The 68,651-nt window shown below is 59.3% G+C and overlaps 2 protein-coding genes across 15 annotated transcripts in view; one reads left to right on the top strand and one right to left on the bottom strand.

The window, feature by feature from the left end:
• The window catches only part of LOC100452997 (PE-PGRS family protein PE_PGRS4), a 13,852-nt gene extending 9,803 nt beyond the window's left edge, over positions 1-4,049 (top strand). Inside the window, exons 2-6 of the mRNA XM_024255762.2 lie at positions 1,886-2,708; positions 2,805-2,939; positions 3,035-3,147; positions 3,228-3,350; positions 3,432-4,049. Of these exons, the coding sequence (XP_024111530.2) occupies positions 1,886-2,708; positions 2,805-2,939; positions 3,035-3,144 (1,068 nt within the window). The 3' untranslated portion in view covers positions 3,145-3,147; positions 3,228-3,350; positions 3,432-4,049. The remainder of the gene's footprint in view (positions 1-1,885; positions 2,709-2,804; positions 2,940-3,034; positions 3,148-3,227; positions 3,351-3,431) is intronic.
• An 8,785-nt stretch (positions 4,050-12,834) lies between these two features.
• Positions 12,835-49,612, bottom strand: MRPL23 (mitochondrial ribosomal protein L23). 14 transcript variants are annotated; one of them, XR_008510982.2, is made up of 7 exons: positions 49,486-49,612; positions 45,976-46,098; positions 44,784-44,866; positions 44,162-44,235; positions 26,335-26,534; positions 14,733-14,963; positions 13,005-13,307 (listed from the first exon to the last, which is right to left on the bottom strand). XR_008510982.2 is itself a non-coding variant. In XM_054524107.2 (6 exons), the coding sequence occupies exons 1-6, from the start codon at positions 49,500-49,502 to the stop codon at positions 14,885-14,887; spliced, it is 576 nt and encodes a 191-aa protein (XP_054380082.1). In that variant the 5' UTR covers positions 49,503-49,612; the 3' UTR covers positions 12,969-14,884. The 14 variants fall into 14 exon arrangements, 7 of the variants coding, with proteins under 7 accessions (XP_054380082.1, XP_054380084.1, XP_054380083.1 ...); XR_008510981.2 differs by lacking the exon at positions 13,005-13,307 and adding an exon at positions 13,320-13,900; XR_010141800.1 differs by lacking the exon at positions 13,005-13,307 and adding an exon at positions 13,329-13,936.
• Positions 49,613-68,651: the final 19,039 nt, after the last annotated feature.

The raw sequence follows: 68,651 nt of genomic DNA, 5'->3' as shown, positions 1-68,651 counted from the left end.
CCCTCCCACAACGCCTGGAGCAGGAGCGAGGGGCCTGGGGAGCTGCCTTGCCTGGTGCATTTGTATTTCCGGAGTATTTCCTGAGTCTCCCCTTGGGTCTTGGGTGCTGTCCCCAGTGAGCCCATCTCCCAGCAATGGCACAGAATCGGTTGTGGCTGTGGAGACGGAAATGGCCGAGAGGCGGCAGTGGTGACTCACATCACAGTCTGAAGGTGACCCAAGGCTGGACTCCACTTTTAGCAAAATGTGGGGGGTCTGCCTTGGTCTCCTAACTTGGGGATCCACTCACGGAAAAGCCTGAGAATTTTCATACCATGGAAATTCCCCCGTGTCGTGGGGTTCACCCACGACAAAGCCCGGCAGTCAGTGCTCAGCAGGCAAGCACTCAGCCCCTCCCGGTGGGTCCATCGGAACGGAGGGTTTGCCGAAGGCGCGGCCAGCCCTTCCACATCCCAGAGGGCCTGCTGGGTGATTGGACCCGTGAACTCTGGGTCCCTTGGCCTTGGTGCCCCCCTTCACGGCTTTGACACTAGAGACTTGAGGTGAACCCCGAGGACCGCAGGGCCCCAACAACCCTCCCCAGAGGCTAAGGTGGTGACCGGCGGACCCACAGCGGGCTGGCTAGGGGAGTCGAAACTCGCCAGTCTCCACTCCACTCCCAACTGTGGTGCCCCACGCGGGCCTGGGAGAGTCTGTGAGGCCGCTTGTCAGTAGAGTGCCCCCGCGAGCCGTGAGCACGCCCCGGCAACATGCCGTCTTCAGACAGGAAAGTGGCCGCGAAGGGGACCGGGGTGCCCAGCGGCTGTGGGGACTCTGTCCTGCAGAAACCGCGGTGACGAGCACAAGCTCGGTCAACTGGATGGGAATCGGCCTAGGGGGCTGGCACCGCGCCCACCAGGGGGTTTGTGGCATTTCCCTCTGCCCCTCAGCACCCCACCCCTGCTCTCCAGGAACGTGAGGTCTCAGCCGTGATGGTGGCAGGAAGGGGCTCTGTGTGCCATCCGAGTCCTCAGGGACCCGCAGCTGGCCCCCAGCCATGTGCAAAGTATGTGCGGGGCGCTGGCAGGCAGGGAGCAGCAGGCATGGTGTCCCCCGAGGGGAGAGAGCGGTCTGGGAGGGAGACGTCCTCGACCCTGAGGGAGGTGATGGGGCAATGCTCAGCCCTGTCTCCGGATGCCAAAGGAGGGGTGCGGGGAGGCCGTCTTTGGAGAATTCCAGGATGGGTGCTGGGTGAGAGAGACGTGTGCTGGAACTGTCCAGGGCGGAGGTGGGCCCTGCGGGGGCCCTCGGGAGGGCCCTGCTCTGATTGGCCAGCAGGGCAGGGGCGGGAATTCTGGGCGGGGCCACCCCAGTTAGAAAAAGCCCGGGCTAGGACCGAGGAGCAGGGTGAGGGAGGGGGTGGGATGGGTGGGGGGTAACGGGGGAAACTGGGGAAGCGGGGAACCGAGGGGCAACCAGGGGAAGATGGGGCGCTGGAGGAGAGCTTGTGGGAGCCAAGGAGCACCTTGGACATCTGGAGTCTGGCAGGAGTGATGACGGGTGGAGGGGCTAGCTCGGGGCAGGGCTGGTGGGGCCTGGGGCCAGTGAGGAGTGTGGAGTAGGCGCCCAGGCATCGTGCAGACAGGGCGACATCAGCTGGGGACGATGGGCCTGAGCTAGGGCTGGAGAGAAGGGGGAGCCAGACATTCATCCCGGTCACTTTTGGTTACAGGACGTGGCAGCTGGTTGGACGAGGGGAGCTGGTGGGCAGGGTTTGATCCCAGGGCCTGGGCAACGGAGGTGTAGCTGGCAGCAGCGGGCAGGTGAGGACCCCATCTGCCGGGCAGGTGAGTCCCTTCCCTCCCCAGGCCTTGCTTCCCCAGCCTTCTGAAAGAAGGAGGTTTAGGGGATCGAGGGCTGGCGGGGAGAAGCAGACACCCTCCCAGCAGAGGGGCAGGATGGGAGCAGGAGAGTTAGCAAAGGTGACATCTTCTCGGGGGGAGCCGAGACTGCGCAAGGCTGGGGGGCTGTGGGCCCATCCCAGGCAGAAAGAGCAAGAGGGCAGGGAGGGAGCACAGGGGTGGCCAGCGTAGGGTCCAGCACGTGGGGTGGTACCCCAGGCCTGGGTCAGACAGGGACAAGGCAGGGGACACAGGACAGAGGGGTCCCCAGCTGCCACCTCACCCACCGCAATTCATTTAGTAGCAGGCACAGGGGCAGCTCCGGCACGGCTTTCTCAGGCCTATGCCGGAGCCTCGAGGGCTGGAGAGCGGGAAGACAGGCAGTGCTCGGGGAGTCGCAGCGTGACGTCATCAGGAGGGTGAAGCGCCCACGGGAGGGGGGCCCCGGGACATTGCGCAGCAAGGAGGCTGCAGGGGCTCGGCCTGCGGGCGCCGGTCCCACGAGGCACTGCGGCCCAGGGTCTGGTGCGGAGAGGGCCCACAGTGGACTTGGTGACGCTGTATGCCCTCACCGCTCAGCCCCTGGGGCTGGCTTGGCAGACAGTACAGCATCCAGGGGAGTCAAGGGCATGGGGCGAGACCAGACTAGGCGAGGCGGGCGGGGCGGAGTGAATGAGCTTTCAGGAGGGAGGCTGGTGCAGGCAGGGGTGAGGAGCGCAGCGGGCGGCGAGCGGGAGGCACTGGCCTCCAGAGCCCGTGGCCAAGGTGGGCCTCGCGGGCGGCGACGGAGCCGGGATCGGTGCCTCAGCGTTCGGGCTGGAGACGAGGGTGAGTTTTTCCTCCTCTGCCACCCTCAGCCCCCACCCGCCCCTTCCCACACAACCAACACGTTCTCCCCACACAACTCTCTCGTTCTCCCCACAGCCAGGTCTCCAGCTGGGGTGGATGTGCCCACCAGCTGCCGAAGGCCAGGACGCCAGGTCCGGTGGACGTGCCAAGTGGGACATGACATGGTCCGGTGTGACGGCGAGGACAGAGGAGGCGCGTCTGGCCTTCCTGGTGAGCATGTCTGCCCTCCCTGCGTCAGGACACGGCCCTGCCCAGACCGCCCCGCCGGGCCACCATCTCACTGCCCCCACCTCTGTCTTCTACAGAACACCTTAGGCTGGTGGGGCTGCGGCGAGAAGCGGGTCTGTTTCTTTACTTCCTCCACGGAGTCGGCACACTACGGCTGCCCTCTGGGCTCCCAGAACCCACAACATGAAAGGTGCGGGGCTTCCTGCCACACCTGGGGTGGGGGGCACGCGAGAGGAGCTGAGTGGGACCTCACTCCTTCCCCATCCACAGAAATGGTGCTACCCAGCTCAAGCCTGGGCCTTTGAATCCGGACACAAAACCCTCTAGCTTGGAAAGGAATATGCTGCACTTTACAACCACTGCACTACCTGACTCAGGAATCGGCTCTGGAAGGTGAGCACCAGCGCTCGTTCCGGAAGCCTCCAGGCCCCCGAGCACCCTGCCCCCACCCCACCCACGTGTCTCTATCTGCAGGTGAAGCTAGAGGAACGAGACCTCATCAACCCAACACCAAAGACACCATCGGAACAGCAGCGCCCGCAGCACCCACCCCCCACCGGCAACTCCATCTTCATGGCCACCCCCTGCGGCGGACGGTTGACCACCAGCCACCACGTCATCCCAGAGCTGAGCTCCTCCAGCGGGATGACCCCGTCCCCACCACCTCCCTCTTCTTCTTTTTCATCCTTCTGTCTCTTTGTTTCTGAGCTTTCCTGTCTTTCCTTTTTCTGAGAGATTCAAAGCCTCCACGACTCTGTTTCCCCCGTCCCTTCTGAATTTAATTTGCACTAAGTCATTTGCACTGGTTGGAGTTGTGGAGACGGCCTTGAGTCTCGGTGTGAGCGTGCGTGAGTGTGAGCCACCTTGGCAAGTGCCCGCCCAGAGACCGGCCGCCCTCCATCTGGGCCGGGTGACTGGGCGCCGGCTGTGTGCCCGAGGCCTCACCCTGCCCTCGCCTAGTCTGGAAGCTCCGACCGACATCACGGAGCAGCCTTCAAGCATTCCATTACGCCCCATCTCGCTCTGTGCCCCTCCCCACCAGGGCTTCAGCAGGAGCCCTGGACTCATCATCAATAAACACTGTTACAGCAACTTGTCTCAAGGACTCTGGAATCTGGGCTATGGGCATGATGTGGGGGAGGCCAGCCTTGGGCAGAGGGGGGCTGGGGGGCAGGGGGAGGAGTACATGAAAAGGGGGTGGGGGTTCCAGGGTGGGGGATTCTGGGATGGGTGCGGCACAGCACACACCAGGGGTGGGGTGATCAGAGGATGTGTGGACATCAGGGGTGCAGGGCAGGCGGTCAGCAGGCAGTGATGGTAGTGGAGGGGCTGTGGGACCAGGGGCTCCACAGAGTGGGGGGCCTGGGCTGGCGGAGGGGCCCTGCATTCTGAGGCAGGGGTCTGGGACCACCAAAGCACCCCCAAGCGAGTGCCTCCTGTCGCCCCAAAGTCCCGTCAGAATGACACCTTGGTGCTGGCTCCAGACCCCTGAAGCCCGGGCTAGGTGACTGGGGTAGGGCTGGCCATGGCCGCTCTGGGAGGCCCACAAGGTGCTCTGGGCGACCCCACCCCGACAGGGGCACGAACCCCATGCCAGTCCCGTTCCTGCTCCCCTTTCGCTGTGGGTGGGAGCCGGGGCCACCCCGGAGGGACGGCCCCGCACAAGGAAGCAGGGAGCGGGAGTAGGAGCCGGTGGGCTTCTCAGTGGGCAGGCGGCCTTGGGGTGGAGGTCCTAAGGAGGCCGGGGGCTAGGAGGAAGGAAGAAGGAGTTGAGGGTGGCCACAGGGAGGAGGTGAGGGAGGAGCAGGAGGGCCCAGAGTGAGGGGCTCCCAGGCTCCCTCCCCGGGGTCTTGCTGCTGGAGCTCCAAGAACCCCGGCATGTGGGGGTTCGCTCCCCGGGTGCCAAGGCAGCCCACTCATGGGTTCGGGGTCAGCTTCCTCGCAGAGGCCAGTGGCCGGCAGCCCCCTCAGCCAGGCCTCCCAGCTCCCGGCCCCTCGCTGTGCAGGCGCTGGGAACACAAGGGGCAGCCCCTGGAAATAAGGGTGGGGTCCCGGCCTCCCCACTCCTTCCCCCTCCCCCCCTGCCTTCCACCCCCAGTCCCAGTGCACAGAGCTGTCAGGAAAATTCCTCCCCGACTGACAAAGAACAGACAGGAAGGCGGTTAGGGACGCCCCTCCCCTACCGGCTCAGCCGCCCTTGGGGTCTTGGTGTCCAGGGCGGAAGAGCAGGGTGGTTCCCCACGCCCCTTGGGTCTGGCCTCCCCTCTGCACCCTCTCTTGCCCCCTCCCCATCCAGCTGTGGGCCCTGGGGTCTGTCAGAGACCGAGGGGTTTCCAGGGACACACTTGTGTGCTAAAACCCCCCAGGATGCATGTAGACATCCGGTGAGGGAGTCTCTTGAAGCCTCTGGGATGGTGCCCCTGGGACTGGCTGCCATCTCATGGAGGAGGTCAGAGGTCGCTGGGGCCAGCCCAGGGTGAGGCCGCGTCCATCTTCCTGACCCTACAGGCCAGTTTGACTTACCCAAGTGGGTTTTGGCCGGCAGGATGAAGTAACCCATCCATTACATGTCAAGAGTTAGGTCTATAAACGGCCTTTATTATAAACATCCAACTCTGCAGGAGGTTTACAAAGCAGGGCTCAGGAGATAAAAGCCGGCTTCCCCAGGTGGCAGCTGCAGGGTGCGGCAGGCAGCCCCAGGGGTGCCCGGGGTGGCGGGGCAGGAACCGTAGGGAGGGGGAGAGGGGTGCCCAGAAAACCTCTCCTGGGGAACATGGAAGACTTTGCCCACTTCAAATCCCTGCCTGGGGAAGGACGCGTGGGAATGGGGCCGGGGGAAAGGCGGCCACCTCGGGCCTTCGTCACCTGCGTCAGCTCCTAGGGATTGTCTCCTCCTGGTCACCTGGAGATAACAGGTGTGCTGGACACATCCACATCTCTGGGCCCAGGGGTGTATGAATGACACGTTTGCTCTGGAGTTTCCACCTGGGAGCTGTATGGGGACAGGGCAGTTCCTTCTCACACCTGCTGGGGAAGGGACACAGGCCTCTTGGTGGCCCCCACCATCTCCCAGCACTGCCCACGGCTGTGCCCACGCTGGCTGCCCCCTGAGAGCAGGACATGTACGCAGGGGCAGCGCCTACTTCTGGGCAGCCCAGGTTTCTCTGCTCCCTGCAGCAGAACGGGCTTCCTAGGGCAGTTCCCGGGGTGGTGTCCCTAGGGCAGCCCCTGAGTGCCGGAGGGGGTCTGGGCCACAGGCCCTGAGACACGGAGGTGGTGGGGGCAGCGTTCTGGGGGCTGAACCTCAGGGTGAGGCGGGCAGGCGGGGAGCCACAGGCCTGGGGGCCCCGCAGCAGGTGCTCAGCCTCGGAGCCTCCTGCCGCGCCCCGGGGCGGGGGCTGGGAGCCTGCCCAAGCCCCTAGCTCTGAGCGACCTGCCAGGTTGGAATGTGTGTTTATCTTTGGCCCAACCCGATTTCCTGCTTTTTAGAAAAGGGGCTTAGAGAGGGTTGTTAGACAGGCTCCAGGCACCCCAACACCCAAAGGCACTTTGAAAACGCCCCTGCACTGACTTCAGTGCGGAGAAGCAAACGGGCTGGAATTTCACTCCCGAACCCCAACATGGGGGTGGTGGGGCCGGGGTGAGGGTTGTGGCTGCCTGCAAAGGTGCCAGGAAAATCTGGGGAGGGAGGAACTTCCACCGTTCAGGGAGACCCTGAGGGTGCCCAGGCTTCTGGCCACGTCCCGGACCCTGTTAGGCGCCGAGGTCTTCACACCCAGACCCTCTACCCACCCAAGTTTCTGTGACATGTTTAGGTTGAGTGAAGACCGAGTCATCCAGTTAGAGAAGAGGACTTGAGGCGTGTGCTGCTGCTGCGGCCACGCTGGACCCTCGGTGCACGCATCTCCTGGCGAGTCCCCTGTGGCCCTGCGGGCCGCCAGATGACCTGTGCAGCCATACACACCTGGGGCACGTGACCTCAGCTATCTTGTCACCAAGCACGTGCATCCACAGCTGTGCGTCTGTGCCTGGGAGCGGGGTCTCCACTTGGTGGGTCTCTGCGTGCTGACCAGTTAACCTGCCCTTCCGATCTGTGGAGGGCGTGGGTCCTGTCCGGCCCGGAGATGCTCCGTGGGGCGTGTGTGTGATCGTGGCCCTGTAGCGGGGTGATGTTTCCTGGAGGGTGGACCCCTGAGCCTGGCTGTGTGTGGTTCGTGTCTCAGCATGAATTCCGTGACCCAGGAGCAGGTTTTCAGGCAGGGATTAGGGGCAGCTGGGTGTGGGATGCAGGCAGGGCACTTGGTATACCACTGAATGAAGACAGAAAATCCCAACTCTACGAAGGAAGTGAAGTCCCTTCAACAGGGATAAAGCGATGTTTGGGGTCTGACTACGATGCACCCTGGGAAGTCTCAAACAAAACAGACGGGGCCCCAAGGAGGGTAGCCCCCTCTCCCCAACCTCGAGCTCCCAAGAAGATAAATGATTTCCTCCTCTCTAGAGATGGGGGTGGGATCTGAGCACTGAGCTAAGGGCGCAGTGGGCCCGGGCGGGGGCCCTCCTCGGCCCTCCCAACATGGGGGCCAGGAGGTCAGCCCCTCAACCTGGACTCTGGCTGGGTCTCGGGGAATGGCCTCCCCCAGTGGCCCAGCTTGCTCGTGTTTTCAGATGGGTGTGCATGGGGGTGTGTGTGTGTGTGTGTGATGCCTGACAAGCCCCAGAGAGCCAAAGACCTGAGTGGAGATCTTGTGACTTCCCAAAAGGGGGATTGGAAGGTTCGAGAAGGAGCTGTGGTCAGCCTTGCTCTCCCTTAAGGCTGTGGTAACCACACTAGGCATAGCACAGGCCTGAGCCCCGTCCCTCCTTCCCTCCTCCGCGCCTCTCCTTTCTCCTTCTCCCCCCTCTACCCCGCTCCCCAGCCTGCTCCTGGTGACACCATTGGCCCCTTTCCAGGGCTGAGGGAAGCCAGCGGGGGCCCCTTCCTGGAAGCCCACCTGCAGGCCGGCTTGCTGGGAAGGGGCTGCTCTCGCGGAGGCTCCCGCCCGCCCTGCAGCCGTTTCCTGGAAGCAGTCGCTGTGGGTATTCTGTTCCTTGTCAGCACTGTGCTTGCAAAGAAAGCAGACACTGTGCTCCTTGTCCTTAGGGAGCCCCGCTCCATCACCCAACACCTGGCTGGACACAGGCGGGAGGCCGGGTCCACGGGGAGCGGCGCGGGGCTGGGGCCGGACCAGTAAACACACACGGGCGCCAGGCACTGCAGGCTCCTCCTCCTCCTCCTGCCCAGTGCCTCTGCTAACAGGCACGTGCCAAGCCCCTAGGCCAGGAGGCCCAGCAGTGGGTGCAGAGCAAGCTCCTGGGAAGGGGGTGCAGGGCGGACCCCCAGGGAGAAGGGCTGGCAGGGCTGTGGGGGACGCTGACCGTGGGCCCCACATTGCAGAAACCCGGCTGCCTGGCTGGAAGTTGGGGGAGATGCCAAGGCTCTGAGGCCGCAGGAGTAGGGTGCATAGAGGCCGGGGCGCGGGGAGGCCGCACAGCAGCATGCACCCCAAAGCCCAGGGGGAGTAGAGACCAAGGCCCTGGAATCGAGAAGTAGAAAGGCGGCTTGGAGGCCTCGGAACCGGCTGACCTCCAACAGAGTGGGGCCGGCCCTGGGGGCAAAGAGGTGCCCGGGGTCTGGCCCTGCCTGGGGGAGCTACGTGTCATGGGCAGCCACAGGGTATGTAGCCAGCTCTGAGCACAGGGACCCAGGGCAGGGCAGACAGACAGGGGAGCAAGGAGCAGAGAGGGGGCCTCAGGCTCTCCCAGGAGGAACATTCTCCCAACAGGAGGAAGAGATGGCCCAGGGGTGACTGTGGGGAGCCACGGTGGCAGCCGGGGTCCTGGCAGATGGGAGAGAGGCTGGCGAGGTGAAGGTGCAGCGGTCAGGGCTCTGGGGCCCACGTGCCTGTGGGAGTGGGCAGGCCCAGGGCTCTCCGCCACTCCCCACTCCCATTTGGCTCACAGGCTGGGCCCAAAGGTGGGGTGGGATGAGCAGGAGATGGGGCCCAGGGGGCGAGCAGGGCCCCAAAGACATTTAGAAAAACCGGTTTATGCAGGCAGCATTCAGAGCAGGCGGCGTGCGTGGCGGGGGCCCTGGGAGCACAGAGAGGCACACTCAGGGCCCCCGAGGGGCTCCCCATTGGCCGGCAGTGACGTCACCCCTGTGTCAACAGTGATGTCTGCAGCTCCGGCCAGCCAGGGTTTATGGAGCGAGACCCAGCCCGGCCTGGGCCCTCACTCCCCAGGCCCACACACTAGCCCACTGTTCAGGGTCCGGGGTGGCGGCATGGCCTGGGGGTCCTGGCACCGCTGCTCCTCTGCCCACCCCAACTTCCCGGCATGGCGGCTGCCCTCTCTGAGCGTCCCCAACCAGAAAGTGTGGGGCCGGCAGGCCTGCTGTCCTCCTCCTCTTCCCTCTAGAGAGAAACTTGGAGGCCCTGGGGCCAGGGGCGCTCATAGCCCTGTGACACAAGTGCATGGGGTCGGGGGTCCCAGAATGGCCTCTGGGAAGGACCTCAGCTGGGCTGGCGGCTCTAGGCTTCAGGGGTCTGTCTGCACAGGGGCTAACCCCTCCCAGACCTCTGTGAAGCCAGTACGGGCCTCCCCTCCCTGCCCCGTGCTCCGTCCGGTGCTTCCTGGACTGCACTGCGGGCCACTGGTGAGCGGGTGGACAGGGAAGGGCCACCATGCTGCCTGTTCCTGCCCACCTGGCTGTGTGGTCCCCTCCGAGTAGGGACAACCTTTCTGAGGGCTTGGGGGCACCCTGGGGTTGCCACGGCCTCCCAGAGCCCTGCAAGCCCCTGGGGGCTCTGGCCTGATGCCCCCCTCCACGTCCAGGGCAGGCTGTGGCCCAGAACCCCAGCTTCCCAGCAGGCCGGTGTGCGGTGGTGACCCAGGAGGGGCCTCGCCTCCACTGAGGGGCCACCGACCTCTGCCAGGCCTCAGAGACCCCAAGGAGTCTGAAGGCTAGAGACCCGGGGCTGGGACCAGGTGGGACTTTCCCACGGAGCCGCCCCCAGGACCAGCTGGGGACACGTCCCCCTTCTCTCCAGACACACCCTGCCTGCCACCACGACACATCGGCCTGTTGGGGGTCTCTTTTAAGTGCTTGCCACTCTGAGGTGACTGTCCCTTTCCAAAGAGGTTTCTGGGGCCCAGGTGGGATGCGTTGTCCTGAGCAGGAGGATCTGGGCCGCCAGGGGCTGGGGACTGTCTCCTGGGGAAGGAAGCGCCTGGGAGCGTGTGTGCTGACCCAGGACCATCCAGGGAGGCCCGTCTGTGGGGCAAGCTGGAAGGGAGCGGCTGGAGAGGCTTGGCCGCCCCCGCCCTGCCTCCCATTCCTTAGCTCCTTGCCTGTCAACCTCTGTCACCCAGTGAGTGATGTCCAGGGGCCCTGGAAAGGTCACAGCATGTTTGAGCGGGGTGAGAGAGAGGGGAAAGGCGGGGGCGGGGAAAAGTACGTGGAGGAAGCTCTAGGCCCAAGGAGGGAGAAAGGGGTCTGGGAGGGAGGGAGCCACTGGGGCTGCCGGGAAGGTCCCTGCCTGCTGCTGCCACCCAGAACCCTCACCTCTTAGCTAGCCCCCACAGCCCCAGTCTTTCTGGCCTGTGCCCCTCTCCCCCATCCCCAGCTGTCCTGTGCAACCAGGCCTTGGACCCAAACCCTCCTGTCCCCTCCTCTCCCTCCTCACCCTCCTCATGCAGTGGTCTCCAGCCTGGCTCTGCCCTGCCGCGGGTCCCTTCCCTTCATTCTAGGCCTAGAGCCTCCAGCCCCGGTGGCCCCCCGCCCGAGGGTGAACGGCCTCACCCTGGGTCGTGGGACAGAGGGCATGTTCACCAAGAGTGGCTCCCAAGGGACACGTGGCTGTTTGCAGTTCACAGGAAGCATTCAAGATAAGGAGCTTGTTTTCCCAGTGGGCACGGAGCCAGCAGGGGGGCTGTGGGGCAGCCCAGGGTCAAGGCCAGGCTGTGGGGCTGCAGCTGCCTTGGGCCCCACTCCCAGGCCTTTGCGGGAGGCGGGAGGCGGGAGGCGGCAGCTGCACAGTGGCCCCAAGGTAAGGCTTTCAGCCCCAGTCGCTCTCCTGGTGGGCAGCCCAAGAGGGTCTGGCTGAGCCTCGCACATCTGGGACTCCATCACCCAACAACTTAATTTCATGTGTCCTGTGACTTGGGTAGACAAAGCCCCTGCCCAAAGGGGCTGCCAGCCTAAGGCAGTGGGGACAGCGTGGGTTGCGGGCAATGGGGGAGATGGACAACAGGACCGAGGGTGTGCGGGCGATGGGGGAGATGGACAACAGGACCGAGAGTGTGCGGGCGATGGGGGAGATGGACAACAGGACCGAGGGTGTGCGGGCGATGGGGGAGATGGACAACAGGACCGAGGGTGTGCAGGACACTCATGTCACTCATGCACGCCAATGGGGGGCGTGGGATGCTGGGGAGCAGACAGATCGGGCTGGGCCGAGCGGGAAGGACGGGCAGATGGGATCCCAAGGACATGGAATTTCAGACCTTCTGCCCCCGCCCTCTCTGCTGAGCCTAGGAACCTCTGAGCAGCAGGAAGGCCTTGGGTCTAGAGCCTAGAAATGGACCCCCACCTCCACCTGCCCAGCCTAGACCCCCAGCATTGAAGGGTGGTCAGAAAAAGCTACCCAGACTTCCTGTGGGAGGAAGCCACTAAGCGGGATGGACACCATCGCCCACTCCACCCAGCCCTGCCCAGCCCTGCCCAGTCCAGCCCAGTCCAGTCCAGCCCAGCCCTGCCCTTCCCAGCCCTTCCCAGCCCAGCTCATCCCTGCCCTACCCAACCCAGCCCTGCCCTGCCCTGCCCAGCCTCACCCAGCCCTGCCCTGCCCTGCCCAGCCTCGCCCAGCCCTGCCCAGCCCAGCCCTGCCCTGACCTGCCCTGCCCAGCCCAGCCCAGCCCTGCCCTGCCCTGCCCAGTCCAGCCCTGCCCAGCCCAGCCCAGCCCAGCCCAGCCCAGACCTGCCCAGCCCTGCCCTGCCCTGCCCTGCCCTGCCCAGGTCTGCCCAGCCCAGCCCAGCCCTGCCCTGCCCAGGTCTACCCAGCCCAGCCCTTCCCTGCCCTGCCCTGCCCAGGTCTGCCCAGCCCATCCCAGCCTTGTTCTGCCCAGCTCAGCCCTGCCCACCCCATCCCAGCCCAGCCCAGCCCAGCATGCCTTCTCTGGCTGGAGAGCACAGGCTTGACCTTAGAAAGAGGCTGGCAAGGAGGGCTGAGGCCACCAGGCCACTGCGTGCTCACGGGTCAGACAAGCCCAGAGCCTGCTCCCCTGCCACCCATCGGGGCTGTCACCACCAGCATGCTGTGGATGTGTGTGGCCTCAGGGCTGTTGGCTCCAGGCTGCCCCTGCCCCGGCTCCCGAGTCCACCCCTCTTATGCCATGAACCCTGTGCCACACCCACCTCTGAGCTGTCCCCGCTCCTGCCGCCTGCACCCCCTGAGCAGCCCCCTGTGTGTTTCATGGGAGTCTTAGCAAGGAAGGGGAGCTCTTCAATCTTGCCAGTCGGGGCGCTGTCTGCTGAGTAAGTGTCCCTGTGCTGTGCCCCAATGTCCCCATCCTTTGGCAAACAGCCGTCGGCCTGTGGATCCTGCACTCCCATGCAGTGGGAGAGGGAGACCTGGGCTCACCTCAGCCTCCCCACAAGCCAGGGAGAGGGGCTGCCCAATGGCGGGAGGCCCCCATGGGTCCCAAACGGCAGCTGCCCGCACTCCTACCCAGGAACTCTGTGATGAACACTAAGGAATAAGGAAGGGGGTGAGAAAGAAGGAAGGAAAGGCGGTGGGGGGCATTGTGGGGGGCGGGGAGGGTGTTTGGAAAGTTCCGGAAAAGAGTCACTTCACCAGAAAGGCCAGAAGCTCCCCGTGCCCCCAGCCCCTGCTCGGCTCCGAGGTGAAGGACTTGGAGCGTCGACGCTGGCGTGGGGACCAGCTGTTCTCCTTGAGTTTGTTTCCTTCAGTTCCTTCCGGGCCTCGCCCTCCTCTTCCTGCCACACACACACTTTTTTCCTTTTTAAATTGTTTTATTTGGGGCCAGGTGTGGTGGCTCACACCTGTAATCTCAGTATTGTAGAAGGCCAAGGTGGGCAGATTGCTTGAGTCCAGGAGTTGGAGACCAGCCTGGGCGACATAGTGAGACCCCATCTCTACTAAATATCAGCCAGGTGCGGCGGCACGCACCTGTATTCCCAGCTATGTGGGAGACTGAGGTGAGAGGATCGCGTGAGCCCAGGAGGATGAGGCTACAGCAAGCCATGATCACACCACTGCACTCCAGCCTGGGCCAGAGAGTGACACCCTGTCTCAAAAAAAAAAAAGTAGAAAAATTTATTTTAAAAAATTGTTTTAACATTTGAGTGCTCCAACTGTCCAAGGAGGAGCAGACGGCCCGTGTCAGACAGCCTGAAGCCTGACCATCTGCGATCAGTGAGTGGCCCTGCGGCCAGCTGTGTGCGGCAGTTTGGCCTGGCCTGATGCCTCTGTCCTTCTTGGCACCAGCTCACAGCCCGTGCCCATAACAGACCTGGGGCACCCAAGGAAGGGCAGATCCAGCCCCCACCTGCCCTGGGTCTGAAGATCTCCTGGGAGGCTCCATGGGGTGCCTTGGGTGGGAGGGGCTGGCCGATAGCCTTGAGGAAGTGGCAGGGACACGCAGAGAGGGGTGTGTCCCAAACTCGGGGCGCTGTGGCCTCCAGCTGCCAGGAGGTAGCTGTGCTCTGACTTCTGGGTTCCCACCACCAGAACTGCAGGGGATATGACAGCAAGCTGGACTTGGGGAGACATCTCTGCTCGAGTGCACGTTGGCCTGATGACGACTGCTCTTGGGTTCACGGGTTCCAGGCTCTGCCCGGGAGCCTCATGCAAACTGGTCCCATTCTACAGATGAGGAAACTGAGGCACAGGGTGAATACGGCTGTCCCTGAGCTCCTGCAGCCAGTAAGGTGACACACAAGGATGTGTTCCCAGGCCGCCCGCTGGGCTTGGTAACACAGTCTCAACTGCCCTGTGACACTGTGTGTGTCTGTGCTTGCAGGGAAGGTGACCAGAGGCCCCCTTTCCTCCATGTGGTGAGCCTACCAGCAGGGAGACAGTCCTCAGGTGTGAGGATGAGCCTCTTAGTAGGCACAGAGAAACAGGAGGAACCTTCTAGAAGGTGAAGCCTCCCACGGCTGGGACTCTTGGAGAAGGGCAGATCTCTGTCTGTCCACTCCTGCCCACTCCCCAGCACAGACAGAGCAAGCAGGACAGACGGCCCAAAGTCACAGGATACTGCAGAGCTCAAAGGAGGGCAGACAGCATCGCCCCACATAGGCGTCGGGGGAAAGGTGGGCGGGGTGCTCAGGGGCCCCTGGCCATCCTGAAGTTTGCCTCAGAGAGGTGTGGGCTTCTCCTCCCTCCCACACAGTGTCTCTGAGGATGAACTGCCATGTGCCTGGTGGGGATGCCGTCCCTGGCCCTTGCTGGGTGCCTCTGAGACAAGGTCAGCTGAGCCTGCCATCCTAACTCAGACACACCATCTAACTCTCCAAGTCCCTTCTCGGTGAGACGGGGGGAACTTGCACCCACCTCCCAGCCCCCACGCACCTGAGGGGGTCCCCGTTCCCCTACCCCGTGGCTCCACCACGCCCCACGCATCCTACCTGAGGGACAGAGGGGACTGTGAGATGCCCCCCCAAGGCTGGTTTTCCTCTTTCACCCATGAAGGGCCCCAGCAAATTCTCACCTCCAGAGGCCAGATCTGCCCCGCAGGTCTTAGGAAATACAGCCCTACTTCCATCCAGCACACCAACCCAAGGAAGTGCCTCGGAGTCCTGGGGCCCAAGGTGGGCCTGGCGTTGGTCTCACGGCGGCGGCTCCTCCTGGAGTGGAGTGAACTCAAGCCAGGATGCCCGGTCTCCACGGTGGAAACCGTGTTGCCGGCTGCTCCCTCCTGGGGACTCTGGGCCTGGGGTTCCTGTGGGAGTTGGGGGGATAGCTGAGTCCTATGGAGGTGCCCCTCTCCTCCCCACCCAGTGGAGCTTGGGGTGGGGGCCGGCGAAGACAGGGTGGGAAGCATGGGGCATTCCCCCTCCACACAGCGCTGAGAAACTAAGGGAGCATCCAGAAAACGGTGCCCACTCCTGCGTGGAGGCGGATATCACAGGCACCAGCTCCAGGCGACCCTAGCTCAGCCAAAGAACCAGGGCCAGTGTGTGCGGCAAAGCCCCTGTCTGCTCCCTCCCGCCTGGGACCACTGTGGCGAGGGGAAGGGAGTGTGGTGGCCCTCTCCTGACTCCTGAAGCCTGAAGTCCAAGCTCCTGGCCCTCAGGCAGGCCAGGATCTAGACACCACTGCCCCAAACACACCCCCCAGTCCCAGCCTGCAGGCTTCCTGCAGGATCCCCCGGTGCCTGGGGGCTGAGAAGAGTGAGCAGGGTGCAAAGAAGCTTCGTCAGGAGGGCGGTCTCCACCCGCCTTGGACCCCTGGGCATGGTGTCCTGGGGCCTGGGCTCAGATGGACCCTGGGAGGAACGGTGCGGGGGCTGTTTTTTGCTCCAAGAGAACAAAGTGCCACATTGCCTCAGCAGAGGGCTGCCGAGCTGGGAGGACCCACAGTGCAAGGCCGCACAACCCCCTAGGAAGCCTTAGAGTCTTCAGGTTCCAGGCCGAGGCTGTGGGCGTGGACCCTTGTGCAAACCCCACTGGAAGAAAAACCTTACAGCTCAGGAGAAGGAGGGGCCCCACCCACTCCCAGAGCTCATAACGGAGGGGTGGTGCCCACATGAGGCCTGGGGAAGGGTTGGGGCTGGGACACCCCCTCACCACCCCCAGATACCCCAGGCAGCCTCTCCCTCCACAGAGAGACCCACTAGGCCTGACCCTGCCCTGGGCACAGGGTCGAGACAGGGACGGCCCATGGGGGAAAGACGGTTTCAGGGGCCACTGGCCGGGCCAGGTGGGTCTTTCCCCAGTTCTAGGTGGCAAATGGGGTGGGGCCAGAGCCTTCTGGCTAGGGAAGACACTGGCCTGGCTGGTGTGGCAGGGGCAACGAAGGAGGGTCAAAGGCCACTTTGGCCTGGAAGAGTCCCCAGCCACCTGGACGGGGGTAGCCAGGCCTGGTCCCTGCCCCCACTCTCCAAGGGGTCGGGGCAGCCGGGCAGAGCCAGTAAGTGTTTGTTTTCAGATGACATTTGTAAAGAAAAACAGCCTCCCACACTGCTTGACCCTGTGTCTGGAATGTGGGGAGGCAAACAGCTGTGCCCTTCCCAGACCCTGCACAGCCCCTGGTGGGGGCAGGGCCCTGGTGGGAGCAGGGCCCAGAGGCACAGCCTGGGGAGGCACCGGCCATCGCGGTTGGAGCACAGCAGCCAGGCTCTGGGCTCTGTTCCGGGCCTCACTGTGTCCCCAGTGGGGTGCCGCCACCACCCCCCCAGCCTGGGCCCCGCCGGTCAGACACCCGCAGGGACAGCTTGTCTTGGCTAGCTGGCTACAGCACCTCGCTGGAGTCCAGCAGACACGCGCTCCCGTGCGCACGCTGCGCCCCAGGCCAGCCCTCACGCCGCTGCTCCTGTCAGGCCCCCTGCCTGCTGTGGGCTGCTGGCTGCCTTGGCCTGCTGGCTGCCTTGGCCTGCCCCAGCTCTCTCCGTGCCCCTGCCTCCAGGGAGCCCTCCTTGAGGACTCCAGCCACCCAAGCTCAGCAGGGCCAGCCCGAGCCCTTGACCCACCCGGCCTGTGTGGAGGGTCCTCAGCCCCCAGATCCCCCAGACCCTTCAGGCAGAAGGCAGAGATCCCTGGGGCTCGGGGGAAAGCCGGCTCCATGGCCACTGGCCTGGATGATTTCCCGGAGGCCCGTCCCCTGCCACGTGCCTGGTGACCCTTGTTCCTGCCTGGCTGCCCATGGTCCTTTGTGCGACCCCCGCCCACAGCCCAGGAGCTGGGCAGGAGACTCTGATTGGGCGGCAGCAGAGCCATCCTAGGGCTGCCCCTGACCCTGGCCCTGGCCCTGGCCCTGACCCTGCCCTGGAGCCTGGTTTCCAAATCTTGCCTCATGCTTTTGCCAGACCCCGGTGGCCCCTTCCCCTGACCCTGGAATGCCCTTGGGGCTTCCTGGAAAGGGCCTCTCCTTTGCTCACTGTTGGGTACCGGACTTCACAAGCACTGACCACCCAAAGGTGCAGGGACACCCCCCAGTCCCTCTCCTGGGGGTCCCATCACCAGCTCCCCATGGGCGGGATATCAGAAGAATTCTCTGTGCAGGTGCTCCGCCCCTTCAGGCACAGGGGAGGGCGGCTCAGGGGCCAGCAGCAGACGTTGGTGCCTACCCCTGCAGCGGGGTGCCCCATGCTGAGACAGCGCACACAGGGGACACTCCAGGCCTCAGTCCACCCTCCATGTGGCAAATGAGGTGCTCGGTGGGGCTTCTTAACTCTTCACCCTGGCCTCCCCACGGGTCCCTTCCCTTCCCCTCGGGGGCCCTGGCCCCAGGTCCCCAAGGCCTAGACCTGCCGCTGCCACCCTCAGAGCAAGGATGCGCTGCAGAGGGAGAGAGGCTGCAGCTCAGCCCCAGAGCTCCGGCTTCGTGTCTCCCAGCCCACAAAGCACTAAAGGCTGTGGGTCCTGGGACATCAAAGGCCCAGGAAGCTCCTTGTGTTGAGTTAAGCATAGTGGAGCAGAGGCATGTAGCTGGCATTTCCCACACTTACGACCACTCTGCTACGGGCTGGGGTGGGGCTGGGAATCAGCTTCTCCTGCGCCCCTGCCATCCCTTGTCCAGAGGGACCCGTGGGAGGCCAGGTTGAAGAGTTAAGAAGCCCTGCAGAGCACCTCATTTGCCACATGGAGGGTGGACCGAGGCCCGGCGTGTCCCCCGTGCGTGCTGTCTCAGCATGGGGCACCCCGCTGCAGGGGCAGGCACCAACATCTGCCACTGGCCCCTGAGCCGCCCTCCCCTGTGCCTGAAGGCCCAGCACTTCAAGGGCTGCCCGGGCTGAGGACCTGTGAGAGAACTCTTCTACACCCTACAGAGGAGGCTGAGGGGTGGAGGCAGCTGCGGGAGCCCCAAGCCCACCACAGGCATGCCTGCCCCTCTCCTCGGTGGGTGTAGAAAGCTCTTAAATGGTGGAAAAACAAGGGCATGGCCACATCTCACAGGCACAGAAGGTTCCAGAAGGAGTGAAACAATGGCATGGAGGGAGCGGGGCCCGGGCCAGTGGGAGCACAGGGATGAGGCCAGTGAAGGCCACGGGTGGGGGGGTGCCCTGAAGCCAACGACCCCATCCTTATCGCCTGTGTCTCTCTGCACACAGTGTCTCGTCTGCAAAGTTAGCTGAGCAAACGCCAGGAGCCAAGGGTCGAGGCAACGACATCCGTGGGGCCACTCCACACCCCCTCTGCCTGCCCCACCAGACCTGCTTTCCTAGTTGAAATCCAACTCACAATTTGCCCCCGGGGGCCCAGCAGCCCTACCCAGTGGAGCAGCTGCACCCACAGTGCCCAGCTTCCCAGGGGGACAGGGGCTTGGTGAGCCTTCCTGTCCCCACTGGAGCATGGCCGGAGTGATTTTCTGCTTCTGCTGCAGATCACCCTGGTGGGAGCAGCTGTAATCGCATTATCCCCAGTTACGCCTCCACTGGGCACTGGGGTAGGGACAGCACTGCCAGGACACGACTCCATTTACCTAACGCCAGTGGAGCCCTGGGGGCTCTCCTAGGTCCACGGGGAGGGGTGGCCATCTCTCTAGGCCCAGGGACCCCAGGACAGGGGTAGAAAAGCACGGGAGAGTTAAGGAGTTAAGGCCAGAAGGGGCCAGTCTGGCCAAGTGGGGCAAAGCTGCCCACCGTTGGGCAGGGCATGACTGAGGGGCTGTGTGGGGAACAGCTGCTCATCTCACCCAGGCCCATGCCCGTGATGAACTGTGTGACTACCCCCAGGATCAGTCGGGAGGCTTGGCCCAGGGGCCTGTGCAGACCTAACAGCCAGCTCCAGCCCCGAGGCAGGGCAGCTGTGCTCCAGAGGGCTCCCGGGGCCGCACTGTCCCTCTCAGGTGGACACCCTCGTGACACGTACGCCCCTGCTCTCAGCCCTTTTCTTCACTGGATGGAGAGACTTGGGACCCCAGAGGTGGGTGGCGGGCAGAGGAGGTGGAGCTGGTCTGAGATGCAAGAGGTGGCCCTTGGATTCCAGGAGCAACTGATGGCTTCCAAGGTCCCCCACCCACTCAACACATGTTCCCAAACCCCATTTTGCAGATGAGGATGATAGGCTCAGCACAGGGGCCCATGTCTCTGTCACCAGGCAAGGTGGGGGGCTCTAGGGCCAGAATCTGGCTCCCACCTCCAGCCGGGGGTCAGAGGTCTCTGGTTAGCAGAGGAGGCGAGCGGGACACAGGCTGAGGGATGGGGACAGCTGCTCACCCGGCACAGACAAGGCTCCCCTCCCCATGCTGGAGACCCCGGCTGCCTCATCAGTCACGGCCCACCCAGGACCATGCAATCATCCTCCACTTCTCCTAATCCTCCTGCCAGCTTCTTCCCAAGAGTCCAAGCAGTTGGATGCATTTTCTAAATTCTCAGGCCACTGCTGTTTCCTCCTCAAATTCCTTGTCCCCCACCCGTGGCCCCCTCCCAGCCATGGGAAAGGACTGCTGCGGCCTCCCCACAGGCCTCTGCACGGGTGGGGCTGAGTCCAGGCAGCTGTGAGGTACCGGGGACCCAGGGGTAAGAGCCCCGATTACAGGGATGTCATGGGAAAGCGGCGAGGGGAGGCCACCCAGGGCCCCCACCACAGCCCGGCTCCACATCCTCCCCGATCTCTGGCCCTGGAGAGAATCAGATGGGACCCCCAGCAGCAGTCATTTGAGTCCCACTGCCACCGGCTGTGCTGAGGATGCCCACTGGGCCATGCTGTGGCCACCTGGCTTGGAGTGTGGGCACCAAGGTATCGGCCCAGATTCCTACCCATCAGAGCACCAGCACAGGGCCGAGCCAGTGCCACAGAGCCCCTGGGCTGCAGCACGTCCTGCACGTCCCACAGACCAGCCTGCCGGGAGGGAGGGGTGCGGCCCAGGGCTCCGTGCCCTCCCGGAAGGGGCTACAGTGGGGCCGTTTGCCAGGTGGTGGCTCTGACGCAGGAGAGGACAGATGGGCAAAGCCCGAGGGCAGCCCTGGCCAGGTGCGCGCAGTGGTGGCTGTGACGCTCTCTCCCCCGCCTGTCTCTGGGTCCAGGAGGAGTGATGATCTCCAGGCTCCAGAGGACTAGGAACAGCAGGCAGGCTCGCTGCTGATAACGGGGCCTTCTCCACCTGGTGGGGAGTGATGAGGCAAGACCGGATGGCAGGCCCCAGGCCTCTCCTCTCCAGGGACGGCCATCATCTCCTCGCCTGTGCAGGTCTCAATCAGTCAGTGATTACGCAAGCAGCACTTTATCGCTGGTTGTGAAGATCTGGAGGACATGCGGGGCCCCAGGGCCACAGCCTTCCCGCATGGGTGAGCGGTAAGCTGTGCAATTAGCCCTCAGGCCGTCATCGCCAGGCCCTGCCTTTGTTCCTCCACCGGCCGCCTGCCCGCCCTCAGCCTCCCACAACCTGGCCAGCCTGCTCTTTCTCCCCCTCCACTTTGACCCCTTCCTCCTCAGGGCCCTGACATGCAGCTATCTGGCACCCAGTTTCAATACCCTTTTCTTTCTTTTTTTTTTTTTTTGAGACAGAGTTTCGCTCTGGTTGCCCAGGCTGGAGTGCAATGGCTCGATTTCAGCTCACCGCAACCTCCGCCTCCTGGGTTCAGGTGATTCTCCTGCCTCAGCCTCTGAGTAGCTGGGATTACAGACATGCGCCACCACGCCCAGCTAATTTTGTATTTTTAGTAGAGACGGGGTTTCACCATGTTGGTCAAGCTGGTCTTGAACTCCTGACCTCCGGTGATCCACCGACCTCAGCCTCCCAAAATGCTGAGATTACAGGCATGAGACACCGCGCCCGGACTTCTTTTCTTTTCTTTTTCTTTTTTCCCGCCCTCAACTATCCGTTTCATTAAAAAATTCAGAATTCTCTCCTCTGCCTGCCAGGATGGGACCCAAAACCAGGTAGCCAATGGGCCTGCCCGAGTTGTGGCCCTGGGCCTGTCCCCGACAAGTCACCCTACGTTTTCCATTCCACCATCCTCTCCCTGCACCTCAAGCACCGTGAACCCTCTCCCACCTGCCTGACCTCGCCGTCTCCAAAGGAGAACCTTTCTTGTGTCATCCCGCCCTCGCTAGGCCTGCCGTCTGCCTGGGGGCTGCCCTGGTGGCTGCGCTGTGTCTCCCACTGGTGTGCGCATGGTGCTGCCTGCTCTGTGCCTCAGAGGCTCTGGAGCCCATGTGCTCAGAGGGGTGTGACCTTTGAAAACTGTGAGTCCCCACATCTTGCCTCTGGAGGCCACAGCTGGCCTGGGCCAAGCCTGGGCCACTTCCTCTGCAGGGACCAAGGTCAGGGCTGCCTCGAGGGTTTCGGGGCAGGAGAGAGGGAACAAATCTCCTGGAGGCAGATGGGGGCCACAGGGAGGCTGGAGGCCTTGAACCCCTCCCAGAGAGCCAGTGGAGGGATGTTGCCTGGCGGATGGATGGGAGATGGCAGGCGGCTGCTCCAGGGGCTCCTCCCTCCTTGTAGCACCTTGGACATGTTTTGTTTTATTATGGTGAAAATACATAACAAAACTAGCCATTATAGCCATTGAGCCACTCACCCATTGAGCCACTGAGCCACTGAGCACACACATCAGTGGCACTCAGTGCATTCTCACTGCTGCATGGCCATTGCCACCACCCACCTCAGAACTCCTCCCTCTTCCCAAACTGAAGCTCCCTGAAGGTGCCCAGCCTCCTCGCCAGTAGATGAGATAAGGAGGCAGCCCTGCTCGACCAAGGAGGCAGAAGTCTTAACTGTTCTCCCAACAGTCCCACGGGAAGCACCTGCAGCAGGGCCCTGGCTGGACAGATGGCCACAAGGGGTGTGGTGCAGTGATCAGGTGCCCTGGCCTGGGCAGGAGAGTGGCGCCCTTGGCCTGCCCAGCCCCTGCCCTGTGGCCCGCCTGACAGCCGAGGGGAGCTTCACCTTCCAGCCTCTGGCTGTCATTAGCTGCTCCCGGTGGGAGGTGGGACCAGCAGGGGAAGCTCAGTCCCACTGCCAGTGAGGATCCAGGCTCACGTGGAACCACCTGGACCTCATTATTCTTAAGTGGTCCAGTCTGAAAGTTTGGGAAGAGGGGAGAAAAAACTGCCAATCCCCAGGCCTGGGGAGCCCCACCCCCTCTTCAAGCCAGCACTGAAGCCCCGGGGGCTTCATCCACAACGGAGAGCTGAACCGGGCCCACCCCAGGGCCCAGGAGGGGCATCTGTAGAGGGTTCAGCCCCAGGAGGACTTGGAGGTCAGGCAAGCCAACGGGAGTTCAGAGCTTAGGAGGGGTGAGAGGTCAGACTCTGGTCCTTTCTCATCACCTGGGGTCCGTCTGTCCTTCCAGAAGGTCACCTGGGGTGTCTACAGTCAAGGCCAGTCTGACAGGTGGGACGGTGCTTCCCAGCAACCCCACCCTGGGGAGAACCCTGCTGCCTCTCCCTGCTCTCCACCCCCAGCACAGGCCCCGGGAAGCCTGCAGCTGATGACGACGCCAGGACGGTGCTGAGTGGACTCTGGGGCCAGCATCACAAGGCACCCAGGACCCCAGACCATCCAGCCACACCCCAGGCTACGAGGAGGGGGAGCTCCGGCGAGGCTAGGGTGCCTTCAAGGTGCATCCTAGCAACATCCTCCACCTGCAGGAGGGACACTCGGTCACAGCTTGGGGAGGATGTGCTCAGATGGCATAGGAAGGATTTGCTCAGACCCCATGGGGAGGATTTGCTCAGACCCCGTGGGGAGGACTTGCTCAGACCCCGTGGGGAGGACATGCTCAGACCCCGTGGGGAGGACTTGCTCAGACCCCGTGGGGAGGACATGCTCAGACCCCGTGGGGAGGACTTGCTCAGACCCCGTGGGGAGGCCTTGCTCAGACCCCGTGGGGAGGACGTGCTCAGACCCCGTGGGGAGGACGTGCTCAGACCCCGTGGGGAGGACGTGCTCAGACCCCGTGGGGAGGATTTGCTCAGACCCCGTGGGGAGGACAAGCTCAGACCCCAGGCAGGCATCATGAGTGTGCCCAGCCTGGACCCCAGGCTGGTAGCTCCTACCACACGTGGAGCAGCAGAGGCTGGCAAGAGGGACTCAGGACTCGGGCTGGGGGCAGAGGGCCCTGCACGGCTCTGCGGTCCTGACCCAATCCTGCATTTCCATAGAGAGCTGCCTGGGCACCCGTGCTGAGGGTCCCTGCACCCCCTGGTGTATTGGGGACCCTTCCCCCACCCCCCATCCCCCGCTGCTGAGACACAGGAATGTGCAGGATGGCTGTGAGGGGAGAGGCAGGCCCAGGGCGCAGCAGGCAGGGCTGGGCGGGGCTGGGGATCTGCAGGAGGTTGGCCCTGGAGATGGGACATGTCTGGACCCTCGGTGTTATCACCTCTATGTTTTGACCACCGAGCAAATATATACTAAATGAAGCACAAATTAGCCAAGGGGACAGTCGACTCTGTCCTTTCTTCTTAATCCCTCTGGCTCAGGGTTTCCCAGCCTGGACAGCCTGTCCGAGGGGAAGGCTGCCCAAGGGCACACAGGCGTCCGTCCGGGGACATTCAGGCAGTGACCAATCCCTGGTCGCCCTGGTGTGTGCCCGGCAATGTGGGCCTTTTCCCAGCCAGCCAGTGGGGGAGCAGCCGCTGTGGGTCCCTGAGTCTTAGCGAGATGGTCAAGGATGGGACAATGATGGAGACCCGCGTGCGGCCGCATCCATGGGTAAAGGAGGCGGAACGGAGGACAGCTCTGCCATCCCCTCAGCCAGCCATGGAAAGCAACCCTTTCCCCTGAGGCCCCAGCACCAACCTGGAGGCCACCATGGGCTGGAGCCCAGCACAGCCACCATCGCGTCTTGGCTGTCCAGCTCAGGACAGGTCAGTTCCAAGGCGTCCGGGCTGGAGCTCTGGGGGCAGAAGAGCACAAGCTCCTGAAGAGCCTCTGCTCCAGCCCTGGCAGCGGAGGGCCAGGTGAGAGTCTGTGGAGGGCTCTGAGGACTCCAGGAGGGACCGGCTGAGGACACCGGTGGGGGTAATACCTCCCCCTCCAATGGTCGCTCGCAGGAGGCAATTCCCAGAGCTCCGCTCCATGGGCCACCAGGTACCCAGAGCCTCATTTAGAAATGGCTATCCCTCCCCACTGGCCCCCGCTGGGATCCTCATGCTTCAAACGTCCTGCTGTGGTCCCAGGGAGGAGCAAACCCCCTCCCAATCGAGAAGCATCCTCAACCGCACCTAATTCCAGATGCTACCTCCCACCTCGGCCTTCCAGGAGACGGAGAACAGAGCCGGCCCCTCCCCAAGGCCCCGAGGCCCAGCAGGGCACCCCTCCGAGCAGATAAGCTCACCCCTGCTCCCAGGACAAGCAAGCCCCTGCCGAGGCTCTGCTGCTGCTAATTGGCCCTTGGGATAAGCAGACCTGTCCAGGAAAGAGCCCTCTCCCTGATCTCCCAGCCCCAGCCCCATCAGGCTGGGAGTTCTGACTTAAGCAAATAATCAGTCCAGGGAATTGAAGGTTCAACAGAATCGCCCACCAGGAATCTGGTCTTTGTTCCTTCACCCTCCTCCTCCCACCTCCGCCTGGGGTCTTGAGATCAACAGCAAGGCTTTGCAGTCGTAGGGGCTTCCCCCAGACACCCTCCAGCCTCAACCCAGAGGAGATGGGTGCCTGGGCCGTGACCCCTCACACAAGAGGACCAAAAGCCCAGAGAGGTGACGGGGAGCCATGGGCCCGGCCAGCTGGGGTCTGCAATGGACTCAGTGGGGTCCGGCCCTCCTCACTCCAAGGGGAGCTGAGAGCCTACCCAGTGAGGAAGGGCGTCCTGGGAAAATGACAGGAATCAGGGAATGGCCCTGGGGCTCCGGACCTCTTCTGATGGAGTCATTCAAGGCCCCTTGGCAGAGCTGGGCATCCTCTGGGCCCCAGGGGATAAGGTCCCCTCACTCCACCATAGAACAGCATCTGGGCACCTACCTCTTGGCCATGGGCAGAGCAAAACTCTCCCCTGGACCCCAGTGCCCAGAGCCCTGACCTTGGGAGGGAGTCGTGCATCCTCAGGAGCCCCCCCGGGCTGCCCCCCATCACCCTGCAGGCAGCTCACCCTCCCACCCCACCAGCTGCAGGGTGCGGACACGTGTCTTCTCCTTCCCCAAATGCTCGTTCTGCGCCTGCTTCGGGAGGGCAGTCCTGCCTGCTCACAGCCCAGCCCTGCCCAAACTCCTGGCCATGCGTGGAGACACACGGGCGTTAGAACATGGCATCCCAGTTCCCTTCTATGTTCAGGAAGACGACACCCATCTGGCTGAGGGGATGGCAGAGCCCCTCTCCCCACAGCCCCCTCTGCAGTGCAGCTCTCCTTTTCTCTCCCTGCATCCTCTTCCCGAGGGCGGCCCCTTCTCTCCATCAGGATCGCCCTTCCTGGGCCCATGCCTCTTCCCGAGGGCGGCCCCTTCTCTCCATCAGGATCGCCCTTCCTGGGCCTCCGGGGTGCACCGGGCGGGCGCTGTTTCCCCCAAGCCCTCCCTTCCTCCCTCGGGGTGGGGCCCTTTCCTCCAGGCTCTTCTCTGTCTCCTGGTCTCTGCCATCTCCCAAAACCCATTCTATTTCTCCACATGTTTACCTCGTCCCCCACCCATCTCCATTCTCCTAGTCTCCTGCCTGCCAGGCCGGCCCTGGCACCAGCCACTTGGCAGCCTCCTCCTCCTCCCAGAACCTTCTCTTTCCTTCCTGGTCCCATCTCAAACTGCAGCAAGCTGGTCGGAAGGTGAGACCAGGCTGGGAGGAGCTCTGGGCCACGGAGATGATGGCCGGGGGAGGTGTGGGAGGTGGGAGGGCAGGCGGCCCAGGTGGGGAGCAGGGCATCTTGCCATGGGAAGGGCTGGAGGAAACACCGCATCCAGGGATGGCCAGAGCTCGCCTGGAGCCCCTGAAGGTCTTGCTTTTAGAGCTGGGGGGGCTGCTGTGTGGCCAAGCCGGGCGAGTGGCCCCATCCCGGGTCCTGGGCTCCTGGCGTCTGCCCTGGAGCCCACCATGTTGCAGTACTGCATGGCCGTCCATTGCTGCTCTCTTCACTGTATGACCGGGGGTTCCCTCTGTGCCCCTCAAAGCCCCAACTTGCCTGGACTTTGGGTCTGCAGCTGGCGCATGGGAATCTTCCCACATGGCAGCGTAGGTGGACTATGGAGCCGACACCAAGGCTGCCAAGGTCTTACTTGAGTAGAAGACTTCCATCCTGAGCGATCCTGTTGGCTGGTCCTCTGGATCCAGCCTTCCTGGGGCTGCGGCCACTCACAGGGCTCCAAGCGAGTCTGGGGTCCCTGGTCCCCCAGGTTGTCCACCCCTTGCTGCAGCTGCTCCGGAAACAGAGGGTGCTGCCCTGGCCATTTTGCTCCTTGCTGGGTGTCTGGGAGGGCTGCGAGGGGAGGAAGAAGGGCAGGGAGAGGTGAGAGACCTGAGAGAAGGGGGAAGGAGTCTCAAAGGAGGGGAGAAAGGGCGGGCCAGCAGTGTGGCGCAGTGTGCGGGAGGGGAACATGGCGGTGCCCGGCACGAGGTGGGGTGCGGGGCAGCCCTGGAGCCCTGGCTGCCTCTCCCGGCAGTGGGTCCGGCACTAGCTAGCCAGCTGAGCTTGCTGTGTTTGGAGTCTGCAGAAAGTGCTGCCCCGCCAAGCCCCACAGGCCAAGCCAGGCCCGAGGGACAGGAAGGAGCATGGGGCCTTCACTCACTGCCCAGCCCGGGGCACGGCCGGCCCATCTCCCGTTTCCAGGGCATCCGGGGACGGGCACGCCCCGGATACTTACTGCCCTGTCACTGGAGGTTAGCATCCTCCCTCGTCCGGTGCCCTGCCCAGGTGGCTGTTACCTCCCCTACCTCCTCCAAGACTCTGAGCAGGGGGAGAAAGAAAGTGGACGGAGGCACCCGACCTCCTGACCTGAGTGTGGTCGCCGCTTTGTTCCCCCTTCCTCTGCCCCCGGTTCTCACTGCAAAGGAGGAGAGGGCTCACCTGGGGGGCCCCACGTGCCTGCCAGCCTTGGTCCAAGACTGCAGAGAACGGGCCCTGAGGAGGTGGGGAGGAACCCAGAGGCAGACCCCGAGGGTCTTCCCTGAAAGAGGAGGGCTGGTGGGCAGCAGGAAGATCTGGGATTGCGCCTTCAGCGGCCCTCTCTGTCCTGACGTGTCACCCGCTAAGGGTCACGGGCCAAGGAGGGACCGGGCAATGTCCGGGAGCCGTAGAGTTGGGATGGCCTGGCCAGGCTGGGTGTGGGGTCTGTTGGGGATCCCAGGTGAGGGGAAGGAACTGGGAGTGGACCTGGGCCCAAGGCAGGTTGGGTGGCTGGTGCAAGGCAGAGGGCTGGCCCTGGGGGCATTCTGTCCTGAATCCTCTGTCCCTTTACCCAGTTCGTGAACATCCCTCGTGGAGCGGGCCCCAGCGAGATCACGGGGGGTGGGCAGGCAGATGGAGTGCAATATCCCCCAAGGAAAGTGTTGTGAGGCGGTGGAGGGCAGGGCCAGAGAGGCCCCAGCTGCAGAGCAGGACGCTGGAGGGCACAGGGCAGCCGAGCCAGGGCCTGGGGCAGCCAGAAAGTGGCACTGTGTTCTTCTGGGCCGGACCAGAGCCCAGGCAGTGTCAGGAGGTGGATGGTGTGGAAGAGAGAGGAGTTCCAGGGGCGCACTGGGGGGCCCTCTGTGCGGCTGGAAGGTGGAGGGGCGCTGGGTGGAAGGGCTGGCATCGGGCTGGCGGCTTGGGCTAAGGCAGCCTTGCAGGGGCTGGCTCCTGAACCCACGCATGGCGAGAAGTATGGGCTGGAGGCCACAGCGTTGGGGAAAGACAGATGGGAGGGCTGGACAGGAAGCAGGGCTGTGGCCAGGCCAGGGCCCCGGGAGGACAGGGACAAGTGGTGGACGTGAGGGTGCAGAGGAGCGAAGTCCAGGACTTGGCCCGGATGGGGATGCTCAGGAGGCTGGGGATGCTCGGAGGAAGGCAGTGGGGGAGCCTGGCTGGCTGCCCCACCCCTGCCACCCTCAGCTCCCTCTGCCCACCAGGACTCCCGAGCTCCATCAGGTGCCACAGCACCCTGGCTCAGGAAGGTGACTTCTCGTGCCCCAGTGTTTGCAAATCCCCAAAATGACCCAATTGACAAGCTCAAGGATGAATTTTCCAAGAGGGCCCCTTCAAGTACCAAAGGACACAAAGAGCAGGCCCTTCTGAGTCTGCGGCCCGCAGATGGCAACACGGGCCCCAGACCCCAGGACCACCTTGGGCACAGAGCGGCTGGACCCAGGAGACTGGCCTCTCCCGGGGATTCCACGGCTGGCCTGCAGGGCTCCAGCAAACACGTGCAGGGCTTTCCAGAGCCCCACACAGAACAAAGAACAAAATGCGGCGAGCAGGGCCTGGGCTGAGCGGACCACGGGCGGGTGGGTGGAGGGGTGCAGCGGCATGGCGCCCACTGCCAGGCCGAGGGCAGCTGCAGGGGGCTGGGCTGGAGCAGACCCGGGGTGGGGGTGGGAGCTGGAGGAGGCTCTCACGGCCGGAATCAATAACTCACACTGGGGGAGGGCGGGAGACGTTTGTGGCGGAGCAGGGAGGGGGTGCCGGACGGGGTGTCCCTCCACCCCCAAGTTCAAAGTTTTATGGCGAGCAGGCTTGACTTCCTCCCGCGTCCCTCCTCTCCAGGTGTTATTTGAAAAAAATACTTTTCAAACTACATGCTGAAAACTTCAGCATGAAAATTTAATGTCAGAAACTCTGTAATCTCTTTCCCAGAGATAAGACCCAGCCCCTCGAGGAGGGGCGAACTCGATCCCTCTAACACAGAAAGCAGACGCCAGGCTGGGAAGGCAGGGGCCTGGCGGCCTCGCTGGGGGAGGCTCAGGCTCGCGCTCCCTCCCTCCCACCCGGGGCTGGGAGGGGGTGACTGAGAGAGGCCCTGCAGGGATGGAGCTGCAGGGCTGGGGCGAGGGGTCCGGCAGGAGGGGCCGTCCTAGTGCAGCCTGCAGGCTTTGGGCCTTCGGGAAGCACATCCTGCCGCTCTCCCGCGTGCACCCCGCTCCCCAGAACTTGGAGTGGGTGCCGCTGCTGCCAAGGCTCAGGTTTCCATGACGCCTGAGGCCCCTGGCCCTCTCACTCAGACCCAAATTTAGGCCTCGCAGAGGGCTCAGGTTGTGTACAGCTAAGCTGGGGAAGGACAACGTGGCCACCACCGCCCATGGCCTTTCTGACCAGCAGCGCCGCCCTGGGTTGGGTGGTGGGGGCGTCCTGCACACACAGTTCCTGAGGTCAAGCCTGGGTGTGGGGGTCTTGGACTCTGAGCTGCCAGGCCCGCCAGGTCCTGGCCTCAGGGAGAGGGGAACAGCACTGCCACACACCCGCCTCTTGACTCGATTTCTCTGTGGGTGACAGACATAACTTCTCCAAGCTGTTTCCAACAGCCCCCACCCTGAAAACGGCCTCCACCTCAGACATCAGACAACGCCCGAGCCCCCCCTGCCCAGGGCCGGGAGGGCAGGCTGCCCGGAAGGAGGGTGGGGCTGCCCGGGGGCTGGGTGTGCGCTCCAGACCTGTGTTCTGGGACTGCATTCCGGGGGAGGGGGTGGTGGGAAGGCGCCATGTGGAGCAAACCGGCTGGGCTGGGGGCAGGAGGCCCCCCAAGCGGGGAGAGGGAGGCGTCCGACCGACCAACCGACCGCACTGCTCTGCTGCCCCCACCAGGCAGGCCAAGGCCGGCGTCCCTGGAGACCGGGACCTGGTGGCCCAGTCCAGCACTCCTGAATGAGCCTGAGACCCCCGTGTCCTGAGAGGCAGGGGGCTCCTCTGTAGCGGAAGGAGACAGAGGCCTCCTAAAGGGGCCGGACGCTTGCCTAAGGTGCTAATCGCCTGGAAGCTCCCAGAATGTGGGTGTGGGAGAGGCCAAACTGCTTTCTCCCCAAACCCCAAGATCCTGGGTGACCCTGAACCCAGGCCTGGGGACTTGGCCATGTCTGCCCAAGCCCCCTACCAGCCCCCACATGTGCTTTGCGTGGTCCGAGCCCAGCGGGCGGGGCAGGGCTGGCTTGAGGCTGCCGAGAGGGTTTCTCCCCAACCGTCCTGCCCCCTCCAGGGGACATGGGGAGCCAGACTGGTCTGTTGTCCTGTGTTTGCCTGCCTCTCCCGGTGTTGCCGTGGTGATGACACCAGGCATGGCTGGGAGGGGTCATACCTCAGGCGGACCAAGAGTCCTACGTGTCCACCACAGACGGCACCCCTCAGGATGCCCACGCCCTGGCCCCCGGCTCCCAGGCCTTGTCGAGAATGTTCCATGAGCTTGATGGACAGGCACGAGGTCCAGCGTGTGAGGCCCAGCCCGCTGCTCCGGCGCCTGCCCCTGCATCCCCACAGCACCCCGCCCGGCCACCCTGTCTGTCCTCGGGGGCCCCCCAGCCATCTCAGGTCCAGGCTGCTGGGTGGGAGAAGCGCCCTGGGTTTCTGCTGTGTCCCTGCACCCTGACGAGGAGCGCTTCTCTTCCCGCACCCGCAGCCCCACACAGCCCCTCCACGCCCCAGGGTCCCCCAGCCAACCCAGGGTCCTATCTGCTGCCTGCAGCTGAGCCTGCAGCGGGGGACCCCAGGCAAATATGAGGAAGCCTGCGGAGAAGGTGGCCCCTGCGGAAGCTGCTGCCCACGTGCCCCCCGCCCCATGCTGCCAGGAGAGGCTCGGACCTCAACAACTTGGAGGTGGCAGAAATGGTCTCTGCATGACCAGTGCGGCCCCTTCTTAGCCCCGTCCTGGGGGGTCCGGAGGGCCTAGCAGCTTCCCTGGCTGGGGGCTGAGGGGCCTCCAGGCGGCGACTCTTGGAAAAGCCTGAGGTCAGAAGAGTTCAGAAACGGCCGTGCTGGCTGGGTCCTCTTGACTGATGTGGACAACTGTGTCCCATCTCCCTGAGCTATTTCTGTTTTCGCAGGAGTCAGGGGAGGGCTGGAACTCCGGCTTCCCGGCATCCCGGCGGGCAACCAGATACCCTCAGATAAAGGGCATTCCTGGAGGCCTTCATCACGCTCCCCGGGCAGCTGCTGGCCCCTCACCCTGCACAAGTGGGCACGTCCTCTCTGAGCCCCGAGGGAGGCTCAGAACACATAGTTTCCCTGTTATGTACCAGCTGAGGGGCCCGGGTGGATTTAGCTGGGGTGAGGCCCAGGGGCCCAGGCGAGCAGGGGATGTTCTGGTAGGGAGGACATGGCTGAGATGGGAAGAGCAGCTGGTCCTAAGCCCCACAGGGCCCCCTCAGGGCCCCGAGCCTGGGTTTTATTTTGGGAGGCACCTTCTAGAGCGTAAGCTGCCTCATCCTGCGGGCACGCGTGGGGTCGCCCAGGACCTAGGGGATCCTTCAGCCGGCTGTCCAGCTCCGGGACTCTGGGTTCCCGGGAACGCTTGGGGGCTGATGTTCTGAGCATGTTTGCCCCGCAGTGTTCTCAGCCACACCTGCACCCTAGCAGGATGCCAGAGGGCTTTTCCCAGACTTCAGAGCTGAGGCCCGGGCCTGGCGGGCGCCCCCTCCTCCAGCAGGATGGGAACCAACCATTCACTCAAGCCACGAGCACCCCATGGGCTGCCCTGAAGAGCTGTTGGGAGGAGAGGGTCCATGATCCCAGGCTCTGAAGACCTCTGTGCCCAGCAGCGGGGCCTCTGGAGGGTGAGGAGGGATGCGTATTAGGAGCAGTCCATTGCCGGCCGGTGGGGTTTGTTTTGTTAAACCGAAAGAAAAACAGCAGCAGCAGCACAGAGCCCCGGGGCAGCTGACCTCCTGAAGACAGGCAGGGTGCCTGGGCAGGGCCCCAAAACCACAGAGGAGCCCCAGCCAGCCCTCTGGGGAGCAGGGTCAGGCATCCCGACAGAGTATGACCAGGACACACGACCCGGCGGCCCTGCAGCCCCCCAGCACCTCCTCACTGGGACCAGCCTGTCGGCAGGAGGCAGCCCTGGGGGTCGGGGACACAGTCCCGAGGAACGCTAGGACGTGGAACGCTCCTTAAGGGAGTGAGACACCCCTGGGGGGCAGAGCTAGGTCCTGACCAGGGTGGGGGCTGCGGAGGAGCTGAGCTGGCTCCTATCAGTGCATGGCTGGCTGTCTAGGGGCAGCACAGAGGGAGGTCCCATCCCAGGCCAACAGTGGCAATGCCATCTCTGAAAAATGGTCCGAGCCATGAGGCCTGAGCCTCCGGTGCCCTTGCCTGGCATGCTCTGCCACACCGTGGCCGCATGAGGGACAGACAGCGTGGGACAGAGTCCCACCTGGCAGGGAGGTGGCGGGCTTGCCACGTGCCAGAAGGCACCGGGGGAGGAGGGGCTGGGTATCGGGGGCAGGGACCCTCAGGGCGAAGCTTGATGTTAGGCAGGCTTCTTCTGGAGGCCTGTGTCTCCTGGGCGAGCATTATCATCTCCACATTTTATTTTATTATATTATTATTTATTTATTTATTGAGACAGAGTCTTGCTCTGTCACCCAGGGTGGAGTACAGTGGTGCAGTGGTGCAACCTCCACCTTCCAGGTTCAAGTGAATTCTCCTACCTCAGCCTCCCGAGTAGCTGGGATTACAGGCGCCCGCCACCACACCTGGCTACTTTTTGTATTTTTAGTAGAGATGGGGTTTCTCCATGTTGGCCAGGCTGGTCTCGAACTCTTGGACTCAAGTGATCCACCCACCTCAGCCTCCCAAAGTGCTGGGATTACAGGCATGAGCCACTGCGTCTGGCCTCGTCTCCACATTTTAGACAAATCAAGACAAGGTGGCAGCCAAGGGCCTCAGGGTTGCAAGGCAGCAGCTCAAAGTGGAAACCCAGACTCCTGGCCCCTCACCCAGGCCGCACACCCACAGCCAGGCCTCCCTCCCAGAAGCCGCCACCAGGCCTGCTCCTGGGCCCCAGCTTCCTGTGCTCCCGTCCAGGCGGTGGCCATTGTCTGCCAGCCATGAGGAACCAGCGGGGGGAAGTGCCATGCCCCAGCCCCTGGGCAGCCCATGTGTCCCTTCTACACCCGTGGGCAGGGCCCTGGAGTCCCAGTTCCCAGTGGCCAGCCATCGGTCCTCTCACTAACCGCAGGATGGCCACTGAAGGCCAGAAGAGTGGGGGCCTTGGGGGCTACCCAAAAAATCTCACCCACCACGGTCCAGGCCCATGGGCGTTCTGTGGCTCCAGCCTGTGGCTCGGGGTGGGGGGTTGGGGAGCTGGGTTTTCTGACCCCGGTGGTGGTGAATGAACAGCAGACCCCTGTCTACGCCCCTGGCCTGCCGGCTCGCTGGCCTTCCTAATGAGCGTGTGTTTCCAGAGCCCTTTGATCTGGGGCTTTAATGACCATCCCCTACCGAGGAGCCGCCGATCAATGGGCTCGCCCCCTCCCCAGTGTGCGCACAACCAAAGCCGGGCTTATCCAGGCCCCCTGACCGGCAGCCCTGAGGCTGAGGGCTCCCACTCCCGCCCGGGGTCACCAGGATGTTCTCGGTGGCATTCCAGGTGGGACGAGCCCAGCTCCTCCTCAATGCCTCGATGCCCACGGCCAGGCCCAGCTGCCCTGGGGTCATCTGGGCATCTCCTGGCCCATGATGGGGGAGGGAGTGGCCGAGCTGTGCTGGCTCCCACCTTCGGGAACCGGGGGGTCTGCTCAGAACACGGAAAGAAGACAAGACATGGCCTCAGCTCTGACTCAGGGCACGGGAGCAGCTTGTGCTTCACACGGTCGGTCCCCCACTCTGCTTGGGGGGGCCCTCCTCCCGAGCTCCATCCTGGGTGGGCCAGGGCCCTCTCCCCGCGGGGTCTCCAAGCCCCAACACTCGGCCCGCAGTGTCCGGCGGGTGTGCCGTCCATACTCTTCTGCTGGCAGGAGCCGTGCCCTCCGCTGGCCCTGAGGAGACCGCTGCTGCTGTTCCTGCCACTGGGGACACCCTGACTACCAAGGCCGGCTCTCCTCCCGTAGTTAACAAAGTGGGGGGCGCAACAGGCTGTGTCTCCAATGTGTCTACGGGGGGACCCACGCTCTCCCTGCTGACGGGGAGGCAAGGGCCGCAGGGCAAGGCGGGAGCCCCAGGGGGGACTGCACGGGTCCAGCTCTTTGGGGCCACCCTTCCCCCAGGGCACCCCTCACTCGCGCCCACGCACGCGCAGACGGGAAATGAGACCTGCGAGGCTGGGCTCGGCCCTCCCCCCTCTCTGGCAGCAGCATGGGGTTTTATGAGTGCTACAAATCAGATATCACGCAGTTTGGGGCTGACATGGTTTTTGTAAGAATTATTTAAGGCCCCGGCCGCCAGTAAAGTCCCAGGGAGAATGGGGCAGGGCGCACCCAGCTGCTGGGGCCGTCGGAATTCCAAACACTTCGTAAAGCTAAGGTATGAGCCGCGAGCACCTTGTTCTGTTTAACAGGCTGCTTCACCCCTGCCCTGGGCCCGCGAGGGCTGCCGGGAACACCTCCCCCAGGCCAGGAGGAGGGGGCCGCCTGCAGCTGTGAAAGCTGGGGCCTGCCTGGGCGGCCCTGGCTCCAGGCTGAGAAGCTGAGAGGGAGTGAGTTGAAGGGTTGGCCCCACTAGCATCTTCTCCCAACCCCGAAGCACTGCCCAGGGTCCTGCTGTCAACCCCAGACACAGGGCCCGAGCCGCTCCTGGTGGTCTCCTGTGCTCCATCCTGGGCCGGGCTCGCTCCTCTTGGGGTCTGCGGCAAACTCCCGTAGGCCGGGACCATGCTCAGTGCCTACACGCTGGGAGCACGGCGGTGTCCCGGCCTGGAATGGGCCTCACTCGGCATCTGTGACTGGTCAGTTCCGCCAGCCGAGCCTGCTGCTAACTGGGCCGGGTCACGGGCTCAGGCTGTCCTCTGGCTACTTCCCTGCTACTTCCCTTCAGTGGGCCCAGGCCAAGGCGGGGAGTGCAGATGTGCTCAATGTCACCACTGCCGGAGGAGGGACGGCCATGTGGGTGGCCCAGGGCACCCCAGGCACACCCCAGGAAGCTGCTCATGGGTACCCATTGGCGAGGAGGGTGCAGGGGGAGGCACACGCCAATCCATCAACCTGAGGGATGAGTCCAGGTTTCTATCCTGGGATATTTGAGCACTTCCATAATTATCCAAATACCAGTGTCATCTCATACTGACAGACAATGGCACCCTTCCTTCTGTGATCAGTGCTAAAACCCATGACACTGTCATCACGCAGAGTGCTGAGCAACCGCGCTGAGAATATGAGACGCACGGACACGAAGCCCTCCCAGTGAACCTGTGGGAAGGAGGCGAGCAGCATCGCGTGACCGGGGCTGGCCTGGCTCAGGGGGCTCTGCAGAGCCGGACCATGGGCTCCTCAATCTGGAGGGGAGGCTACTCACTCATTGCCTGGCCTCTGCACCCACTGAGCGCCCTGAACCAGGCCTCTGCCTCAGGGGTGCCCTCAGGGGAACTCAGAGGACTGTGCAAAGGTGGGCTTCGAGTCCCTGATGCCGCGTGGAGGGCCTCTGCCGTGCAGATGCCAGGCGGGAAGGAGTGGAGAAGCAGGAAGAGGCGTTACTGTCGGACCCGACGGGCCCATCCCTTTCCAGCCCCCAACTTCCCTGGGGTGACAGGGCCTGGACCTGTGGACCCCTGTCTCTGCGGGAAGTGTTTGCTGCAGGCCCCAGGGCTGCACCCTCCCGGGACAGGCTGCAGACCCTGCACATCTGAGCTTCTATGAATTCCATGTAGAATTCCATGGGATTTCTGGAATCTTCTGTCTCATGTCTCTCAGTGAGGGAGGATGGCAAAGAATGTCAGAGGGAAAGATGGGGTAGCGGCTCTGTCCTGGGCCTGAGGGACGTCTCTGAAGGCCAGTGCCCCCAGCCTCCCGCCATAGGCGCCCCAGAGCAGGGGTCACTCTAGCCATGGGGTGAGCCCCCTAGGGTCTCAGCTTTGCAGAGCTGGGCCCAGGCCAAGGCAAGGAGTGCAGATGTGAGGGGGAGGACGGTGGGGGGTCTCCCACCCTCTCGCAGAGCTAGCCTTGTGCAGGGAGAATGCAGGCCTGGCCGGCCCTCCCCATTGGACACAGCATCAGGGCCCCAGCATCCACGGAGGCCAGGGCCAATCAAAGCCAGATGTCGGAGAAACAAGAAAAGCTGACTATTTTGACTAGAAAAAGCCCTATTTACAAAGAAATAATGAAGCGATTTGGGGGGACTGGTGCTGGGGATGATCTCAGACAGGGTGGGGTGGTGAACGCAGACGCCCAACAGGTCACTCAGGGCCCGCGTGTCCCCACCCGGCGTGGTGTGGTCTGAGGCCTCGCAGGGTGCGGCTCCTGCCAGGCTGAGCTGGGTGGGAACCTTGAGGGACGTCCCCTCAGACACCCAGACCCAGGAAGCAGCCGTATCTGGAGGAGCAGGAGAGGCTGGAACACGGGGGCCCCAGCAGTCCTGTCCACCCAGCATGCCACGGCAAAGTGCAGCGTGCACTACGGAGCGTCCTAGGGCAGGCGGAGGGGTGGAAATAGGGCCAAAGAGAAGAATTCTTGGCCTTGAAAGGACTCTTAGCCGGCTACAGAGATGAGACGGGCACTCACGTACACCGCAGCCCAGGCCCAGGCCACCACGCACAGGGCACTGCAGGCATCGTGCTTGCTCCCAGGGCCCCAAGACGCAGGGGCGACAATGCAGGGAATTCTGGGGGTGCAGAGCTGTGAGCAGTGCTGGAGAGAGAGAGAGGAGGGGACCGAGGGTGCGGCACCTGGGGAGGAGGAGAACAGAGGACAGAGGGGTTTCTGCTCCATTCCGGCATCTTGGCTCTTACCTGGAGCTGCCGGTGCATGGGCTCCTGTGGGCCGTAGAGCTGGGCCCATCGTGGCTATAACTCATCAGCACAGAGAAGTGGGGCCGTCCAGCTCTGAGCACAGCCCGGTGCAGTCCCGAGGGCCCCTCCACCCCTTCCCATGCACACAGCGTGGCACTGCCTGGGCCTTGCATCACCCCTGCACGGCAATAAATGAACATAAATGGGGACACGGAGCAGCACTGTCGGCTCTCTCCCTCGTCCTGTTGCCTTCATCTCTGGCTGCCCCCGACCCTGCTCCCAGCTGAAGATGTCCATGAGGGGAAGGGCTGTCATGTTGGGGGCGACCGAGGCAAGGCCGCGGGCCCACTTGCTATCTCTTGGGTCAGGGTCCCTCTCCCACTCCCGCCACGCTGAGGATGTCCAGACACAGGTGGGAGTGGTCTTGTCAGCCTTGGGAGATTAATCTTTCCGGGCGAGTTCCTTCTGCAGGAACAGCCTGTTTGGGTTGGACGGGGGTCTTGCCCAGGTGTGGGGGTAGTGAGGTTGACGCCCAGGCCAGAGGGGCCCTGTGAGACCCTCTCTGGTCCCCATGCATGAAAGAGCCTGTGTTAGCACATGAGCCACTACAGTGGGGCCCTTGTACTGGGGAAAAGACAGACCTGCCCCGGTGCTGGTCCCTCCCTCCCTGAGCCTCCAGGCAGAAGCGGGTCATGGGAGCTGGCGCGTCCAGCCAGCCCCTTCTCTGGGCTGTATGTGCGCCTGGGGTGGTGGGAGCAGACCCCCGGCTGAACCCCTGAGCATCCCACTCCACCCAGGGCCCTTCCTGTGGGCCCTCCCCACACGGCCCTGGTTGGCTACCCCAAGCTTAGCTCCATGGGTGCGGCACGCAGGGCTCTTGGAGAGAGGCCGAGCCTTCCAGACCCTGAGTGGGGCTGCCTGCCCACCCCGGCCTGCTCCGCGCTCCTCTGCAGCAGGCATGTGAGGTGGGTGTGGATGCTTTGGGGAAGACTATCCAGTGACGTGGCTAGGTCACGCCACGCGCGGCTGGGACAGATATCTGGGGCTTCAGTTCCGACACCTGGCTCAGACCAGAAACCACTGGTCAAGTGAACCACCCAGAAAGCGGGGTCTTGTGTGAATCACCCACCCCCACCGAGGACTGGCAGCCCTGTTTCTCACACTGGACAGCCACACGCCCGTCCCTATCCTCCATTCTTCAAGAAATGCGTCCAGCCTCGCCCCGCGCTCATCCCCGCATTTTGGTCTTGCCTCCACCTGGGCACTCCCTGGGACTGGGTCCAGGCCACGCACTTGGCAGGCCTCTGAGGCTATTATCTCCCCTAAGGCCCTGCCCTCAGCCAGCCCCTTTCCGGGGTCAGTGGGCTGCCATGCAGAAGGATGCCCAGTGACGACTGGGGAGTGAGGGAGCCCCCAGCGTGCTGTGGAGATGGGGGTGCAGTAGCTCCCCAGCCCCTTTCTCCTCCCTGGCAGGGAGGCCTGTGGGAGACATGGGGGCTGCGACGGGACAGCACAGGCCGGGGTGAGACAGGGCGGGAGGAGGATCTGGAGGCCGGGGCGGCTGGAGCCGGAGTCAGGGCTGCGTCTGGGGGTGGCGGCCGTGATGGAGTGTGCCTGGTGCGCTGGCCGCCAGCAGGGCTGCTAACGGCCCCTGTGTGCGGGGCTGGATGTGCCGTGGATGAAGGATGGGATTCCTCTTCCCCTGCCGTGAGTTAGGGTCCTCAGAGCTCTAGGCCCCATGAATTATTTCTCTAAGGAAAACACAGTTGACTCCATTTCTCCGGCTCCACTTCCTGACCTTCCCCATCCCTTTAAATCAACACTGAAGGGTGAGCTTGCCCGGGCCTTCACCCCCTAGCCGAGCGCTTCCCCCGCCACATCCCCTCCTGCCTGCACTCTGGGCTGGGGGAGGGGAGGCTGAGCCAGCTGCCACGCCATCTCCTCTTGCAAGACCCTCGGAGGCTGCCCAAGCAGAAGGAAAAGTCAGGACCCTCACTCAGACCACAACAGGCCCACGCTGCAGATCGGGGCTGGTCCCGAGGCCACGTGACACCTGTGTTCTTCTGAGCATTCGGATGGGGAGGCTTACACAGCAAACCCAACTTTGTGCAGGAAGGCCGCGCCGTGGGCTTTCCCCCAGATGCCCGACTGCAGCTCCGTCCTGGTCAGGGTGGAGCGCAGATGGCTCCCGACGTACACATGGGCCCTGGTTTTGATTCCCAACCCCAAAGCCGGAGCTGCCTGCACACAGCAGGGAGGGGGCCTTGCTCTGGCCTCCATGTTGGGTTTTCTAAGGAAGCACTGGAACCAAGGACAGGCTAAGAAAAACAGAGGAGCCCCCGGGCCTCTGCAACCCGTCCTGAGGACACACCAGCTGCCGCATGGAGACGGGGCCAGAAGGGGCTCTGGAGGCCCTGGGCCTCACCAGATGCAGGGGTTCTGGGAAGAGGGGCTGGAAACCTTCCGGACTCCTTGGAAGATTCTGAATAAGACATCATTAACACCAAAAATCAATTCTGTATCCAGCTCAGGGCCCCCTGGAGGCTGCCCCGGCCGGCCTGTCCAGCTTTGCTGGAACGGGAACCCAGGCCAGTCTGCCAGGTTCAGGCCCCAAAAACGGCGGCCGGGCAACCCCCTTTTGCTCCCACCAGCCAGGCCAGGCTAGGAGAGGCAGCACAGAGCCTCTGGCAGAGCCACAGGCTTCCACGAGAACCCTTTAGACAAGAATCAGAGGCAGGGGCTGTGCGTCCTGACCTGCCCTGGGCCAACAGAACAAGGGTCTAGACCCAGGCATTCACCCAGATGCTGCGAGGCCACTGGGCACCTCCAACAGGATGCTCAAGCCCACCCTCTCCTCTCTCGACCTGTCCACCCCCAGGGCCGAGAAGCCCACAGAACTGTTTTGCAGTGGTTGCTGGCCATACCTTGCCCCCTGCCCTAACCACCTTTCCAGGCTGGGTCCTCCCTGTCCCCTAGGCCCAGCCCCGGGCCCGTGCCCGACAGCAGCTCTCCGCCATGGCTGTCCTGAGACACTGCTGCCCTCGGATCCCTTCCCGGCCCTTCTCGGGTTCTTGCTGCCAACAGTGCCAAACCGAAACCCACAGGCGGGCCGGAGTTCCCCCACCAGGCCCCCTGAGGGCTGCTGACCTGGCAGCCCCTCCCCAGAACTTCTGTCCAGGCCAGGCTGTTCTCTCACCCGGCGCCGCCCTGTGCTCACGCTGACCCCTCCATTCCTCCCGACGCCTCTGGGCTCAGGCTTTGAATGCGGGCACTCAGAACTATCTTCTGGGTCTTTTCACCTGCGTGTCTCATTCCCCACCTGGCATGCAGCTCCGAGCCTGTGTGTGGTCCTCTCTCTGGCCAACCCGCCTCCCCAGCATGGGGCCACCATGTCTCAAGTCTGCCTACCCTCAGTTCCCCGTCAACTCAGAGACCAGACCCCAGCCGCGCCCACTGCCCAGACCCTGGGAAAGCAGAGCCAGGCCACGTGGCGCTCAGAGCTGGGGGGTGGCTGCTGCGTGTCTGGCACCCAGAGACCCAAGAGAAGAAGGAAGCAGAGCTTCCGGCTCTTTCTCCTGCCGCAGGACTTTTATTTAGGTGTTGGGACTGCTCTGCCACAGCTGCCCACCTAGGGCACGTCCCTGCTGGCCGCCCCGTCACAGCCCAAACCAGCTGGGGATGCCGCCCCGCCGCGGGTCGCTGCTCTGCCTCTGCTGCCGCTCCTCCTCGAGCATGCTATAGAGATCGTCGGCAGCGCTGCCTTCAGGGCTCTCGTCTTTCTCGGGAAACAGATCTGGGAACGTGAAGGTCTGTCCGTGGGCCTAAGGGGGAGAACAAAGGCTCCAGCCAGAGCTGCAGAGACTCCTCGGCAGAGGGGTCTGTGGGGGAGCCTCATGCTTTCTGGCAGCCCCTTTCTGCTGGCGCCGGATTCAACTGCTCAGAGGTACCTCCCTGGGCCTCTTGGGGCAGCGTCCCTGCCTGGAATGCAAGCACCCCCACAGCCACCGGCCCCCGGCTGTCACGCTGCAGCAGAGGCCACAGCTCTAGGACAGGGCCGCTTTCCCCACCATTGTCTCTTCAGGGCCTGGTGTCTGCCCCCACCCTGGGTGTACCCATTTACTAGCACGGGGCCACCTGGTTGTGGGGGGGGAGCAGGAACAAGGCATGGAAAAACATGACACAAATCACGTCTGGTACCACGCTGAACCTGTCCATCCAAAATGCCTCAGGCTCTACTCACATTAAAGCTCCCCCTCCTCCCAGCCCAGAGCCTGGCAATTAAAATGAACATCACGTACAAAGAAACATGCACGTGCGGCAGCTGATAAATCAGCACCGGCTCTGCCAATTAACTGGTCTTACATCTTCTGCTGAGAGTTCAGAATATGTCCGTGTCAGCCAAGCCCCAGCCCAGGCCACAGCATGTGGCTCGGGTTCACGAGAAGGAGGGGATACTGCTCCTTGGGGACCTAAGCAAGTATGAGGAGCCATTTTAACTTGCTAATGATTACTAAGTAGCTCCAAAGCTAAGGGGCGAGAGGCAGAAAGAGCAGACCAGAGGAGAGGGAAAAGAAGAGGGAGGAGCGGGCCGGCACATGTCAGGGGCCAGCCGCCCTCCTGTTTCCAGACAGGTGGAGAAGGAGTGAGGATGGCACCCAAATCTGGAAACCTTTAGTGAGTAAAATCAGTCAAGTACACTTGGCTCTTGCAGACCCTTGTTGTGTAAATAAATTTGGATGTGGGCAGGCAGCCAAGTATGATCTGCAAGAGGCCCAGATTCCACCCTGCGAGGGAGGTGTATGCACCCTGATCCCTGGCGCAGAGCGCAGGGGCTGGTGGGGAGAGTGGCACTGCGTGCGCCGTAGCCGGCCTGCAGGAGGATTGGCTTACACAGCTCTAAACTTTGCATCTTTTAAAATACCAAGGGGCAATCGTTTACATGTGAGGCTGACTGGCCAGAATGGGAGATTTACTTTTACTATATGGAGGTGACTCGGCTAGTTTTCTGAGGCAAGGGGAACCCAAAATGACAGTTTAAAACACAAACATGGCCATTTGTCATAGCTTCAGGAAGAAATGGGGAAAGGTGGTGAGAGAAAATCCGTTTCTTACAGGAGACAAACACCGTTTGGGGATGCCAAGCATGGTTTCCCCAGGGGGTTCCCCTTTCTAGAAGCGTTCACCTTGTACCTAAAAAAAAAAGCCCTTGATCCTTCCAAAAAGGAGAGAGACAGCTGATGGGGTAAAGAACAGGAGTGGAGAAAAATGTCCTAATGACAAGTAAACAAGGCAGCCCTGCCTTCAGGAATCCCAGGGTGCCCTGGGGGCTGCTGCCTGCCTGGACCTGGAGGCCGGAGCCCCGAGCACGGAGCTCGGCCCAGCTGGCGGCAGCGGCTTGTTCTGGAGTTGCCTCTCATGTCGCGCGCCCTTCATTCCTGCGCCGCTCAGCGTCCACATAAGCCTCGGGGCAGCGGGCGGTCAATGGTCTTTTTGTTGTGTGGGTCACTGAGGCGCTGCTTACAGCTCCCAGGACTTTGGGCCAAGGAGATGCTTATCAGGTTGTCGGAGAAAAAAATGTGGGACTCCCACCATGTGGGACAGGGCCTTTCCACAGCGGCCAACGCCAAATAAAGTGGATAATTTTATCTTTCTAATGCTCCCTCCCTGGGCTTTGCAATTAGCAGTGATTCTAAGCCCTGGCACAGGGCCCAGGGGGACACGCTGAGCAAGGTCTCAGCAGACACAAGACAGGAAAGGGCCTTGAGAGTCCCCTTTGCGGGGGGACAGGGACCAACGGCCACGGCCCATTTCTAGGTTGTGCAAAGATCTGCTGGAGTTCAGGAAGGGGGGTGAGGACCCGTTACAAATTTTAATTCTGGAACAGGAGGACCCATGCCCAACTGGGACCCTTCAGGCTCCCAGTTGCCCTGCCCTGTCTCTGGCAGCCCGGACTTCACAGAGGGAGAACGACACGCGGGCAGCAGCTGCAGACACCGGATCCCGGAGCTGCTGGGTTCAGTTTTCATGGGAGGTGGGGCCCAGAGGAAAAACGCAAGGGTTCGGATGACTTGAATGCCACTTGTAATCGTAGCTGCCTCTGAAGTGCCCGTGGCGGTGCCGGCACACGGGATGTCCACCCACATGCCATGACAAAGACAGATGGGCCCGATAGACACTGAGCACACAGAGGCCTTTATGAGGCCAACGGCTGCTCTCCCCACCTGGATTGGCTGATTTCATGCACAGCAAATATTAGGCCAAATTATTCTGGGGGCCCCTGTTTAGAACAACAAATGTGACTGTTTTTCAGAAAAGCTGCCATGCTAACTTGGCCTTTTTAACAACTTGCCTCCTTAGCCCCAAAATAGGCCGGCTGGCCCCGGAGGCGGTTTTCACAATAGTGTTACTGCCATCTAGTGGCAGGGGCCGCTGGCTCGGCCTCCAGGGACCGTTTACACCGGAAGACAGCTCCATCCCCACCCAGTAAGGCCAGCCCCAAGGGCAGAGTGGGGAGGCCCAGGAGGCGGCCGGGGCGAGCTGTAGATATCTTGGCCCAGAGAGAAAGTGCCTCTGGGTTTGCATGGGACTCAAAATGAAGAGCCCGAAGAAAGGCTTTGACACTGTGGGTCTCAACTCCTGACAAGTCTGGGTTTCAGAAACTGAAGGCCCAATGTGGGGTGAGGGTTCTTCTTCCTCAGATCCCCCCAGGATACATAAGAAAGCACCTGCTCAGAACCAGCCTGCTGAGCCCTAACAAGTGTGTGGGACCTGCTACCCTGCAATGCAGGGCATGGGCCTCAGCCAACACCCTGGCCAGCCAGACCTGCCTGGGCACCAAAGACCTTTGCCCTCGGGGGCCTCAGACTCTGCCTCCAAGTCTGAAACCCAGCCAAGGACAGGCTCTTCAGAGGCCGGGGCCTCCCATGCTCAGACACCCTGGTGTGCATTGGAGTTGAAACCCACTAGGCCTGTGATGGCTGCCTTTGCCCACAGAGAATTCAAACTTCAAAATCACAAAATGGCTGGATGCTGAGACGTGCCCCATGTGCCCCAGTGCTCACGTGCTCCCAGCGCCACCATTGACACCCCCAAGGCCGTGACGGAGCGTGACCTTATGTGGAGCCTGCCTCTGCGCTGAGGCCCTGAGATCCGGCCTCACGGGGGCTCCCTGGGCCCCAGCGCAGCGTCTCCGGCACAAACATCCCCAAGGACACAGTTGCGAGGAGCCCCTTGGAGGCCCCGCTGGGGCTGGCCAACTCACACGCACCAGCTGCACGTAGGCGACCTTGTAGTCCGGCTTCTTGATCCTGACGTTTCTGTGATCTCTTCTTCTGTTAGAGCCTGCCGGAAGGGAGTGAAAAAAAAAAAATCAGAACTTTAAAAAATTACATCCTCAGAGGCCAGTGCCACTAAAACCAATCTCTGCTCTCTTAAAAATGCAAATATGTTTTTAAAACCTCAAAAAGGCGATTTCTCAGGTAAATGGGCACTGTAATCAAACGAGCCAGCACAGCAGGCTCGCAGGCTCCTCCCATCTCTGAACAGAGGCCAGCAGGTTCTCAACAAAGGAGCTGACGCGGCACCAGCCAGGGCACACGACAGGGGCTTATGGAATAGAGAGCGCTTTGCTGCCCAGCCTCAGCCACTGCAGTCCCACCTCAGGGGCTGACGGCAGGAGTCAGGGCTCAGAATGGACCCCAGGCCAGCCCAGTTGAATTCCGATCCCTGCTCTGGCACGTAAGCACCGTGTGACCCTGACAAGTCACCCTGTGCCTCAGTTTCCCATGAGCCAAGTCAGACCAAGACCCCCATGCAGTAGCTGAGGCTGTGGCTCGGCGAGGTGGGCATGGGGCACGACACCAACAGGAGAACCTCCCGTGGGCACTCACCATGCTGCACCCGTGTCCGCACAGCAGCCACGGGCACGTTATAGATGCTCTCGAGGTAATTCCTGAGGTCCACCCTTGTCATTCTGGAGGCGAAGGAGAAAGAAAATGGCATCTTAACCAGGCTAAAAGCCAAAAATACTGTCCCAGACACACAAGCACCCGAGACTGAGAGGCTGACAGACAAAGACCCACAGGGGGCAGGGAGGAGGGCTGGGTACATCAGCGGCACTAGTGGGGCCAGGCAGCCCCAGCAACACGAGTGCTGCTGGCTGCAAGGCTCCCTACTCTGGGCACACCAGCATGGGGTGGCAGTGGCACAGACCCCAGGGAGTGGGAGCACTGCCCAACCAACCCCTGGCCTGCTCTACAGCCCCACATGGCTCCCTGCTCCGGGCAAGTGCCTGTGAGAGGAGGTGACAGTCTCTGCACACTCCTGGCTGGCAGGTGCCCCACCTCGTCTGCCCCGGGGCCCAGTGGCAGCATCAGGGTTAGGCCTGCTCTGCGGCTGATGGTGCTCTGCGGTTCTAGGAAGTACCTTCTGGAAAGGCCTGCCTGGCATTCGGTGCATTAACTGCAAGTCCCCTCTACTGTAGAACCTCATGGTCACTGTCAACTCAGCTTCTGGGCCCCTGCAGGCTGCACAGGCCTGACCTCCGCCCCCAGGAGAGCTCACGCTGCTGCCCCACCTGGCTCGCATCAACCCTGAGCTGGGGACCTGTGAAGTTAAACACTGCAGAGCAGCACTCCAGTTTTGCTCGCAGGGACTGTGCATTTCTCTGAAGGTCAAGGAGGCTCTTCTGAGCGGTTCTGCACATCACAGCCTGCTCCCAACCCAGCCTCCCAGGGCGCCTCTCCTAAAAAGAAGTTGCAAGAACTCAACAGAAGACGCGAGCACAGAGGTCCAAATTTTAAGGTTTCCAGTGAAGCCCTCCCCAGGTGGAGGGCAGCGTGCAGCCTGCCTGCCGGGATCCACACCTACGGGCACTCCATCAATACTTGCTGGGCAGGGCTGCCTGAGGTGCCTTCCCAGCAGGAAGAGGACAGCACGTGAGCTGAGTTGTTTAACTCAGGACCCAGGACCCCCGAGGGCACTCTCCCAACTCAGCGGGAAAACTTCTGGGCTCACTCCATGGGGATCCCCCCGAGGGAATCCCATGCTCCCCCACCCCAGCTAGAATCCTCCTGGACTCACTCCATGGGGATCCGGAACTGCACGGTGTCCTCAGGCTGGGCCACACCAGGCCGCACCAGCTGAATGAAGAAGTTGGTTCGGAACACCCGAAGTTGTGGGCCACCCAACTGGTACAGGGGGTACCTGTACAGAAGAGATTGGGTCCACGTCACACACTTAGGCCAAGGCAGCCCGACACGCCAACCCTGCAGACCTCCGAGTGTCCACTCACAACAGGGTGGGCAGAAAAGGACACTGCGGATCCCTGAGTGTCCACTCACAACAGAGTGGGCAGGAAACGGGGTAGCTAACCCTGAAGACCCCCACGTGTCCACTCACAACAGGGGTGAGCAGGAAAGAGGGTAGCTATCAGCAGGTCACCACCCAAGGACACAGAGGTCCCCACAGCCCCTTTCTCACACGGGCCTGCCAAGGTGGATGGCCAGTCCCTAGCATCGACTTAAGGAGCATGGGCTGTTGACCCCCAATGTCAGACTTTAGAAAGGGCCAATGGACAAAAATCAGAACCCCGCAGACAGCATTCCCCCAATAAGTTGATGGCAAGGCTCAAAGACGTGTGTTGGGGAACTGATACCCCTGGGAGAGCAGACCCCACACGGCCAGCCCACTCTCCTGCTGCTCAGGTGAAGTGCAGCTGCAGAGAACCACACACCATGGGACAGAAAGGCCAGCTCCACACTCTCCTGGTGGCAGCAGGGCCTAGCTCCTCGATATGGAGAACACAGGCTAACCAGGCTTAGGCTCCTGGAAGATGGTGCTGCCATCAGACTCTGATTCAGTACACTAAATATGAGTTGACTGCACCACACCCCAGCACCCCACTAAAAGCCAGCAGAGGCAGTTGCAGAGGTGCCAAGTGGCCACCGCAAACTAGACTGGCACTCTGCCTGGGCTGGTGAGCCAGGTGACAATCGTGCAGAATCTCTAGCCAGTTGGTTTCGTGCACTCTCCCGTGTTCAGCTGGGTGGACAGGCAGCACTGTCCTACCGTCCCCCACTCCCGGTTCCCGTCTCCCGCCACTGCCAGCACACCCCGGCTCTATCTGGGCCTCAGAGCTGGGCGGAGGAGGGGTACAGGAGAAACTCAGGTCTGCTGGGTCTCGGGGGATGTGGGGTCTGAGAGCCCAGGTGCAGGTCTTGGTGGAGGGGGAGCACAGGGGCTCTTTAGGGGTCTCTGGTGACCTGAGGCACTGCACATGGCCCTGACCTTGGGGAGCACCCAGCACCAAGTTAAGAGGGGCTCCATGAGACCAACGCTGCCCCAAGCTTCACATGAATTTCACGCTGGCCTCTGCCTGTCTAGGGAAGATGAGGAGGAAGTGAGGGTCAGAGGCCTTGGGTGGGGTGTTCCTGAAGGGCCAACAGTGGTAGGCAGCGCTGAGCCTCTGGACCTGAGGGCCTGGCAGGGGCCAGGAGCTTCCGGGAGCTCTCAGAGGCAAGGCGCCTGTAACAAAGCCCAGTCACTAATAATGTCCACCCTGGGCCTCCTGATGGCCACACTGACACATGGCAGCCTGGTGGCCGGGCCGGTGGGGCTGAGTCTTCACTCACCCAACCCCAGCAGAGCCTCCTCTTGGGCACAGCCTTGGCCTTTCCAAGCCTCAGAGTGCAGCCTTCAGGGGTGGGCCCCAGTGAGAGGCCGAGAAGAAAGGGTGGGCTCTGGAGGTGGAGGGGCCTGACTTGTTTTACCCACAGGTTCAGGCTAGCCATGGCCACCCGAGGGGCTCACACTTCCCTCTGGTGACCAGCTGTGGGACTGCAGGAGGGGAGACAAAGTTTGGGGACTCCCAGTAAACAGCAGAAAAGAGGGTTCAACAGCTCCCAGGCCATTAATTTTCGAGTCTCCAGGCTTGGGGCCTGAAGGGCACACTTTGCTAAGGGTCTGAAGGGCCATGTGTGGGCTTGAGGTGAGAGGCTGGCAGGGGTTGGGACAGGACTATTCACTGTCCTTGTTCCCACAGGCAGAGCCTCTCCAGGCTGGAGCGCCAGCTGTCTGTGCATGGAGCATGCAGATCTGGAACAATCTGCACTGTCGACACCCAGGGACCCAGGAAAGGGCTCTAAGACCTCTCTTTTGGACTCGAACCCTTGTAGGCCCACCAGCCCTCAGTTCCCTCAGTCCCACTCTCCCCGGGGAGCACCCCAAGCACTCCGCATGGTATTTCACAAGCACCTCCACAGTAACCTATCTCAAGTAGAACTGTGCACTAACTTCTTCCTCAAAACACAAAAACCTGGCTCACTGCCACCAGCCTGCCTCCCCACGGCCCCACAAGTGACTCACCCAGGATCCCACCCTCTCGGCACCCCCGCCCCAGCTGCATCCAGTCCACAGCAAGTCCAGTCAGCGCTCCCTGCAAAGGCTCCCTGGCAACAGGAGTGTGTGCACTGCTGGGCGAGCGGGCCCCGCTGCCTCCAAGGCAATCACACCTGATCCGTTTCCAGGAGCCCACCACCCTTGGCCCTTCAGGAACACCCCACCCAGGTCCTCTGACCCTCACTTCCTCCTCATTCTCCAGGGACAGGCAAAGGGCCAGCGTGGAATTCACGTGAGGCTCAGGGCAGTGTTGGCCTCACTAAGACCCTTTCTTCCTTGGGGCTGGGTGCTCCCCAAGGTCAGGGCCACGTGCAGCACAGGTCCCAGATGTCTGCTGAAGGAAGCCTCCTCCATTGGGGTCCCACCTGCCACCCTCCCCTCTCTCCGCAGCTATGTGCAGGGGCCTCCAAAGCCACACCCTGGCCCCTTGACCGTCCCTCTCCAGAAACACTGATTACTGTTCTCCAAAACCCACCCGGGAGCCCACATCTACTGATTACGCCTGAGTCATCCGTTCACCAAGAAATATGCAGGGTTTCCTGCTTCAATTTGGGGAGGATGAAGTGGTGCAGGACAGCGCCCCGATGGCCCCCTGGGAATCCAGAGAACATGCAGAGTGGGCGTGGGGGGTCTGGGCTGAGCAGAACCGGGCCTCCCGCCCCGCCTGCCCCAAAGCCCTGAGGGCTGCGGTCAGCTGCCCTTTCCCACTCAAACCCAATCTGGATTCCCAGCTCCTCTGCCTCAGGCCGCGCCCGCGCTGCGGTGGGGGCCGCCCGGGCCTCCCCGCCTGGACCCAACAGCCGACGTGGCCGCCGCCCCGTGACGACCAGAAAAGTCTCCAAACAGCGCCCTCGATCCTGGCTGCGGGACCAGCCCCGAGACCGACCCCGGGCCGCCCTCCCAATCCCCACGCGGGGGCACCGTGGCCTCCATGGGTTTGGCTCGGATCCTCTGTCCCCAGCCCGGCCACGCCCGCCCCCGGGGTTGCTCTAAACCTGGCGGGGGGCTCCTCCGCCACCCACCTCGCGTGTCCCAAGCCATGACAGGGGGTCCCGGAGAACCCTGCCTCGCCCGGGCCAGGAGGGGGCCCAGGGACGCCCACCCCGCTCCCCTGAATCCGCGCGCCCTGTGGGGTCCGTCTGCTTGTGACACTAAGGGGCGCCCCGCGGCGGGGGGGTGACGACCCCTACTCACACCACATTCCGCGCCATGGCGGCCACGCGCGCTTCCGGGGCCCGCGAGGCGGAAGGAGCAGCGCGCCCGCCCCGCACGGCCGCCGCCTGGCACAGCGCCCCCTCGCTTCCGGAGGCCGCGCCGCCCGCCCCGCACGCTTCCGCGCCCGCGCTGCCCGCCCGTGTCGTCCCCAGCCCCGCGCCCGCGCCGTCCCCAGCCCCGCGCCCGCCCCGCCCCACCCCGCGCCGCCTTCTCCTCCCTCCCTGCCCCCTCCTGTCCCGCACTCCACGTTCCTCCCCGCCCCGACCCCCACTCCCCGCGCCGCAGACTCCACAGGACGCGGGGCCGCAGCAGTCCCGCCCCGCACTCCCGGCCCCACAGCCTGAAAACCGGGCCCGCGCCCCTGCTGCTCGCGCCCCGCCCACGCCCGCACCCCTCCCAGCCCCAGAGGCCTCCCGCCGCAGTCGCACTCTTTCGGGCCTGTCTGCTCTGCCTCCCAGGACCCCGGCCTGCACGCCCCCCACACCCGTGCCCCTGCCCTTTGGCAGCTCCAGGCCACAGCCTGGCCCCGCACCGCTGCGCTTGCAGCTGCTGGGAGCTGGAAGTGGAGACCCGGGGCTGTAGTGCTGGGGAGGGCGGGTCCCCGGGTCTGGGGTCTGAAGCCCCTCTCTCCATCTGGCTGTTTTCCCCCGGGAGCCCAGAACCCCAGGGCTCCTCCCCTCGCCCTTCTGGCCAGCCCGGTTGGCAGCCCCCACACTGGCCACACCAGCCACGCGCTCCATCCGCAGTGCTCCCACCACGCCTCCTCCAAGAGGGCCACTGGCCTCTCCAGGCCTTGCCGTTTGCTCACCCCCTCTCCACCCTTCTGGCCAGCCCCCTCCAGCCTCTGGCAAGGCCGTCTCTGCAGGGACCCCCGTCCAAGGCCCAGTCCTCACTCCTTTCCTTGGGTAGTGCTGGCCAGGAGGGCTGCTGGGACCTTTCGGGAGTAGAGGGCGGCAGCCTCCTTCCCCTGCCCCCAGGCCTCTCCCTCCTCCCCTGGTTTCCTCTGCCTGGTGGCTGCATTCAGGCCACTTCTCAATCTGTCTCTAACTGCCTGTGCCCCCCCCACCCCCAAGCCTGGCTTGTTCCCGCACCCAACAGCACCCTAAGTGGTTCTTCAGAGCAAGAGGCAGGGGTGTCATGCTTCAGAGCAAGAAGCGGGGCCATGGGTCCTGGTTGCTGCTGGGGCAGGGGGCCCAGGTCTGCAGGTGGGAACAGGGCTGTGGGAGGGCACTTGGGTTGATGGAAATTCAGGAGGAGGAGAGGGCACTGTGCCCCTCCGAGGGCCTGGGCCGGGTAGGGCTGGAGTTCCTCCTGATGGGTGGGTTTGAGTGGAAATGACTCCAGGGGGTCTATCTAGCATGAAGGCATTGAAGCAGGATGGAGTGAGAAGTGGGACAGAGTGGGCGGGGAAGGTGGTGGCAGCTGTCCCCACTGTTGTCCAGGCCTGCGTGGGGTGGAGAAGCTCCAGGCTGCCAGTGGCAGGGTCCCAGGAGGCTGGTGACCAGACAGGCCTTTGCCCAGCAGCAGGTGCCCTTGGCCAGGCCCAAGGAGCAGACTGCAGGACAGGGATGGAGATGGAGAAGGGGGGTCCTGGGGACCGGGGTCCTCAGGCTTCCTTTTCTATTCATGCAATGCTGCCTCTCTCGGCAGCCACACCGTGCAGTGTGCTTAGAGATATGTGGCTGCTGGAAGTTGGGTTCAAAGTTGTGGGTGGCTGATGTGGAGAGGAGGGTGATTGGAGGCCGAGCTGTGTGTCAGGGGTGGGTGCTGCTCAGTTCACTGGGGCTGCTGGAGGGCAGGGGTTGAGCTGGGAGCTGAGGTCCTTCCTCAGGGCAAGGCAGGGATGGGGTCTCAATGGAGCAGACCTCTCACCACTCCTTCCATCCCTGCTTCTCTGATAATCTGCTAATGGGATCCTCCGGAAGGCATGCTGAGTATGGGGGGGTCTCTGAGATGCCTGGGGAGCCAGTGGGGACCTCCTCGTCCTCCTTCCCACCTGCCATTGAACACAAATGCCAGTGCGGCTTCTGCTCTGCCTGCCCCTCCTGAGATCAATGGTCTGCACGGGGTTGAGGCTGCCAAATAAATACATGCCCAGTTAAATCTGAAGTTCAGATAAACAACTAATAAATTGTCATTTTATTTTTATTTGTTTATTTATTTGAGACAGAGTCTCACTCTCACTGTCGCCAGGCTGGAGTGCAGTGGCGCGATCTCGGCTCACTGCAATCTCTGCCTCCCGGGTTCAAGCAATTCTCCTGCCTCAGCCTCCTGCGTAGCTGGGATTACAGGCGTGCACCACCACACCCGGCTAATTTTTGTATTTTTAATAGAGACGGGGTTTCACCATGTTAGCCAGGATGGTCTCGATCTCCTGACCTCGTGATCCGCCCACTTCGGCCTCCCAAAGTGCTGGGATTATAGGCTTGAGCCACTGTGCCTGGCCCTTATTTTATTTTATTGTATTTTATTTTTTATTTTTTGAAACAGAGTCACTGTGTAGCCCAGGCTGGAGTGCAATGGCACAGTCTCGGCTCACTGCAGCCTCCACCTCCTAGGTTCAAGCAATTCCCCTGACTCGGCCTCCCAAGTAGCTGGGATTACAGGTGCAGGCCCCACGCCCAATTGATTTTTTATTTTTAATGAGGATGGGGTTTCACCATGTTGGCCAGGCTGTTCTCGAACTCCTGACCGCAGGTGATCCGCCTGCCTCGGCCTCCCAGAGTGCTGGGATTACAGGCATGAGCCACTGCTCCTGGCCCAATAATTGGTCCTTTTTAAGTAGACCTTATCTTTTAGAGCAACTTTGAGCTTACAGAACAATTGCTCAGGGAGTATACAGAGTTCCCACAGACCTCCTCTCCCTGAGTCCCCCTCCATTATTAACATCTTACATCGTGTGGTGTGATCTGTTCCAATTGATAAACCAATATTGATGCATTACTATTAAGTCCAGAGTTTACCCCCAGGGTTCATCCTTGCAAAATGTCCTTTAGCCACCATTATGGTGTCACACAGAAGCGTCACTGCCTGAAAAGCTGCCTCTGCCCTGCCTGTGCTTTCCTTCCTCACCCCCCAGCCCTGGCAACCCTGGCTCTTTCCACTGCCGCTTTGGCTGTGCCCTCTCCAGACTGTGGTATCATTGGAATCATACAGCACGTAGCCTTTCGAGATTGGCTTCTTTCCATGAGTGAGATGCAGTTAGGGCTCCTCTGGGTTTTTTTGTGGTTTCATAGTGCATTCTTTTCGGGCCGGATACTGTTCCATTGTCTGGATGTACCTCGGTTTATCCCTTTGCCTACGGAAGGACTTCTTGTTTACTTCCAAGTCTCGGCAGTAATGAATAAAGCCTCTGTAAACATGTGTGTGCAGGTTTTAGGGTGGACACTAGTTTTCAATTCATTTGCAGAAACACCCAGGAGGGCCATTGCTGGTTGTATGGTAGGAGGACGTTTGGTTTTGTAAGAAACTGCCCCGCCGTCTTCCAAAGTGGATGCACTGTTTGGCGTTCCCACTGCAATGGTGGTGCTTCCTGCTGCTCCACGTCCTCACCAACTTCTCATAGGTGTGTCGGGACATGCTCTTCTGTTTCCACCTGCTTGACCTGAGCCAGGAGCCCCGCTGCAAGGGCAGCACCTAGACTGAGCTTTGTGAGTCAGGCTGGGGGAGCTGGGGCATTTTTACAGTGAGGGTCCCTGAAGAGTTTTAAGGGAACGTACGAGTTCAGCTGGGAAAGCACTTTCAGCCTGCAGATGAGAATCAGGTCATGGGGGGGAGGGGCCGTTCACACATACACTCACTCATTCATTCATTCATACAGAGGGTGGGGGGAGGGGCCGTTCACACATACACTCACTCATTCATTCATACAGAGGGTGGGGGGAGGGGCCGTTCACACATACACTCATTCATTCATTCATACAGAGGGTGGGGGGAGGGGCCGTTCACACATACACTCACTCATTCATTCATACAGAGGGTGGGGGGAGGGGCCGTTCACACATACACTCATTCATTCATACAGAGGGTGGGGGGAGGGGCCGTTCACACATACATTCATTCATTCATTCATACAGAGGGTGGGGAAGGGGCCATTCACACATACACTCACTCATTCATTCATAGACTCATTCATTCATCCCACCAATAAACTCACAAAAAGGTGCAAACACTGTAGCGAAATCACTGTAAGCGCAAACCAATGAGCCAGCATGTTCAAATGCAGGTTTTCAAAGGTTAGGAAGAAATGGCAACCCCCTTGTTTTACCCAGCACCTACTTGTGCCAGGCCCTGGCTGCAGATCACCGCCTCTCACCATCCAGGAACCAGAGAGCCCGGGGGAGGCCAGACCCAGGCACCAGGAGCCCTGGGGCAGAGCAGGCAGGACTCACAGGAGAGGCACAGGCAGCTCAGAAGGGTTGTCGTCAGCCCTTGCCCATCCCGCAGGCCACAGCGTGGACCACGAACCCTCCTTGCCTGCATCCAGCATCCTCAGACCCTGTGTACCAGCTGGGTGACCATGGCTCTGGGAATGTGGCTTGCTCACATCCACAAAGCCATTGTGCATTACACCAGGATAGAACCCAGAAGACACCGCCCCCACAAACAGCCTGCGGCCCTCCCCAGAGCTGTAATAGACACACCCATTGCCCCAAAATTGTTCTCGTGCCCTGTGTGGCTCCCCATCCCATCCTGGACCTCCCAGTCCCAAGCAAGCAATGTCCTGGTCGGTTTCTGCTTTTGTGTGTGTGTGTGTGTGTGTATGTGTGTGTGTGTGTGTGTGTGTGTTTTGAGACAGGGTCTCACTCTGTTTCCCAGGCTGGAGTATGGAAGTGCAGTGGCACAGCAAGAGCTCCTTGCAGCCTCAAAGCTCCTTGCAGCGCCAGCCTGTGATCACCAGCCACACACGTGGCCACCTGATGTTTCTCCCAACCAGAAGAGAAGGCCCCCCCACCCACATGGGAGGCTGCGTTTGGACAGGACCAGGACAGCAGGCGGGGGTGTGTTGGTGCTGCCCTGATGAAGCCCTTCAGAATCAGCTGCCATTAGACACTTCTTGTCTCCCCATCGGTCCCTCCCGCTCCCTCCCCCCTCCCTCCCACCTTCCTCCCCCCCTCCCTCCCACCTTCCCAGCCAACCTGGCCCCTTTGCTGCAGTAGCAGAGCCCCCTCCCAGCACCTGCTCCTGGTGGCCCAGGCCTCAACAGTGCCTCCATTCTAGGAGTCCCATCTTAATCCCAGTTCCCCCCACCATTCTTGCCCTCCTAGGAACCCTGCTCTCGGGTGCCACAAAGAGTGGGTGGCAGAGGTAGTCAGCCTCTCACATGGCGTGGTCGGGGCCTCTGAGGGTCCACGTGGGCCTTCTTGTGCCCCTGTAGCACGTGGGCTTCCGGGGCCGCAGGGTCTGGGCACGTGCTGACCCCACACACTTGCCACACCCTCTTCCCACGGAGGCCTCATTCACCACCTCATTGAAAACTGCAGCCTCGGCCAGGCACGGTGGCTCACACCTGTAATCCCCACACTTTAGGAGGCCGAGGCGGGTGGATCATTGAGCCCAGGAGTTTAAGTCCAGCCTGGGCAACATGGTGAGACCCTGTCTCTACAAAAAGTAGACAAGTGAGCCAGGTGTAGTGGTGTGCGTGTATCAGTTGCTCATATTTCTGATTCCATGGTTTGGCTGCTTCTGTCTGTTGCTCATTTTTTCTGCAGGCTGAATTGTGTTCCCCTTAAAATTGTTACCTTGTGGCCGGGCGCGGTGGCTCATGCCTGTAACCCCAGCACTTTGAGAGGCCGAGGCGGGCGGATCACCTGAGGTCAGGAGTTGATCAGCCTGGCCAACAGGGTGAAACCCTGTCTCTACTAAAAATACAAAAATTAGCCGGGTGTGGTGGTGCGTACCTGTAGTCCCAGCTACGAGGGAGGCTGAGGCAGGAGAATCGCTTGAACCTGGGAGGTGGAGGTTGTAGTGAGCCGAGATCGTGCTACTGCACTCCAGCCTGGGTGACAGAGTGAAATCCGTCTCAAAAAAAAAAAAAAAAAATCATATGTTGAAGCCTTAGTTGCTAATACTTCAGAATGTGACTGTTTTTGCAGATGGAGTCTTTAAAGACATAATTAAATTAAAATGGAGTCATATGGGTGGGTCTTAATCCAATAGGACTGGTGTCCTTATAAGAAGAGGAGATGAGGACACAGACATGCAGAGAGGGATAGCCCCATTGGGGACACAGGGAGATGGTGGCATCTGCAAGCCCCGGAGAGAGGCCTCAGGAGGAACCAGCTCTGCAGCACCTTGATCTCGGACTCCAGCCTCCAGGACTGTGAGAGAATAAATGTCTGTCATTTAAGCTGCCCAGACTTGGTGCTTTGTTATGGCAGCCTGAGCAAATTACTTAGGGCAGGAATGTTTTCCTTACGTGTTTTTCCAAGTGCCTTTAATGTATGAATGACATTACTCCTTCTCTGTCATACTTGATTCAAAATATTTTCCCAGTTTTGTCATTTGCCTTTTACTTTTTAAAAACACCTTCGTTGGGGGTGTCATTGACACGCAGCCATTGCCATGTTTAAACTCTACGACTCCATCTGTCTTAATCTACATAGGCAACCATGAAGCCAGCCCCATCAGGAGACAAACACGCTCATTGCCCCAAAATTGTCCTCGTGCCCTGTGTGGCTCCCCATCCCACCCTGGACCTCCCAGTCCCAAGCAACCAATGCCCTGGTTGGTTTCTGCTTTTGTGTGTGTGTGTGTGTGTGTGTATGTGAGACAGGGTCTCACTCTGGTTTCTATGTGTGTGTGTGTGTGTTTGAGACAGGGTCTCTCTCTGGTTAGTTTCTGCGTGTGTGTGTGTGTGTTTGAGACAGGGTCTCACTCTGGTTGGTTTCTACTTGTGTGTGCGTGTTTGAGACAGGGTCTCACTCTGGTTAGTTTCTGCGTGTGTGTGTGTGTGTGTGTGTGTGTGTGTGTTTGAGACAGGGTCTCACTCTGTTTCCCAGGCTGGAATGTGGGTGCACGTGTGTGTGTGTGTGTTTGAGACAGGGTCTCTGGTTTCTGCTTTTGTGTGTGTGTGTGTGTGACAGTGTCTCACTCTGGTTAGTTTCTGCGTGTGTGTGTTTGAGACAGGGTCTCACTCTGTTTCCCAGGCTGGAGTGTGGGAGTGTGTGTGTGTGTGGGTGTGTGAGAGAGACAGGGCCTCCCTCTGTTTCCCAGGCTGGAGTGTGGGAGTGTGTGTGTGTGTGTGTGAGACAGGGCCTCACTCTGTTTCCCAGGCTGGAGTGTGGGAGTGTGTGTGTGTGTGTGTGTGTGACAGGGCCTCACTCTGTTTCCCAGGCTGGAGTGTGGGAGTGTGTGTGTGTGTGTTTGAGACAGGGCCTCACTCTGTTTCCCAGGCTGGAGATTATGTGTGTGTGTGTGTGTGTGTGTGTGTGTGTGTGTGTGTGTGTGTGTGTTTGAGACAGGTCCTCGCTCTGTTTCCCAGGCTGGAGTGTGGGAGTCTGTGTGTGTGTGTGTGTGTGTGAGTGACAGGGCCTCACTCTGTTTCCCAGGCTGGAGTGTGGGAGTGTGTGTGTTTGGGAGTGTGTGTGTGTGTGACAGGCCCTCACCCTGTTTCCCAGGCTGGAGTGTGGGGGGGAGAGAGAGAGAGAGTGTGTGTGTGTGTGTGTGTGTGTGACAGGGCCTCCCTCTGTTTCCCAGGCTGGAGTGTGGGAGTGTGTGTGTGTGTGTGTGACAGGGCCTCCCTCTGTTTCCCAGGCTGGAGTGTGGGAGTGTGTGTGTGTGTGTGTGAGACAGGCCCTCACTCTGTTTCCCAGGCTGGAGTGTGGGAGTGTGTGTGTGTGTTTGAGACAGGGCCTCACTCTGTTTCCCAGGCTGGAGTGTGTGTGTGTGTGTGTGTGTGTGTTTGAGACAGGTCCTCACTCTGTTTCCCAGGCTGGAGTGTGGGAGTCTGTGTGTGTGTGTGTGTGTGTGAGTGACAGGGCCTCACTCTGTTTCCCAGGCTGGAGTGTGGGAGTCTGTGTGTGTGTGACAGGGCCTCACTCTGTTTCCTAGGCTGGAGTGTGGGAGAGAGAGAGTGTGTGTGTGTGTGTGACAGGCCCTCACTCTGTTTCCCAGGCTGGAGTGTGGGAGTGTGTGTGTGTGTGTGTGAGAGAGACAGGGCCTCCCTCTGTTTCCCAGGCTGGAGTGTGGGAGTGTGTGTGTGTGTGTGTGTGTGTGTGTGAGACAGGGCCTCACTCTGTTTCCCAGGCTGGAGTGTGGGAGTGTGTGTGTGTGTTTGAGACAGGGCCTCACTCTGTTTCCCAGGCTGGAGTGTGTGTGTGTGTGTGTTTGAGACAGGTCCTCACTCTGTTTCCCAGGCTGGAGTGTGGGAGTCTGTGTGTGTCTGTGTGTGTGTGTGAGTGACAGGACCTCTGTTTCCCAGGCTGGAGTGTGGGAGTGTGTGTGTGTGGGAGTGTGTGTGTGTGTGACAGGGCCTCACTCTGTTTCCTAGGCTGGAGTGTGGGGGAGAGAGAGAGAGTGTGTGTATGTGTGTGACAGGCCCTCACTCTGTTTCCCAGGCTGGAGTGTGGGAGTGTGTGTGTGTGTGTGACAGGGCCTCACTCTGTTTCCCAGGCTGGAGTGTGGGAGTGTGTGTGTGTGTGTGTGTGTGACAGGGCCTCACTCTGTTTCCCAGGCTGGGAGTGTGGGAGTGTGTGTGTGTGTGAGAGACAGGGTCTCACTCTGTTTCCCAGGCTGGGAGTGTGGGAGAGTGTGTGTGTGTGTGTGTGTGTGTGTGTGTGTCAGAGCCTCAATCTGTTTCCCAGGCTGGGAGTGCAGTGGCACAATGAGAGCTCCTTGCAGCCTCAACCTGCTGGGCTCAATGGATCCTCCTGCTTCAGCCTCCCGAGTAGCTGGGACCGCAGGTGCCCACCACCACACCTGGCTAAGTTTTTGATTTTTTTTGTAGAGACGAGGTCCTGCTATGTTGCCCAGGCTGGCTTTGAACTCCTGGGCTCACGGGACCCTCCTACCTCCACCTCCCAGAGTGCTGGGATTACAGACATGAGCCCTGCACCCAAGGGTTTGTGCTTTTTTACAGTGTTACATAAATGACATCCTGCAGCACACACGCACTCCTTGTCTGACTTCTGTCACGTAGCGTAACTATTCTGAGATCCACGCTTGCTGCTGTGTCTGTTGTAAACACTCGTTTTTATTGCCACAGCATGGGTACACCCCGACCCGCTCATCTGTTCATCTCTTGGTGGACATCAGGGTGGTTTCCAGTTTGGAATGATGGAAAGTAATGTGGCCATTTACATTCACACGCAGGTTTTCAGAAGGACATACATTTCCTTTGCTCTTGGGGAGAGACCTAGAAATAAAACAACTAGATGCTGTGGGAGGTGTGTGTGAAACTTGTTCAGAAACGGCCTAGCTCTCATTTCATGTTGCAGTTGGAATGGTTCGTCTTGCTGACTTTGGCCCTTCCTAGACGTGTAGGGTGCGGTCTGTGATTTTGGCTCGCGTGTCTCCCAGGACCAACCGTGCAGTGCAGCTTTGCACGTGCTACTTCGCCACCGATACGTCTTGTTGGGGGAAGCATCTGTTCAGATATTTTGCCCGTTGCTGTAAAATTGGGTTATTTGTTTTCCTACTGTTGAGTCTGAGAGTTCTTTCTTTTTTTTTTTTTGAGATGGAGTTTTGCTCTTGTTGCCCAGGCTGGAGTGCAGTGGCGCCATCTTGGCCCACTGCAACCTCTGTCTCCTGGGTTCAAGCGATTCTCCTGCCTCAGCCTCCCGAGTAGCTGGGACTACAGGCATTTGCCACCACGGCGGGCTAATTTTTGTATTTTTAGTAGAGACGGGGTTTCACCATGTCGGTCAGGCTGGTCTCGAATTCCTGACCTCAAGTGATCCGCCTGCCTCAGCCTCCCAAAGTGCTGGGATTACAGGCGTGAACCACCGTGAGAGTTCTTTGTATATATTCTGAATTGGTCCTTGTTGAAATAGATTTGCAAAGATTTTTCTCCTGGTTGGTGGCTTGTCCTGTCACCGTTAACCATCTGAAGAGCAAATTTTAAACATTTTTGATGAATTTCAGTTTGTCAATTTGTTCTTTTAGGAATTGTGCTTTTGGTATCATGTCTGAGAAATCTTTGCCTTATCCAGAGTCATAAAGATTTTCTCCTGTGTTTTTATGGCTCCAGCTTTACATTTAGACCCATGATCCTTTTTGAGTTAATGTTTGTGTTCATGTTTGTGTATAGTGTGAGGTATGAATGCAAATTATTCTTCTTTTTCTTTTTGCATATGGAGATCCAGTTGTTCCAGAATATGAAATTGCTGCAGCATGGTTTCTTGAAGAAGCTACAATTGTGCACCGAGTCGCCTTTGCACCTTTGTCAAAAGTCTGAACCGCGCATGGTGGTGGGTGCCTGCAGTCCCAGCTACTTGGGAGGCTGAGGTGGGAGGATCCCTAGAGCCTGGGAATTTGAGGCTGCAGCGAGCAGAGATTGCACCACTGCACTCCAGCCTGGGCAACAGAGTGAGACCCTGCCTGAAAAAAAGTCATCAGTCTGTGTGTGTAAGCTGATTTCTGGACCATTTTCTTTTGGATCTACTTGCATATTTTTATACCAGCATCACTCAAGTTTTGCTTACGCTGGTCTTATATGAATTCTTAGAATGTTAGCTCTTCAATTGTGTTCTTTTTCAGGATTGTTTTAGCTCTTCTACCTCCTCTGCTTTTCCATACGCATTTTCGAATGGACCTGTTAATTTCTATAAATGTAGGGAGAGTTGACATCTTAACAGTATTGAACTTACTAATCCACGAACCTTGGATGTCCCTATTTATTCAGGTCTTCTTCCACTTCTTTCAAGGATTTTTTTACTCTTTCAATTTGGAGGTCTTTCACATCTTTTGTCAGATTGACCTGTAAGTATTGTCTATTTTTATACAGTTAGGAAGTGGTATTTTTAATGTCAATATCTGATAGTTGATTACCATTTTATAGAACACAATGGACTTTGTATATCAGTCTTGTTATTCCACAACCTTGTTAATCTCACTGAGTAGTTCTTGCAGCTTTTTCTTTTGTTGTTGATTCCATCGGGTTAGATGGTCACGTTATCTGTAGATAAGATTGTTTTCTTTTTCCTTTCTCGCCTGTATGGTTTTTATTTCTTTTTGGGGGCCTAATTGCACGAGCAGGAACCTCTAGGTCAATGTTGGACGGAGGTGATGAGGGCAGACATCGCAGCCTCGTTTCTGTTCTTAGTGAGAAAATGTTCAGTCTTCCGCCATCGGTTGTGGGGTTTTCATAGATATCCTGTATTCGGTTAGGGAAGTTCCCTCTATTCCTAATTTACTGAGTGATGTTTTTTAAACAAATCAGGAACCGATGTTGGATTTTTCAAATGCTTTTTCTGTACTGTTAAAAGAAAAACCTTAGACAAATTAAATTTAATAGCGTTTAATTAAGCAAAGAACCACCTGCTAACGGGGCAGCCCCCAAACCAAAATAGGTTCAGAGAGGCTCTGGTGCTGCTGTGTGGCTGAAGATTGGTGGACAGAAAAAGGAAAGGAGGTACAGAAAACGGAAGCAAAGCACAGAAACCGCCAGAGGGGCTGCAGCTCCACGCTTGCCTTATCTGAACACGGTTTGAATGGCCGGCACCCTTGATGAGCGGAAACCTGGTGAGTGGCACAAGGGAAGGTTTCAGTCTGTTTACGTCTCCAGTTAGGTTTCAGTTCACAGTGGATGGAGAAGGCGGAACATAAAATATGTCAGGAGGCAGCTTTACGCCAAGCTTAATTTAACGATTTCCCCCTTTAGATGTTGATGTCCCTGTCGCCATTGTAAATGTACTTGTTTGGTCCCAAGCCCCACTGGGAAATAGCAGAACAATGGGTTTCGTAAGTGGGAACGAGGACCTCGGGTTATATTTTTTTGTAAGGGATAGAGAGGAACCTCCTTGTGCTGGAATTTCATGTGCTCAGAAAAACAAACCCTGGTCTGCCTTAGGACCTATCTGCTTCCGTAAAGCTTCGGTTTGATGGTGTTGCGTTTAGCTTGCGTGACTCCATCTGGGTTTGGTCTGGTCTGTTGGGGCCTCTTGCAGGAGCTCAGTCCAAAACAGTGGCCTCTTATAATTTTATTTAAAAATTCCCTGCCTTTGGTCAGGTTCTCATTTAGTGGAAAGTGTAGCCAAGCCTTAGGGCCTTGGCACCACCCTCAGTCACCGCCACTTCAGGTTTCCGATCACAGAATGTCACTCGTACCTAGGTTACGACGTCCTCATGGCCTTGTGTTTCTTTGCGTTCTTGTTGCTCCAGTCAAAGAGACACCATTTAACATCCTACAGATGGCTGCATGCAAACATTTAAAACTTCTGAGAGCACCAGGGAGACGAGTATTATGACCATCAGGAAAATCATATTTAATACCAAGAACGTGAAGCATGCTCCTTAGGGGGGTCCCATGAACCAAACCAACGAAAATCGAATAGATCAGAGAGTGAGCTAGATAAAGAGTCTACTCATTTCAAACAAGCAGGCTGTTTGTTAATCCCCTACAACCGAACCTTTCTAATACCTGATACATTCCTCCATGTGCCACAAGACGTGTCGGCAATGGCACAGACACTCCTCTGTTTAGCTAGTAAGGAATCCAGAGTCAGTCTATCATCTCACACACCTTTAGCAAGAGAATTTAAAGACTGTTGTGTAACCATAGCCTTTGGAGTAGAATCTGTTCCAGAGCCAATTATGAGGGATACTATTTTTTTTTTTTTTTTTTTGAGACGGAGTCTCGCTCCGTTGGCTGGAGTGCGGTGGTGCCAGCCATCTCAGCTCACTGCATCCTCCACCTCCTGGGTTCAAGTGATTCTCCTGCCTCAGCCTCCCGATTAGTTGAGATTACAGGCACCCGCCATCATACCCAACTTATTTTTAATATTTTTGGTAGAGATAGGGTTTTGCCATGTTGACCAGGATGGTCTTGATCTCTTGACGTTGTGATCCACCCACCTCGGCCTCCCAAAGTGCTGGGATTACAGGCATGAGCCACCACGCCCAGCAGAGGGATACATTTTAAATCTTTGCCTCATTTACTCCAAACCATGGAAAAAGAGGCCTCACAAACAATGCCCATCTAGAAGAGTGAAGCTCCTGCCAAAGTTCTCTTTAAGCTGTGATGTTGTTTGTGATTGATTAGGAAGCAACAAAGGCACCCTCAACATTTTTCACCCAGACCGGGCACAGGGGCTCACGCCTGTAATCCCAACACTTTGGGAGGCCGAGGTGGACACTTGAGGTCAGGAGTTCAAGACCAGCCTGGTCAACATGGTGAAACCCTGTCTCTACTAAAAATACAAAAATTAGCTGGGCGTGGTGGTAGGTTCCTGTAATCCCAGCTACTTGGGAGGCTGAGGCAGGAGAATCGCTTGAACCCGGGAGGCAAAGGTTGCTGTGAGCTGAGATCACACCACTGCATTCCAGCTTGGGCAACAGAGTGAGACTTGGAGTGAGCTAATTTTTTTTTTCACCTACATTGGCCCTTCGTCTTCCAACTGTCAAGGCAAAAGGCTGTCCACCTATAGGACTGGCTGCAAAATCCTCCACAAATAAAAGTATACCACACGAGTGCACATAAGAGATCCCTTTTTAGTTCTGTTGTTCAGAGGCATGAGAGTCTCAAGATAAGTTCTTGGGAAAAAGCTGTCCATATCTGGGATGCTATCTGCTTCTAGGGAGAAACTTCCCTGATTAGCTTTACCTTAAAATCTCCAATGGGGCTGCAGTTCCTACAGTCTGGTGGTGCCCTCTTGAGCGGTGAGATAATGAACCCAGGGTTCAAAGTCCTAAAATTTCACTGCAGTGTGGGTGGCAAGGGCAGTCTTTCTGTGATATTCTCATAAAACCAAATGTCTGGGTTCTAGATTGTGAAGCGTTTGATAGGGTCCTCAGGGGACCATGAAAAGCTTTCTGTACCTGGTGAAAATATACTTAGGCATAATGCATTAAGGCCTAGGAGCCTTTAGTCATATCGGAGTCGAGGAGTGAAAGATACATGAGGTTCTATTTAGGCCTTCCAGGGACTATTTCATAAGGCGCCAACTTATGTTTTCCACTGGAAATGGACCCGATGGCCATCCATCTGCAACACCCTTGACCAAGGCAGCCCAGTTCATTCAGTTCCCTTGCTTAATATTATTGTATCTGTAACAACTTATTAACAGTTTTACCACTTGAGCAGTGAAACAAGTACGTCTATCACTGGAGATTTCTCAAGGAACGTCCCATGAGAAAAACAATTTTCTAATAATCTTTTAGCTACTGCTATAACATCAGTGCTCTTGCCTGGGAAAGCTTCTATATAACCAGAAAACACGCATTGAAAATGACAATTGAAGGAAATACCTCCAGCAATGTTTAAATGGCCCATCAAGTAGCAGAAGTGTAATGGAAGTTTTGATTGTCCTCCCAGGATTATGGGTTTGGCAGACCAAACATTGGTCGTAAACCATTTTAACAACTTACAACAGTCACCATGTCAAATATATATATGTATATAATATATATACATAATTTGGATTATTTTGTCTCTTGCATGATGAATCATGGAATGCAGAGCATTTAATAGTGGAAGCTTTAAGGACACAGGAAGGACCAGGTGACCATCTAGGCTGTCCATGTGTCCATGCTTGACACTGGAGTTATATCTTCTTAAATACCAATTTGGTTTCTCCAGTTCAGGTGCATAGCACTGTTTATTAGGAGGGCTATCATAGGTAATTTGACTCGGACTATGGATTTTATTCAAATTAGGTATCTAAACAATGTCGGTACTGGCTGATTTAGCATGAAAAGCTGGCAAAGTGTTTTCTTGGTATTCGATTAATTTTTGTCCTGCCCAAGTTAGCAATTTTATAAACCAGTCAATCTTTTCATTAGAGATCCGGGAATTTTTACCCAGTCCAAATGACATTACACTAAAGTTATCAGAAGCCTATTCAAGAGTGCTTATCAGGGTCCTTTCTCTCCTTTCACGAACCTCCTGGAAGACTCAATATTGTAGGATTGTGCGTGCTTGTGAGGAGTTTTCAGAAACGTCAGAAAAAAGCAATTAACTCTGGAAATGACGTAAAATGGTCATGGTTAAAGAAGAACTGACAAGGAATTTTGGTTATTTCTGTGGCCTACAATAACTTAACTGTAAGTATGAGTGACAGTATATACCCAGATGTGTCAGAATTTTAGGAACCCCATACAGTTTTGGAGCATATATTAATGACGTATTCACAAACAATATCTCAAATAAGGTTAAACATCATTTCTTATTTGGCAGTGCTTCCCATGTAATTTAATTTATCAAATACTTCTGTCTCTCTCTTTTTTGGATACTATAGGGGCCCTTAGTAGCTCTCTCCACTGGGAAAGGCTGTTATCGTCTTTGTTTTAAACTATAAACTAAGTTTCTCCCAAAGTCAGTTCAGCCTACTCCCAGGAATGAGCAAGGACAGCTTGGAGGTTAGAAGCAAGATGGAGGGGCCAGGCGCGGTGGCTCATACCTGTAATCCCAGCACTTTGGGAGGCCAAGGTGGGCGGATCACAAGGTCAGGAGTTCAAGACCAGCCTGGCTAATATGGTGAAACCTCGTCTCTACTAAAAAAAAAATACAAAATTAGTCGGGCATGGTGGCAGATGCCTGAATCCCAGTTACTTGGGAGGCTGAGGCAGGAGAATCGCTTGAACCCAGGAGGCAGAGGTTGTGGTGAGCCAAGTTTACGCCATTGCACTCTAGCCTAGGCGACAAGAGCAAAACACCATCTCTAAAAAAAAAAAAGAGGGCAAGATGGAGTCAATTAAGTTAGATGTCTTTCACCGTCTCAGTCAAAGAGACAATGCAAAGGTGGTTTCAGCTTTTTCCTAAATATTATCAGATACGTGTAATATAGAGACATATAGTCATAACAGACACAGATAGAAACAGATCTTACAGATTTCAGTAAGAATTTTCATTTGCCAGCTTTCAAATAGTTTTCTTTTCCCCCTTTAGACTATCAATCTTCTAATTACTTGTTTTATCATCCTAAGCAATCGTTAGCTAGGGAACAATTTGCCTTCAAAAAAGATAACTCTTAGGTGAAACAAGGCAGAAAATGTATATCTGAAAAGTACAGAGCTGAGACTTTCAGCTTAAATACTGTACCATCATCATTTGCTCAACCAAGAAAAAAGCAAGGCCCAATGAAGACAAGATGGCCAGGAAAAACACGTTAAACAAAGGTAAGTCTTGTTATGTAAATTTAAAACAAAGGGATGTCCCCCGCAGACATTGCAAATGGAAATGTCTTGTGGAGATGTAAATTTCTTTCACAGAATGGTTTCAAGATAGCAGTTGAATGTCAGGAAGGTGCATTTTAGTTATTAGGCTGGTTGAAAAGTAACTGGAAAAACCACAATTACTTTCACACCAACTTATGGATAGGTGGTCCTTCTAACGTAGCTACTGTTTCTTAGCTAAAATTACTGAGTACAGGGTGGGGCCCATTAAGGAATAAGGCAATGAAAGCCTTCGCTCTGCCTGGGCTCAGCGTGGGTGGATCTGAAGTAAAGCCTGCTGGATCTGAGAGGCCTTTTGGAAACACTTCATCTAGGATAGCTTTCTGTCCGGGATAGTAACCAGGCCAAAAGCTCAGCAGATTCATTTCTTCTTATCAGTTGGTCACTTAAGCTTTTTATTTGTCTTAATTAATTTATATTTATGATCTTATTTTGTCTTTATCTTATTTGACAGGGTGTTGCTCTGTCACCCAGGCTGGAGTGCAGTGGTGCCATCATAGCTCACTGCAATTGTTACAGGAGAGGGGTCCTGATCCAGACCCCAAGAGAGGGTTCTTGGATTTGGATCCTGTGCAGGAAAGAATTCAGGGCGAGTCCACAGCGCAAAGCAAAAACAAGTTTATTAAGAAAGTAAAGGAATAAAGAATGGCTACTCCATAGACCAAGCAGCCCCGAGAGCTGCTGGTTGCTCATTTTTTGGTTATTTCTTGATGATATGCTAAACTAGGGGTGGATTATTCGTGTCCCCCCCACCCCTTTTTAGGCCATATGGGGTAACTTCCTGACGTTGCCATGGCATCTGTAAACTGTCATGGCACTGGTGGGAGTGTAGCAGTGAGGACGACCAGAGGTCACTCTCGTCACCATCTTGGTTTTGGTGGATTTTAGCTGGCTTCTTTACTGCAACCTGTTTTATCAGCAAGGTTTTTATCACCTGTATCTTGTGCCGACCTCCTGTCTCATCCAGTGACTTAGAATGCCTGACCATGTGGGAATGCAGCCCAGTAGGTCTCAGCCTCATTTTACCCAGCTCCTGTTCAAGATGGAGTCACCCTGGTTCACACGCCTCAGACACAGCCTCTGCCTCCTGCCTCAGCCTCCTAAGCAGCTGGGACTACAGGTGAGTGCTACTGTGCCCGGCTAATTTTTTTTTTTTTTCTGTAGAGATGGCGGGGAGCGGTGGGGCGGGGGGTGGGTGGCGGGTGACTCACTGTATTGCCCAGGCTGGTCTCAAACTCCTGGGCTCAAGTGATCTTCCCACCTTGGCCTCTCAAAGTGCTGGAATTACAGGCATGGACCACCTCGCCAGGCCTCATTTGCCTTTTGTGCAGACACTTTTAAAAGAGGGAGTAAAAATACTGAAATCATTTTAGAAGCTTTTCACATCAATTGGCATCCCTGATGAGACTAATTAGGAGCCCTTGTTTTTAGGTGCACTTCTTAAAGTGCAGTGGTGTTCACCTGGAACATCCCACCGTGGTAATTTTCATTCACCTTTAATAAGATGCCACCATTTCTGTAAACATTTGCCGGGTCCAGGACCTAACACATATGGACATACGAGCCAGAAGGTGCTTGGTTTTTCAGAGATGAAGGATCCCATTTTACATTAAATCTTGGCTTTGGCTCTTAGATCCTTGTGATCAACTTAGCAATGATTTTTCCCTACCTTAGTGTGCAAGAAAAAGAAACCAAGAGAGTAGAACACGAACATCCTTGTGAATGTCCAAAAGCTGGAGTGTGCACCTCCTGCAGTCCTGCCATTTACAGCCAGTTTCCGCCTGACCCAGTCAAGACACACAAGGCCTCTAACTGGATCCAAGCCAGTGAATGATCAAATCAGATTCCATCCTGGACCCAGTCCAGTTTCTGTCACGACTTCTGAACCCAGTTTAGATAAAAAATTTGCTCAAGGAAACTCAGATGGCTCAAAACACACATCCATGGAGCTTTGGAATCCAAGAGAGAACTTCCCACGATCTCCAGCTGCTCTGAGAGAGCAGAGGGCACAGTGGGCCCTGTGGGTCCTCCATTGGTCAGTCAGAGCTCCTGGGGGCCGCTGGAAGCTCTACGCCAGATCCACTTCTGATGCCATCCGTTTAAAGAGAAAACGGCCGGGCGCAGTGGCTCATGCCTGTAATCCCAGCACTTTGGGAGGCCGAGGCGGGTGGATTGCCTGAGCTCAGGAGTTCAAAACCAGCCTGGGCAACACGGTGAAACCCCGTCTCTACTAAAATACAAAAAATTAGCCGGGCATGGTGGTGCATGCCTGTAATCCCAGCTACTCCAGAGACTGAAGCAGGAGAATTGCTTGAACCTGGGAGGCAGAGGTTGCAGTGAGCAGAGGTGGCACCACTGCACTCCAGCCTGGGCGACAGAGCAAGACTCTATCTCAAAAAAAAAAAAAAAAGAAGAAGAAAATTTAAGGCCAGGCGCAATGGCTTACACCTGTACACCTGTAATCTCAGCACTTTGGGAGGCTGAGGCGGGTGGATCACTTGAGGCCAGGAATTAGAGACCAGCGTGCCACCACGCCCAGCTAATTTTTGTATTTTTAGTACAGACGGAGGTCTCACTATGTTGGGCAGGCTAGTCTCGAATTCCTGACCTCAGGTGATCCACCCACCTCGGCCTCCCAAAGTGCTGGGATTACAGGCGTGAGCCACCACTCCCGGCCTCTTTATTCTTTTAATCTCTGCAGAATCTGTATTCACGCTGCCTCTCTTGTTCCTGATATTGGTAATTTCTATCCTTCTCCTCCTTTCCCTGGGCCCTTCCCCATCAAGTTGGCTAAAGGTTTATCAGGATTATTG

This window comes from Pongo abelii, chromosome 9 (genome assembly GCF_028885655.2).
Source record: "Pongo abelii isolate AG06213 chromosome 9, NHGRI_mPonAbe1-v2.0_pri, whole genome shotgun sequence".
In the NCBI taxonomy this organism is placed as follows: Eukaryota; Metazoa; Chordata; class Mammalia; order Primates; family Hominidae; genus Pongo; species Pongo abelii.
The sequence above is the reverse complement of the archived record's forward strand: the minus strand, read 5'-3'. Positions and strand labels throughout refer to the sequence as shown.

Bases quoted from the DNA above. Each gene is read 5' to 3' on its own strand.
- MRPL23 (XM_054524107.2), bottom strand. The intron at 44,236-44,783 runs GTGAGTGCCCAC...CCCTTCCGGCAG, and splicing joins GCGGACACGGGTGCAGCATG to GCTCTAACAGAAGAAGAGAT. The intron at 14,964-26,334 runs GTAAGACCTTGG...CAACTCCCACAG, and splicing joins GATGGAAGTCTTCTACTCAA to GAACCCCAGGCCCAGAGTCC.